The sequence below is a fragment of the Rhinopithecus bieti genome, unplaced genomic scaffold (genome assembly GCF_001698545.2).
Source record: "Rhinopithecus bieti isolate Rb0 unplaced genomic scaffold, ASM169854v2 scaffold_28547, whole genome shotgun sequence".
Taxonomy (NCBI): domain Eukaryota; kingdom Metazoa; phylum Chordata; class Mammalia; order Primates; family Cercopithecidae; genus Rhinopithecus; species Rhinopithecus bieti.
Window position 1 is genome coordinate 2,923,705 of NW_016813480.1, and position 65,116 is coordinate 2,988,820.

The following is a 65,116-nucleotide window of genomic DNA, read 5'->3' on the forward strand; positions in this document are numbered from 1 at the left end:
CTTTTTTCTCCCTAAAGAGGTGTAGGGCACAAGTGCAGGCTCATTAGCACCTCAGCACTGCCTCGGATGTTTATGAGGGTGGTCCGTATCCTGCGGCAGACATGCGCAGTGCTTCACAGCAGCGTGCGTCCAGGGAGAGCCCCTGGGACCCACTAAACTGACAGTCAAAGGGCTCGGGTGCAGATGGAGCTGCCAGGGGAGATGCATCCGTAGAGGTGCTGAGTCCTGTGTTCCGGGGAGAATCAGGGTAAATTCAGTCAGGGAGGGGATGGGGCCAATTTGACTTGTCAATCGCCCTCAAGGGAGCCCAGAAAGGGGAAACAGCACCTCCCGGAGATTAGGTTCTACCAAGAAGCCGCCAGCTTTCCTCATATCCACCTTAACCTTTCACTTTGCTTTTCTCAATCAGAATGGGCTTTTCTTGGGCTTCCCTGCCTTCCCCGGCGGCCGCCCTGCGTGGGCCTTCAGGGGGAAAGGAGAGCTCCAGGGCCCCCCCGATGCCAGGAGTGAGGCGGTCTTTCCCCACCAGTGGGAGCAGAGATTGGAACCTTCCCGGGTCCAGTGGCAGCTGCTGAGAACAGAGGGAGCAGCTGGCCTGGCAGGGGCCACACTTCGCTTTGGCTTTCTCAGCGTTTCCATCCACTGCCCACGCAAGGGATGCAGGTTTAAATTGGATGTGAATAGGGAGTATTTAAACTGGACTCGTGAATCCGGAGTATATTAAAGCGGCCTCAACCACTTTGACGTCGCTTGCAGTCAGCTGTCACTGGGCATCAGTCTGAAGCCTCCATAGATTGCTCTGCCACCTGATCACTTTTCTTAATACTTAAAGTGGCCTGGCAGGGATTCCACCTGTGAAGGGATTCCATCTGTCAGTGTTTCTTTTTCTCTTTCTTCTGCCTCCCATTTCTTCTGACCTTCACCGAAATCCGCATATTCACGGTGATATTTTCTGGGCTTTTCTGCCTTTCCCAGTGGCCACAAGGCCTGTTCTCATTTAGAAAAGCAAAGTGAAAGGTTAAGGTGGATATAAGGAAAGTTGGCGGCTTCTTAGTAGAACACCTAACCTTCCAGGGAGCTGCTGCTTCCCCTTTACTGGGCTGCTTTGAGTACGTGATACTAACATCACCATGAGTATTTGGATTTAGCTGAGGGTGAGACACATCTGTGTGTGTGTATATGTGTGTGTGTGTGTGTGTGTGTGTGTGATGGGGTCTTGCTATGCTGCCCTGGTTGGAGTGCAGTGGCCATTCACAGACACTATTATAGCACACTGCAGACTCAAAACTCCTGTCATCAAGCCATCCTCCCACCTCAGCCTCCCGAATAACTGGGACTACAGGAGCATGCCACCTTGCCCAGCTATCATGGCAATATTTTTAAAAAGAGGCGCCCTTCCTCGTGGACACTTGCTCATTTTTCATTTAACACGGAATAAGGAGGGCCTTTATGGACCTTTTCATGAAGTGAGGAAGTCTTGAACCATAACACAACTTGATAGGTGCACATCTACTGGTTTCACATTTCCTGGTCCAAGGCTCAGAGGTTGGGCTGGACCAGAAGAGCGAGGCAACACATGTGGAATGGGGAAGTTACTCTGCTTATTGCATGGAAAGGTGAGGGAGGTTCCAGAGATGGAGAGATGGAGGCTCAGGTGAACCCTCCTCAGCCTCTACCAGCACCCTTTGGGGTGCAGTCATGCTGCAGAGGGGCTGGCGGTGGTGCTCTGCTTGTCCTCATTCACTTGCTGAGTGCCTCCCCATCTGGCACTTCCTGTTCGCAGACAGGGTCCTTGGGGAACGAGTGACTCAGCTCAGCCCAGCAACGCCAGTGCCTGCACCCTTCTCCCGACCGTCCTGCTTGCATTGAACACTCTCCTCAACCCTGTGTTCCACCTGCTCCTCTACACACGTCGTCTCTGCCAGCCACATTTACGACCCACTTGCTGGAAGCCATGATATTTTTAAGAGCCATTGGCCTGCATTTTAGTAGCATGTTATCTCTTTCTTTCCCTGCATTTATATCTATTTTCATTAAGGAAAAGTCGATACTATACAAACACTCCCTTTTCATATTCATGGCTTGCCTAACTCAGAGAGAAAAAGAACCTTGCAGACCCCACTGTGTCCAGCCTGTCCCAAATCCCAGTGTGCATACAACAGAAATGTGTGCGTTGCAATTTGCCCATTCCACGTGTATTGCCTGGGTTTCCCTGCCCAGACCAATCTGAGCATCAGACCAGGGAACGCGAAACCAGCTGATTCCCAGTGTGATGTGTACATACCAAGCTGTGTTGCGGTTCAAGATTTCCCCGCCCCGTGACAAGTTCCAGAAGGCCGTTCACACTCTGTGGTAAATGAAAACTAAGTATGTACTAAAAGTACATGCACGTGCATTTTACTCATTGTAAACAACCTACACATCCATTAATAGTAGAGTGGGCAGTCCGGGTACAGTAGCTCATGTCTGTAATCCCAGCACTTTGGGAGGCTGAGGTAGGAGGATTACTTGAGCCCAGTGGTTTGAGACCTCACCTCACCTCCCTGGGCAATATAACAAGACCCTGTCTCTACAAAAAATAAAAAAAATGTAGCCGAGTGTGGTGGGGTGCACCTGTAGACCCAGTTACTCTGGGGACTGAGGTGGGAGGATTGCTTGAGCACAGGAGTTAGAAAGAGTGGCAGTGAGCTGTGATTGTGCCACTACACTCACTCCAGCCTGGACAACAGAGTGAGAGTGAGACCTCTCTCTCTCTCTCTCTCTCTGGAATACCACTCAGCAATGAGAGTGAATGAGCTACAACCATGAGCAGCCACACGGACGAGCCCTCCTGCATCACACTGAGCAAGAGCAGCGGACACAAAAGAGAACTTGCTATACGACTCTCTTTACATGAAATCTCAAAACAGGCAACACTTAACTGTGGTTTTTGGAGTCAGGATGTTGTTACCTGAGTTGAGTAGAAAGCGGCTTCTGGGGTGTTGTTCATGCTCTGTTTTTTTTTTTTTTTTTTTTTTGAGACGGAGTCTCATTCTGTCACCCAGGCTGGAGTGCAGTGGTGCAATCTCAGCTCACGGCAAGCTCCGCCTCCGAGGTTCATGCCATTCTGCTGCCTCAGCCTCCCTAGTAGCTGGGACTACAGGTGCCCGCCACCACGCCTGGCTAATTTTTTTGTATTTTTAGTAGAGATGAGGTTTCACCGTGTTAGCCAGGATGGTCTTGATCTCCTGACCTTGTGATCCGCCCACCTCGGCCTCCCAAAGTGCTGGGATTCCAGGCGTGAGCCACCACGCCTGGCCCTCTGTTTTTAAATCTACAGGTACAGGTTACATGGGCAGGTTCACTTGCTGGGAATTTATCAAGCCGTACACTTGTGATTTGTGTACTTTTCTGTATGTATACTTCAAGAAAAGGTTTTCTGGAAAAACCTGCCCCCACCCCCTCCAGCCACCAAGTTCACTCTGGGTTTGGTGCCATTTAGAAACTTATTTCAACCAATTATCTGTTCTCTGAATGAGCTACTGTTCTTCAATTGTTCCCAAGACTGCTCTCTGGCACACGCACAGCCTTCGAGCACTTCCAGGCCTGTGTCTGTATGGTTAATAACCTCTTCTTACCTAATTCTACTCCAAAGCTCTCATCAGGAGTGGGAAGCAAGGGCCTGGGGTATAGCCAGCTCTGTGCACCTGTCCAAGAGTGGCACTCACTGGTTATGCATTAACAGGGGACCAGCCACGTGGCAGGCCCAGGGCTGCAAGCGAACACCCAACGGGCATGTTTATCACCAGCAGCCTTCTGATAAATTACCTCTCCTGCCAAAAATGTGCCCTCTCCCCTTTTCATGTCAGGCTTGTCACAAAGCTGAAATGACAAGTGAGCAAACAGCAGGGGCACCGAGCTTGGAAACTCCCTACTCCTCAGCAGGTCCACACAGATCCCCTTGACCTGACCCGAGCCGCAGTATTGCCTAGGATCAGTCTGTAGATAGCAGGAACCAATGTGGGGTGGGAGAGTGGCCCCAAGAGGCTCCCTGGGAGTGGGGAGGTGCAGGGAGGCAGCAAGGGAGGGGAGCACACTTCGTCTACCTTCGCCTCTGAGAGGGCTTCTGAATTTCTTGTCTAAGATGTCAAGACACAAAAAATTTAAAAACAAACAAACAAAAAATAGCCCAAGCATGGTGGCTCCCAACTGTAATCCCAACATTTTGGGAGGCTGAGGTGGGAAGATCGGGTGAGGCCAGGAGTTCAAGACCAGCCTGGGCAATACAGCAAGATCCTGTCTCTACAAAAAATTTTTTAAAATATAAAATAAATAAGTAAATAAATACATACAATGTCAAGAAGCAATTGAGGGGCAGGGAGGAGTGGCCTCTCTGCAGGCCCCAGTGGGCACTGGCGGGTAGCAAAGGTATTTGGAAGGTCTAAACCTCCCAATACGCCACTGGGATATTTGCCAAGGACATTGGCCACAGAGGGGCAGCCGCGTCCTGAGGCCGCCACATCAGGACAGGCACCTGGGGATCTGGGCACCCTCCTAGTCCATCACAGCTTTCGGGATTCTGGGTAGTGAGATAACGGAAAGGAGACATGAAGTCCTAAAATAAAAGCCCAGCTTTCATGGCCGGCCCGTTCTCAGGCCATGTCTATGCATGTAAAGTGGAGATTGATACCCGTTGCTATTGTTGTATCTCCCCTCCATCCGTCCTTTCTACCGACCTCTCCATTCCTCTCTCTCCCTCCCTCATTCCCTGGCTTCCTTCTCTTCTTCCTTCCACAAGGGACTTTTAAGCATGAGCTGTGTGCAAGGCTCTGCGGGAGCAGCTGGGGATACAGAGGGAAACGAGAATGGCGCCTGCTCTGGGCGGCTCCCAGCCGAGTAGGGAGGAAGCAGATGTGCAGGCCCGCCCTCATGGGAATTGAGGAAGGCTCCCTTCCAGGCAGGCTGCCCATGGGCAAGGGACTGGGGGCACAGGTGGCATCTTTGCACCAACCAGGAAAGGACGCCCTTCCTTGAGGGAGAAGCAGCCCTGCGCCAGCATGCTGACCTTGGCAAGCAGGTGGCTGTGAAGGCAGACGGGGTGCCTTCAGGGTCCTGGGAGAGAGCCTGCTGCAAATCTTCCCCAGAGGGCAGACAGTGGAGCCTGCTGTGTTTAAAGGGGTTGGGACCCAACATCCAAACATTTTTCTTAAAAGTTGTGATAAAATACACATAATGTGAAACTTACAACCTTAATCCTTTTAAGTGTGCAGCTCAGTGGCATTAAGTACATTCGCACTGTTGTGCAACCATTACAATCATCATCTCCAGAGCTCTATCTTATACCACTGGAACTCTGTTCCCATTAAACAATGACTTCCCATCCCTCTCCCTTCCAGGCCCTGGCAAAGAGCACTCTACTTTCTGTGAGAGTGAATTTGACTAGTCTAGGGTCCTTATATAAATGAAATCATACAATATTTGTCTTTCTGTGGCTGGCTTATTTCACTTAGCATAATGTCCTCAGATTTCATCCATCTAGTAGTATCTGCCAGGATTTCCTTCCTTTTTAAGAAATGACATCCCACTGTGTGCATGTCCCACATTCTGTTGATTCATTCATCCTTTGATGGGCACTTGGGTTACTTCTCCCACTCTGCTATTAGACATAATGCTGCTGAAAACACGGGTGTGCAGACGGCCAATGTCATCTTTTGGAAGCCCACAAGGCGTGCCTGAGTATGGACTCCCACACTGGTGTGGAAGGAAGGCAGGATGCCATGCTGGGGCTAGGTGGTGAGTTGGGGACAGAAATGTCTGTGTGAGGATGGGAAACAGAAGAGGAGTGATGTAGCTCAGCCTCTGGAGGTTCATGCTGGCCAGCCCTGCCCTGACTGCAAAGAGGATGCAGCTATAACCTCATGGCAATTTTGCCAGCCTTGGCCTTGGCCTTGGTCTGCGATTCAGTCTTGGGTCTTGTTACTCTTAACTAAGGTGTCCTTTGTTCCAGTTTACACCTGCTGTAACAGCACCTGCTGTCCCTCTCACCACCATCCCTGCCTTTCAGTCTCCCCCTACCCAACCTCTCCTCTGAGCATCCCATTCGGTCAGGTCAGAGTGGAGTCAGCAGTCAGAGCCTCAGAGATCAGGCTGAGGGTCCCACCCTCGACTAGCCGTGCTCTGAAATGCTGGACACCGCACACCTCGGCAGCCCTGCCCATCAGATGGGGATAATAACCACACCCACTTCATGTGTATTTTGTGATCATTGAATGTGAAAGACCACAGGAAAGAAAGTTGCTGTGTGTAAGAGATCTAGGCTGAAAATATAAGCGTGGAAGAGAAGCAACAGGAAACGCCAAACTTCAGGGCAAAAACCAGGCTTCACACGGAATAGTTTGCGAACATGCAAAGCACATGAAAATCACCAGCTATTTATTCAGAGCAGTAATACAGCAAAAGTGCTGGTGCCACCCCATGACAATAATGAAGACGGCTAACAACTGTGGAATCCTCTAAATGTCACACATACATCATGACCCTCAATTTACAGATGAGAGAACTGGGGTGCAGAATTGAATGTTCAAGGTCATAAGTGCAAGAGCTGGGTGTAGAACCCAAGCAGTTGATAGAGGCTTGTGCTTTGGAACTCCATGCTTCGTGGCTTCTTGACTTGTGGAGGACGCTGGGGGCCTGCTCTGGGTAACAGGAAACTGTGTGCCTGTGCTGCAGGGGCTGCTGTGCCCAGAACTTCTCATCCTGTCTCCCCTACAGCCCTTTCTGAGGGACCAGCACTGCCCTCTCCTCGGGGTGGTAGCTCACAGCACTGGAGTCCTGGTCCAGAGGCCGCGGTGGACAGGAAATGGCCCACCTGATGGTGTTTCCTGAAACACCGATGCTTCCTTGGGCTGGATTCCCCATGAAAACAGGCTCCAGTCCCTGGTCTAAGAATCACTTGGGTACACTTCAGATACAAACCTAAATAACATGGCCTATTAATTAAAGGGGTCCTCCATCTTATAGGTTGAGTCCATGCCTGTCCCCTAACTTGGAGGCTCTTTGCCAAACCACTGTTGACTGACGCTGAAGACCAGCATTTTGGGACAGTTTCAACACCCCCAGCTGCTTGTCCTTGGTCCCCAGTGACTGTTGAGCCTCATGTCTGCTGTTTCTACTTGCCCAGGTGCATCCTCAGCCCCAGTGACCTCAACACTGAGGCCCGCTGGATCTCGCCTGCCCATGGAGCCCTCCCTACCTGCCCACTTGGCCATCTGCCCACCAGCTCATGGAGCCCACCTACCTATGGAGCCCAACCCACTTAGCCATGGAGCTTATCTGCCCATGGAGCCCACCTACCCACGGAGCCTGCCCCATCTGTCCATGGAGCACCCCCCACCTGCTCATGGAGCCCAAACCCCTGCCCATGGAGCACCCCTCACCTCCCCATGGAGCACACCCCCACCCGTGGAGCACCCCCCACTCCCCATGGAGCATCACCCCACCGTGGAGCATCCCCCACTCCCCATGGAGCACCCCCCCACCTCCCCATGGAGCACCCGCCGCCCATGGATCTCACCTGTCCATGGAGCCCACCTTACCTATCCATAGAGTCCCCCTCCACCCAGCTGTCCTTGGAGCCCTCTGCTGGGCATTGTTGGGCAAGTGCATGACCTGATCATGCAGGCAGGAGCTCCCCCAGTCCCCACCTTTTAGCACTATTCCCTGGACCACCCTTCTCATCAGCTCCAGGTGCCCAAAGGGTGCTCAGACAGCCACCTTACAGGGTCAGTCACCCTCCCGAACACAGCAAAATTGACATGGAAAACACAGAGAAACACAGGGCACTCCACACAGCTCGGGGGCCGGTGTGTGAGGGTTCATAAGGATTTCCTTTTTTTCGGGCAATGAGGCAAGTGTGAAGGACAGAGAGAGAGAGGAGATGAGCATCCCTGAAGGCGCTCTCTGAGAAGGATGCAGGGAAACATTTGCTAGCATGGGAATGTTCAGGAGAGAGGCTGTCTACGCAGGGGAGCTGCTCAGCCTCTGGGGTTTGCTCATTAGGCTGCCTTGAGGGTCCTTGTCTTTCTTTTTCTTTAATTGGCCACCGATGTGCTGGGGGCAGAAGAGATGAAAGACCTGGAATTTTTTCCCCCAATCAATTCTATGATCCTTTGCTTTTGTTGCCTTTTATCGTCTTGAAAGCAAGGTACTAGATCAAAGTGTGCTGGTATGGAATGTACATTTCCTCTGGTTTCTCTCCCTCAGCTCATGCACTGTTTATCTTTGCTTGCTTGCCTATGGCATCATCCATCCTTTCTCTGGCTCACCTATTCCTCATGCAGCAGATGCGTGTAGTGCACCTCCTTCTACTGTGGTCTGCCAGCAGCAACACTCACTGCCCTGAAGCATATTAGCATTCCCCTGAAGACTGTCCAGTCACCCTGCTCGCAAGGCTTTCCTTACTTCCCCATTTTCTAAGACCTCTGGTTTAAGCCGCTCAACTCCTCTGACACTTGTCCCAGAAGGTCAACTGAGAAAATTCCCAGAGAGTGGGGACATGGTTAGGGCTCTGTCTACTTCTGCTAAACTCAGACAGCTCAGTTGATTTTCCCAGAAAACAAAGCAGAAGTTTAAATAAGTCCAAAGTTATGTTTTACAATGTGCTACTAAAATGCCATGTCTTCTTCTCTTTTCCAGACTCAATCATAGAATAGTCGTTTACTTTGGGGCATCAAATGGCTCTTTATTTCTCCCTGACTGCATTCTTCTCATCCCAGCCCTCTATGCCCTTTTCCATGTGGAGAATTTCGGGAAGGGGAGGGGAGGTTGTTTCTGAACATGGGTAAGACTCCAAACAAATTCTGCTAATCTCAAGGTTTGGTGAAACTCTTTGCTCAGAAACTTTATGGCCAGTGGGAATTGATGGTTTGTGTTTGCTCTTCAAATAAAGAAACCTTGACGGTAGAGAAGGGCATTTTCTGTGGAGTTGCTGACTTTTGAAATCTTGAGCCCTCTTCCTTATCAGCCCGTTTATTACAGGTTTCATAAATGTTTTATGAGGGTTGGTGAGGCACTGCTGACCAGGGGTGGTGGCAGCTGTCTCCAACTTTCCACATTGTTGACAAGATCAAAGGACAGATTTACCACCTGATAAGATAGGGTGGATAAGATAGGGCGGAATCCCCAAATGACTTCTTGCCTCCTTGCACACAGGCAAACAAATTGGCTTGATGGACGCCTTTTTCTCCCCTTGCCAGGAGCCCTTTGTTCCCTGTATCATTGTGAAACCAGCTGGGGGTCCTGAGCTATCCCTGCCCCTGAAGCCAATGGCTAGCCCACCCTCATGTTGGCAGTTTTAGATGTTTATTTCTTTATGTACATTGTACATTTATAAAAATGATTTGTCTCTTTTTTTAAAAAAGGATTCTAAGTGATAAGAAAGTATCCAGTTTCCACTGATCATGGGACATACTTCCTCAGGATCAGGTTGTCAAGCAGACTCCAAGGACACTTGGGAAGACAAGGACACTGCTTCCTTCCCTCTGTGTTTCTGCCTCTCAAAGCTCCCTGTTCCCCATTCAGAGGGTCTTCCTTTTCCCTGGGTACCCTGATTTTTAAACGTATATATATTTTAAATGTATAGATTTAAGATCTGAAAGTATCTAAGCACTTCAACACCTATTCTGTTCATACAAATGACACTAATTTTAAAATACATACAATGAAAATAAGGAAATACCTGTGCATGGAAATAATTTATGGCCAAATAAATCAAATAAATCATCTCTAGAACACTTATATTTTCAGGTAGAGAAATTATATTGACTTTATTTCCAGCCATTGTTGACTTTTACTACAATTGACTTGATAATCTTTGAGAATGTTCTTTTAATATGTCTCATTTTTAGTGGAAATTGGAAACTTTCTTTTAACCAAAATGTTTTTTTTTTTTTTTTTTTTTTTTTTTTTTTAGAGATAGAGAGAGACAAAGGGAAAGATTCTCTCCTGAGTTAAAAGAAGTTTCTCTGACTTTCCAGAAATCCCTCACTTTGCCAGAGCTTTCTCTGCAACTCACCTGGCCCCTGGCCCTCCTTGCCACCCAGTCGGTGTCAGGCCAGATGGATGGACCCTGAGGCCTCCACCTGTTTCAGGAATGACTTTGAGGATATCAGAAATGTTCTGGCAATGATAATGCATGCATCCAGGCAACTCGTGACACTGCCGGAATCTGTCCTCAGCAAAATAAAATATTAAGGAGCTACTTTATAGTCCCCGTTGTCCTGGGCAGATTGTAAAGCGGATCCCAAGGACATTTGCGAAGATGGTTCTGCCTCCTTAGCCTCTGTTTCTGCCTCTCAGAGCTCCTTCTCCCCATTTTCGGAGGGTTTTCCCTTTCCCTGAGCATCCTGAGTTTTCTCTGTGGTGGTGCTCTTGTACCTCCCCCCTACCTACCCCGCCTTCCACCAGGCTGGCCTTCTTTGGCAAGGCAGGCTCTCTTCCCCTGCATTCATCTCCCTTTAACGCACCTGCCATGTGCCCTGGGGCCTCTTGGAAAGCCAGTTGATAAACTAATCCCCATTCAGGTGAGAATGCCAGATAGCACTCTAATTGATGCGGCGTTGCTCCCCTCCCTCAAATGGACGGATTGCGTGGTAGTGGCGGCTCTGGAGCCATGAGTCAGGGATCATGCCATGTGCTCCCCACCCCATGCTCTAATCTGGACCCTTGCTCTGTGAAATGCCGTTGTCTCCCCAGACGCCTCTTTGACCTCAGGCTCCAGCACCTGAATCCAGCCACAAGTGCACAAATAGTGACAATCTGGGGCTTAGAAACACACCCCGTCTCCCAGCTCCAGGCATGGCCGGGGGCCAGGGCTCCATTTTCTAACTCTGTGTGGGAAGGTGAAAGCACACCCTCGTTCTGTAAATGCTTCCCAGTGGTGCTGTGGGAGTTGTCACAGGGACTGAAGGACCAGCTTCGGACTGGATCAGGCTTGGAAAGCTTTAGAGAGGAGAAGATACCTGGAGAAAGAAGCATTTTGGAAAAAGAAAAGGAAAAATAGAACCAGGGAGCCAACAGCCATGCTGGGGGCTCTGGACTACAGACTCCAAGCCAGACTTTCTGCACTGAGACACTCGGCATCTGGAGAGAGGCTGGAGCCAGAGCTTCCGCCAAGGGTGGTACGAGGGAGGCCTGCCCCCCAGCCCAGGTGATCAAGGCATGTGTGGCCACAGGCGACATCCACCTCAAGAAAGGGGACCTTTTCCTAGAGCTACCAAGTCACCACGTGGGCTCGAGGCAGCCCTGCCCCCAGTGCTGAGGCCCTGTAGGCTGAGTCAGTCCCAGAATCTCCAAGTGACATGGCCCTGGAGAGGTCCTAGGGGCTAGGAGGGAGGCACCACCACAGGCTCCTTCCCTCAGAACCAGCAAAGATCTCTGAGGACAGCCCCTCAGTCCCAGAGGGAACGTCTGTTTGAAAACCGCATTTTTGCCTTGGTGTGCACCATGGTCTTAGTACCAAGTAACTCAAGTCAGGAAGCATCAACGATTTTGACACTGTTTTCCAGATAGAGAAAGTCTAAACTGAACACCAGTCAAACGGTGTTAGGGAAAATGGATAGGGCCAACTGCAAAAGGTTAGTGGCTTAGAAAGAAATAGAGTGACTTCTGTGAAGGCACTGGTTCTTTTTGGGTGTATTGGGCTCAAAGCCATAATATTAGCCCGAAGATCCCCTCTCTGTGGCTGCCTAGCTGGCTGGAGACAGTCCAGAGGCAACCGGTCCAGCTGCTCCTTTCTCCTATCCCCTGGAAAGTGTAGCAGGCCATTTCCTATGAGGTCCTCTGGAAAACCGTCTCTTTGCAAAAGGAGCCCACACAGGTGGCTAGAAGCAGGTAAGTCGGGTGGCTCGGGGTCGGGGTGGCCCAGCACCCTTTCCTGTGGAAGGGCATCAAAGTCCCCCAGCCCTGCCCTTGGCCAGGGCAGCAGGCCATCAGGAGGGAGCCTGCTCAGGCCCCACGCTCCCCACTACTCATGGTCAGGTCCGTGTTGTAGAAGGCCATGAAGGGGACTTTTATGACCCATAGAATTGTTTCCGAAACATTATCAGCTCTGATTATTGGCTACAAATTTTCATCTGAAATCAGAGAGTCATAGGCTTTTACAGTGCAGTAAAATGCATATTAGCTGGTTCTGGAATTGTCTCACCTCCCATTTACTTCACCGTTTTATCAATATTGCCATAATTTGACACTTGCCAGTAGAGGAGGATTGTAAAGTGTCCATAGATCCTGTAAACCGTACTAAATAGAGATTAGGATTACTACTAAGTTTAAACTCTAGTAAAAGATAATTAAGTTGATGGATGTGGCTGTAAATCTCCCTTTTATCAAGTGCTTGCTCTCGCAGGAGCAGCGAGCAGCATCTGGCCTTGTTACCTTACAGCATCATTAATGCCCTGCAGTATCTGAGCCTTTAGTGGATGCTGAGAGAGGAGACAATGAGATGTGCCACTGGGCCAAAGAAATCTGTGCGGGAGGCCCCCTCCCTTCCCTTCTCCTTACGGCAGGGAGCAGTCAGGTGGGAGTCCGCATGCTGGGACCGCCTGGTACCCGGGGGCGGGAACAGGGACAGGTAGCCCAGGGGCCACATTCCCAGCCCATCACCCGTTCTAGTCCCCAGATCTCTCTAGGGTTGGGGTCCTGGGCACCTAAAGCCTGCTGTTTCGGGTGCTCTGGAAACCAACCCTTTTTTCTAGATGCCCTGGTAGGGCCTCGGCTTTCTGCAGGCAGTCTCACCTGTTGCCCAATCGTACTGCTTTTGGAGAAAATAAAACTGCCAAACCACGATTCAGCAGAGGCACCTCAAGCACTGACATGTTCCTAAAAGATGGCTGTGGTCAGTGCCACACTGCAAGGGGGGACTCTGGGTGGTAGCCTGTATCTGAGCAGCTCCATCCCAGCAACGAGACTCGCTTCACACACAGGGATCTGCGGGGGCCTTGTCCGCCTATGACCAAGGTGAGAGTTGGCACGAGGGCTGGGCAGAGAGGGTTGTCTCTTGGATGGTGCGGCCGTGGGGGCACCTCCTCTGTGAGGACGCACCTCTGGGGTTGCTGTGCTAAGGAATAGCCAGTGCGGTGCCCTGGTCCCTACCCCACCCTTCCCACATGTCCACAGCTGATCCCAGCCTCTGTCAATGGCAAAACCAAAGAGAGCCAAGGTGAGCTGCCTTAGGCCTGGAATGGACTCCTGGTGAGGGGCAGAGCTCCAGAACATTGAGTCCATGTGTTTGCCAAAAGCTGGCTCATTCTGCATCTGACCCCTTCTCTCCAGGGCCACAGGGAAGCACAGACATTCCGCGTGTTGCTGATCCATTTCCCCTGCATGGCGGTGCTGACAACCAGATCCCAGGACCCAGGGCAGGGAGGAGACAGTAGCAGCTGGGGTGTCGTGGGCTGATTCAGGACTGGCCTGTGCCACTGGGACTCTAGGTCCTAACTCAGTGTCAAGTGGAGGCTTCTTGGGCTCTAGTCTTTCCAGATACCCCGAAGGCCCTATCTGACTTCAAGAAGGGGTTTACTTGGATAACATCAACCTCTTTTGAATTCTGGTTGACCAGCAACCCATTATTTATGGGATGGACGGCCTGGGAGCCAATGGCCTCCTGAACACAAGCTCCTGACCTTGGATGTAATCTTGCATGGGGCCTCTGGGTAACAGGGCTCAGGGCCTTTGGGCTGGTCAAGTTCTCAGGCCATTGGGTGAGCCGCTCTTTGGCTGGCCTTGACTATAGAAACTGGAACTTGGAGAACAAGGAAATAGCTCTACAGCAGAGTCATCTGGGAGAGACTGGGTTTAGCTACAGCAGATAAACACGCTTTTTTTTTCTTTTTATTGCCCAAAGCTAAGCGATATGTACCTTGGTTGGAATTAGCAGGCTGAAAGTTCAAGAGATAAGCAGCTTCTCTTGGCGTGAGTGATCAGATTCATGGGGGCTTATACGAGAGGCCCTGCCTTGGGCCTTGTCACCTTTGGAACATTTAGACCGCTGGGCTGGCATGGGGCCGGTCGCCCCTGCCTGTTTCACAATCCCTAGCAACAGGGTGCATGAGCAGGAGCTGGCCCAACCTGTCACCTGGGCTTCGCCTCTGTGTGCAGTAGTGCTGTGGTCTTTATTCCTGATTCGAGACCTGCAGGGCCACTAGAGGCAAAGATGGCAAAGATTTAGGGTCCTGGGCCAGGCCTTCCTGGAACCCACAGCCTGGCGGCAGGAAATCCCACGTGGAGCTGCGCATCAGCCTCTCTGCACCTCGCGATGGGAGAAAAGTAGCCTCTGCTGAAACCAAGTTATTTGAACATTTGCAGTTGGGTGGTGTGCTTGTTTAAAGTGTGTTTTGGCTGAGTGTGGTGGCTCACGTCGATAATCCCAGCACTTTGGGAGGCTGAGGCGGGCGGACCATGAGGTCGAGAGATCGAGACCATCCTGGTCAACATGGTGAAACTTTGTCTCTACTAAAAACACAAAAACTAGCTGGGCATGGTGGCACATGTCTGTAGTCCTAGCTACTCGGGAGGCTGAAGCCGAAGAATCGCTTGAAGCCGGGAGGCGGAGGTTGCAGTGAGCCAAGGTCGCGTCACTGCACTCCAGCCTGGTGACAGAGCGAGACTCTATCTCAACAACAACAAAGTGTGTTTCCTGGAGCCCTTCCCCAGGCCTCCCCAGTCAGGGAGTGTGCAGCAGCGTTCATGTGCTCAGACTGGGGGACTGCTGGCTGAGCCCCTGATACCGACCCTGTGTGTGAAAACCAAGAGCTTTAAGTCTCAAATGTGAAAAGTCACACTTTCTCTGGTTCAGTGTCTCCTTACTACCTACCTCATTCTAGAAGTGCTTATTAAACACCTGGGTGCTAAGCTCCCTCCCGGGCTCCCAGGATGGAACTGAATAATGTACCAAGTACTAAAGTCCTTGCCCTCCTGGGATGTCAGAAGGTGGAGGACGCAGGCAGGTGGGCCCTGTGTGCTGAACAGAGGGACACAGGTGACCCAGAGCCTTCTTGGGGCTGGACAGAAGCTCTAACTCAGCCTCGAGCCCTCCCCTCCAGTGGTGGAGTGTGTGCGTGTGTGTGCTGTGGGGTGGGCTCGGGGCAGCGTGTACTCACAGATCACTGCCCTGGCTCCCAGACCCCGTAACACTTCTGAGCCCCCGGCCTCCTGCCCTGGTGAGTTCTCATTTCAGAACATTCCGCCCATGAAGGATTTAGCATCTGACAAAACATGTTTTTCACTTGCCGGATATTTTTTGGTTCAATGAATATATGGCATATTTGCTAATGGGTTCCTTAAAAGTGTCAGCTTTGATCTTTTCCCAGGTGGGAGGAGGGGAGAAAGAAACAGCAAAGAAAAAAAGAAAGCGAAGGAAAAACAACAACAACAAATAAAACCTCGGGTGCTTTAACCCAAGTAAAACCTCAACACGAGAGGGCTGAGGCTGACTGTAAAACGCTCTCAATCGCTTAAGCTAATAAACCCAACTATCTCGAAGAGTAAACACCATATTGTTTTGCCAACTATTAGATTTTTACTACTCTCCAATAAAGCGAGCACTTTATTCCTTTCAAATAATATTCCATTCATTGTTTCCTAAAGATTAGCAATTGAAAGAGATGTCAACAATTTTCACTATTTAAATGAAGTCTAATAGGCTTTTATAGCACAGTATAAAGATATCGAAGGGAAAGGCTGCAATCAGAGCAGCTCCATGTTCCTTTTATCTATCAATACAACCCCAATTTGACACTTGGGAGCAGAGGAAGCTTGTAAAGGGCCCACGGACCCCATAAAGCTGGTCACACTTGGATTAGTCTGACAGCTCACTTTCTACACAGTAAAGTGATCATTTAATTAACTAATGGGGTTGTAAGCACGAAGGTTTATCTAATTAGCTGTCTTTCCCTTTGCCTCCTGGTAATTCTAGCTCTCGGTGTTTACATATTAACGGTAGCCTGGGCTGGGACCTGCCTAGGAGAAGAGTATTGTGCACAGGCCTCCCCGGGTCTCTGATTCGGCTTCTGTTGGAGGTGCTTCCGCCGAGTTATGACATCATTGTTCCCAGAGGAAAACAGGACAGCTTCTATACCACATAGTTTCACAGAGGCTGCAAACATCTGCTCCTCGGGGGCTTTCTATATTGTCTATGCACACTTTTTTTTTTTTGAGGCAGAGTCTTGCTCTGTCACCCAGGCTGGAGTGCAGTGGCACGATCTCAGCTCACTGCAACCTCCAACTCCTGGGTTCAAGTGATTCTCTTGCCTCAGCCTCCTGAGTAGCTGGGATTACAGGTGCCCGCCACCACACCCACCTAATTTTTGTATTTTTAGTGGAGATGGGGTTTCACCATGTTGGTCAGGCTGGTCTCGAACTCCTGACCTTGTGATCTGCCTGCTTTGGCCTCCCAAAGTGCTGGGATTACAGGCGTGAACCACCGCGCCTGGCCTGTCCGTGCACATTTTAATCACATCGATTTAACAATGACCAGTGGTGCATGTGTGCAAGTGTGAGAGTGTGTGTGCCTGTGTGCTGGTGCATCTGGGAGAGATTTTCCCCTCTGCATAGTGGCTTCACCTCTGCTGTGGACAATCGCCGTCCCAAATCCACCACTATCACACACAGACTTTGCCACCCCACCCCCCACAGTACAAAACAATGAAAATACTTGTTTCTTTTTTGAGATAGGGGTCTCACTGTCACTCAGGCTGGAGTGCAGTGGCATGATCACAGCTCACTGTCACCTCACCTCGTGGGCTCAATGATCCTCCCAACTCAGCCTCCCAAGAATCTGGGGGTACTGGCGTGTGCCATTGGACCTGGTTGATACTTTTGATAGAGTGTGCCTTTCTACCTGCCCTTGACTAGACATGGATCTAGGCAGTCCTGTGTATAGGAATTCTTAATCCTGGCTGCCAGCATGAAGGGCCGGGATTCCTTACACAGCCCTGGATTCCTTGGGGCCTTCCTCAGGGGAAATCGAAATTGCAGCTGAGAAAGGTCACCCTGACTGCAGAGCCTGCCTTCTTTCTACAGGGCCCCAGGGGCCATTGAGCCTGGAAGGGCCAGTGTGTGACTCCAGGGCCTAGAAACACTGGAGGGACCACCCTGAGCTTCCAGAGGGTAAGGGTGAGGGGTGTCATCCGCTCTGACAACAGTGCCACAGGGAACAAAAGCTCTTGATGGAAGCGTCACCCCGTAGACCTAACTGCTAGTTTTCATCCGGAGGACAGCAGTGGGGTGGACGCAGGCCTGGTGAAGGGCACATTCCAGAGGTCAGTCCTAATGGAAGCTCTCAGCACCTTTTGGTTCAAGCCACTACCCAAGTGTGAATTTTGGTGACTCCTGTACTCACCCAGAGTGGCCCTCAGCCACCTGGATCTGAGCTGCTGAGCAGTGGGGCGACCAGAGGCTTCGAGAGGAGCAGGGTCAGCAGAGGGTGGGGAGGGGCGTCTTGGGCTGGTGGGCTTGTGCTACCCTTCCCCAGATACCCTCCTCCCCTCTGCCTCATTCTGGGACTGACCATCTCATCTGAGGACTTTTCAATGCTCCCCCAAAACATGATTTTGAAAATTTATAAAAGTAACTTACTTTTTAAAAATTGTGGTAAAATATACATCACATAAACTTTACTAATTTGAACCATTTTATGTGCATCCGTGACATTCAGTACATTCACACCATCACCACTATCTACAGAACTCTTTCATCTTGCAAAACTGAAACTGTTGTCATTAAACAACTCCCCACTCTTTCCCCCAGTCCCTGGCAACACCATTCTACTTTCTGTCTCTACGAATTTGGCTACTGTAAATACCTCATATGAGTAGAATCATACAGTATTTTTCCTTTTGCACTAGCTTATTTAATGTAGCATGATGTCTTCAAGGTTCACCCATGTTGTAGCATGTGTCAGAATTTCCCTCCTTTTCAAGGCTGAATCATGTTCCATTGTATGCATGAACCATATCACGCTTATCCATTTTTCTGTTGAAACCATCAAAATGCAATCTTTGCTTTCATTCTTGAATAGTTTTCCCATCACATTTTTGGTAAGAAGATTTAATAAAGAAGGGCTGTTTAATCCTGAACATAATTCCTTCTCATTTAACTAATACCTTAATAGTTATTTTATAATGACTCATGGCCAGGGGTGGTAGAGCACACCTGTAATCCCAGCACTTTGAGAGGCCGAGGTGGGTGGATCACCTGAGGTCAGGAGTTCGAGACCAGCCTGGCCAACATGGTGAAACGCTGTCTCTACTAAATACAAAAAATTAGCTGGGCATGGTGGCGCATGCTTATTATCGCAGCTACTTGGGAGGCTGAGGCAGGAGAGTTGCTTGAATCCGGGAGGTGGAGGTTACAGTGAGCCGAGCTCGTGCCATTGCACTCCAGCCTGGGCAACAAGAGCAAAACTCCGTCTCAAAAAAAAAAAAAAAAAAAAGATTCAAATAAAACTCAAACCTACTGTTTTCAGAGGGGCAGGAAACTAGAATCACTTCATTTACACCTCTTGTGAAGAGGAGCTGAGGACAGGGCCGTGTGTTAAGAATTTGAGTAGGACAACACTGTCATCTTGTGGCTATTTGTACCAATAGCAACTTAATCCTAAAGCTAGGATTAAGAATTTCTGTACACAGGGCTACACAGGGATCCATTTCTGGTCAATGGCAGGTAAAAAGTCACACTCTATCAAAAGTCTTTTATACTACTGTGGGGCTAGAGTCAGAATTGACTTGAAGTGACAGAGGCCATGGCAGATACAGTCCTTGTTCCCTTTGCCTGTCCCAGACCCTGCTGCTCAGAGGAAGTTGTGGCAGGGGACATTGGCAGGAGGGTTAATTACTATTCATCCTACCCACGGACACAGTGAAGACACATCTAAGTCTAGAGTGCGTTCTCCAATTGTCTTTAGTTTAAGAAGGTCTTTTGGGCAGGACTCTCTCTCCTTTCTTTCTGCCTCCCTTTTTTTCCTTCCTTCCTTTTCTCCTCCTCTTCCTTCTTTCTCTTCTTCATAACTGCTTCATTGAGATATAATTCATATGCCGTTGAATTCACCCATTTAGAGTGTACAATTGAGTGGGTTTTAGCTCTTATATTCACAGAGTTGTGCAACCATCATCACAATTTTAGAACACCCTCATCTCCTCCCAAGGAAATTCCATACCCTTCAGCCACGACCCCTCGATCTCCCCTTCTCTCCCAGGCCCTGCCAACCACTAAGCTATTGTTTTGTCTCTATGGATTTGCCTATCCTGGGCATTTCATATAAACAGAATCACTTAACTGTGTGGTCTTTCGTGGCTGGCATTTCTCATTAGCTTAATGTTTTCAAGGTCCATCTATGTTTTAGCATGTATTAGTGTTTCTTTCCTTTTTACTGCTGAATATATTCCACTGTATGAATATGCTGCATTTTATTTATGCACTTATCAGTTGATAGACATTAGGGCTGTTTTTACTTTTTGGCAATTTTGAATAACGCTGCTAAGAACGTTCATGTACAAGTTTTTGTGTGAACCTGTTTTCATTTTTTTGTGCATATACCTAGGAATGGAATTACTGGGTCAAATGTTAACTATGTTTAATATTTTGAAGCTTCTTTCCCCACACTATCACCAGCTGTTGTTGTCATTTTTAATCTGACCATCCTGTGGGTGTGAAGAGGTAGCTCGTTATGATTTGATTCACATTTCCCTGATGGCTAATGATGTGGAGCATCTTTTCATGTGTTTGTTGGGTATTTGTGTATCTTCCATGGAGAAATGCCTAGTCATGTCTTCTATCCATTTTAGAATTAAGTGGTTCCTCTTCTTGTTATTGAGTTGTAAAGAGTTCTTTACAATTCCCTTATCAGATATATAATACAATCCCATTTTCAGATATATGATTTGCAAAACTTTTCTCCCATTCAATAGGTGTCTTTTCACTTTCTTGATGGTGTCCTTTGAAGGACAAACATGTTAATTTTGATGAAGTCCAATTTATCTATTTTCCCTTTTGTTGCTCATACTTTATGTCTCACGTCTAAGAAGACTTTGCCAAATCAAAGGTCATGAAGATTTACTCCTATGCTTTCTTCAAAGAGTTTTACACTTGTATAACTTACATTTAGGTCTTTGATCCCTTTTGAGTTGTGTGTGTGTGTGTGTGTGTGTGTGGTGTGGGATAGGGGTCCAGCTTCATTCTTTTGTATGTGGATATCCATTTGTCATAGCACAATTTGTTGAAAAGACCATTTTTTGCTCCATTTAATTGTTTTGACATTCTTGATGAAAATCAATTAACTGTAATTGTGAGAGTTTATTTCTGGACTGTCAATTCTTTTCCATTGACCTTTATGTCTAGCTTTATACCAGTACTACTTTGTCTTGATTGCTATAGCTTTGCAGTAAGTTTTGAAATAAGGAATTGAATTGTGAGCCCTTCAACTTAGTTCTTCTTTTCAAGATTGCTTTGGTTATTCTGGGTCCTTCGAATTTCCATATAAATTTTAGGATTGGCTTGTCTTTTTGCACAGAAGTCAGCTGGGATTTTGATAGGGATTGCACTGACTCTGTAGATCACTTTGGTGAGTACTGTCATCTTGACAATATTAAGTCTCTTGATCTATGACTGTGGGATGGCTTTCCATATATTTAGATCTTCTTGAAGTTTTAAAATTGTTATTTCGTTTTTGATTGTTCATTGCAAATGTATAGAAATACAATTTATTTTTGCCTCTTATCTTGTATCCTGCTGCTTGGCTGAACTCATTTATTAGTTTGTTTAGTTTTTAGTTGATTTTTTAGAATTTCCTATATACAAGATCATGTCATCTGTGAACAGAGATGGCTTTATTTCTTACCCTCCAATTGCTTTTATTTGATTTTCTTACCCAAGTGCTCTGGCTAGAACCTGCTGTACAATGTTGAAGAAGTGGCACAGACATCTTTCTTGGGGTCTACCTGTGGCTCCATCCACAGGTATGTCACCTGCTGGTATATAGATTGTCTTCATTGACATCTTTGGGAATTGTGTGGATCAGAACAGTGTCAAAGACAGAACTCAATGACCAAATGGCAAAAGAATTTTCTTTCTTGATAGACATTAATCCTTTAATTAACAGTCTTTGGATATGACAGATGCAGCTATTATTACACTTACCTGAATCATACACAACCCAAATTACTTCATCTTGATGATAACATTCTCCCTGAAATATTATCAAATTGTCTTCCTGAAAACCAGAAATATTTTGTCTGTCTTTGATCTGTTCTACCAGTCTAGTGACTTGATAGGGTCTCTCAAGAAAGGAAATTCCTACACACACACACACACACACACACACACACACACTCACTCTCACTCACTTCCTTTCTGCCCTCTCCAGTCCCCAGTAGCTGGACCAAGTTGTTTCCCCAACCTGGAGGTCAGCTCACTCTATTTTCCAAATCAATCTGAATATGGAATGAACTGTCTTTGGTGCTTACTATGTTTTGAGATCTGACCTGTCTAGGTTCTTCAGGGTCATTAGTGTGTGAGGCCTCTGAAAGATGGAACCTCCTCTGTTTGTTCACTGCTCTACTCCAGGACCCAAATGGTGTTTGCCACACCAGAGGCACTCAATATGTATGTGCTGAGTGGGTGAAAAGTGCATTATAGGCATAGGGAGGGAGAGGGATGGGGTGATTTGAATGGGGGAGAAATGGAGCTAGAAATGGAAATAGAATCAGGCATGGAGCTTGGCAGGAGAGGAAGGAAGAGAAGCCAGGTCATGCCGGCCCTAATCACCACTATAACTTCTGTGGTTAAGGACGCCTGGAGTAGATAAGCTTGATTAGTATTATTTTCATAAATCAATGAATGTAAGAAACAGAGTAGGGAGCAGAGAGACAAAAAGAATAGCAAAGCATAAATATCCTCAAAAGATGAAAGAAACAAAACCCTGCATCTTCAGTAAGTTTCCATCTTGACTCATTAAAAAAAAAAAAAACAAGTCTTTGGGGCCTGTCTACAAGGCTGAGATTCTGCAGGGAAAGTGCACTGCAAACCACCTGGCCATGTGGCCAGTGTTTTTTCCTGGTTATGGCATTTTCCCTCTATTGCTGCCTCCTTCCTACCCTAGTAAGCTGGGCTAAACAGCTGGAGGATAATATGTCTTTCCTCTCTTTCTCTTAAGGACCATAGCTCCCAGCCTTCTTGGTTGTCGGTTCCGGGTCATTGCTGCGAGCCTCTCTCTTTCCCATTTCACATTCCTAAGTGCTTTCTAAGCAAAGGACACCCTAAGACCAAAAGATATACAGAAAATAATAGGAAGAGAATGGGCATTAAAGGTTGAAATTCTCAAAAGCCCAAACATTCAACACCGTGTCTGCCCCTCCACCCCCGGTTCTGCAGGCTGTACAAGAAGCGTGGTGCCAGTATCTGCTTCTGGTGAGGAACTCAGGATGCCTCCACTCATGGTGGAAGGGGAAGAACTGGGGTGTGCAGAGATCACGTGGTGAGAGAGGAAGCAAGAGAGAGAGAGAGAGAGCAGGGAGATGTCAGGCTCTCTTAACAACCAGCTCTCATGGGAGTTAATAGAGCAAGAACTCACTTAGCACTGTGAGGACAGCACCAAGACATTCATGAGGGATCTGCCTCTGTGACCCAAATACTTCCCATTAGGCCTCACCTCCAACATTGGAGAACAAATTTCAACATGAGATTTGGAGAGATAAACATCCAAACTATAGCATTCTGCCCTTGACACCTCAAATATCATGTCCTTCTCACATGCACAATACCATCATTTCTTCCCCATATTCCCCAAAGTCTTAGTTCATTACAGCATTAACTCAAAAGTCAAAGTTCAAAGCCTCCTCTGAGACTCCAGGCAAGTCCTTTACAACTGTGAGCCTATTAAATCAAAACCAAGTTATTTACTTCCAAGATACAATAGTGGTGCAGGCGTTGGATAGACACTCCTATTCCAAAATGGAGAAATCAGCCAGAAGAAAAGGGGAATAGGCCCCAGGCAAGTCTGAAACCCAGCAGGGCAGACATTCAACCTTAAAGCTTAAAAATAATCTCCTTTGACGCCATGCCCCTGGGCACAGTGGTGTGAGGAGTGGGCTCCCAAGGCCTTGCGTGGCCTAGTCCCCTTGCTTTTCTGGGCACATCCTCTGTGGCTGCTCTCACGGGTTGTAGTTGAGTGCCTTTAGCATTTCCAGGTAGGGCCTCAAGTTACTTCTGACAACAGTAGTTTGGCAGCCCCATTCCCACAGTTCCACTAGGCAGTGTCCCAGTGGGGACTCTGTGGGGGGGCTCCAACTTCCCCCACATTTTCCCTAAGCACTGCCCTAGTAGAGTCTCTCTGTGGGGGCCCATCCCTACGATAGGCTTCTGTTTGTGTACCCAGGCTTTCAGACATATCCTCTGAAATCTAGGTAGAAGCCACCAAGCCTCCACCATTTGTGCATCCTGTGAGTTTGTAGACTAATGCCAATGGAAGCTTCCAAGGCTTACAGCTTGTGCCCTTCAGAGTGGTGGCCGGAACATAACCTGAGGTTGTTTGAGCCACAGTGGGAACCAGAGGGGCCTGGATATGAAGAGCAGTATTAGTAACTCAAGGCAGCACAGGACAACAGCACCCTGGGCCTGTCCCCCAAAATCATTCCGCCATCTCTGCTCACTGCAACCTCTGCCTCCCGGGTTCAAGTAATTCTCCTGCCTCAGCCTCCTGAGTAGCTGGGACTACAGGCGTGCGCCACCACGCCCAGCTAAGTTTTTGCATTTTTAGTAGAGGCAGTGTTTCACCATATTAGCCAGGATGGTCTCAATCTCCTGACCTAGTAATTGCCCGCCTCAGTCTCCCAAAGTGCTGGGATGACAGGCGTGAGCCACTGTGCTCAACCAATTTTTTACTTTTTTTGAGACAAGGTCTCATTCTGTCACCCATGTTGGAGTGCAGTGGACAATCTTGGCTCACTGCAACCTCTGTCTCCCAGGCTTAAGTAATCAATCCTACCACCTCAGCCTTCCAACTAGCTTGGACTACAGGCACATGCCACCACATTCGGCTATTTTTTTTTTTTTTTTTTTGGTAGAGATGGGGTTTTGCCATGTTGCCCAGGCTGGTCTTGAACTCCTGGGCTCAAGCGATCTGTCCACCTTGGCCTCCCCAAATTTTGGAGTGTGGCCTTTACTATTTGTATCTCTATAAGCATTTTGGTCATAATGACTTAATTCATCTCTAAGAAGTTACAAACTTTCCTCTGTCTTCCTGTCTTCTGAGACCTCCAAACTCTTCCAACCTCTGCCCATTACCCAGTTCCAAAACCACTTCTACATTTTCAGGTGTCTTTATAGCAACACCCCACTCCTGGTACTAATTTTCTCTCTTAGTCTGTTTGTGTTGCTATAAAGGAATACCTGAGACTGATCATTTATAAAGAAAAGAGGTTTATTTGGCACATCGTTCTGCAGCCTGTACGAGAAACATGGCACAAGCATCTGCTTCAATGTGAGGGCCTCAGGCTGCTTCTACTCATGGCAGAAGGTAAAGGAGAGCTGTGTGTACAAATATCACATAGAGAGGCAGCAAGAGGAAGGGGGGAGGTGCCAGGCTCTTTTTAACAACCAGCTCTTGTGGCAGCAAATAGAGTGAGAACTGACTCATTACCAAGAGAACGGCACTAAGCCATGTATGAGAGATCCACCCTCATGACCAAAACACCTCCCACCAGGCCCTACTTTCAACACTGGGGATCAAATGTCAACATGAAGTTTGGAGGGTCAAATATTCAAACGACAGCACTAAGCCATGGTCCCTCTCGGAAGTGGGGGCAGAAATGGCTGTGACTGGAGCCTCAGCAGCTCTGACACCCTCATGCACCCTGGCACGCCAAATCCACACTGGCTTCTGCATATACACGGCCTCCAGCCTGTATTCTAGCTTTATGTGACCATCTAAGAGGTCAAGTTACTGTGCTCAGAGAGACCAACAGCACAGTGGGGAAGAAGTGAATTGACTTTCAAGCCTTGCTCCAGGCTGGCACACATGAGTGTCTCTAGCCTGTCAGTACTGGTCCTGTGCCAGTCTCAAGCCTATGCTGGCCGCTGACCCCAGGGTCTCTTGCTTCAGCAAAACTCTTACCTCTGTCTGCTCCTGTGCCCCTGACTTGGCCGCCTCCCTTGGGCTTCAGGGAAATACCTGCCCCGTTTTGTAATGCGAGGTTCCTCGAGGAAAACGTAAAGGAAGTCAGCGGTTCATGCTGAGTACCAAGTGTTAGCAGCCTTTCAATGCCAAGGGTACCCTCCTGCCCCCCAACATCTGCACTCTGTTAAGTTCACATAGTTCACAGGCAAATCGTGGCTGCCTGAGCTTTGTTTTTCATGTGATCCCCTGGCTTTATCAGTTTTTATGCCAAAGAAGGTGTCTTAGTCCATTTGGGCTATGGCAAAAATGCTGTGGACCAGGTGGCCTCAACGAGCATTTATTCCTCACAGTTCTGGAGGCTGGAAGTCCAAGATCAAGGTACCAGCAGACTCGGCGTCTGGGGAGAACCTGTTTTCTGGCTCACAGATGCTGCCTTCTCGCTGTGTCCTCACGGGGTGGGAGGGCTGAGGGAGCTCTTTGGGGTCTCCTTTATGTGGGTACTAGTCTCATTCACGAGGGCTCTGCGTTCATGACCTAATCACCTCCCAAAGGCTGCACCTTCCAATCACCAACACGCTGAGGTTAGGCTCTGATGTGTGAATTTGTGGGGGCACAAACATTCAGTCTAGAGCAGAAGCAGATATTTTACAATTTGTAAGCCCGCTTAGGTACAGAGGCCTGCATGGTCTCACAAGCCAATACTGACTTCCCAGAGCTCGTTCCTCCAGGTCGAACATGGACTCTGCCTGGGGGCCTGGCTTGGAGCGTGGCGTGTGCCATCACTACCACATCTTCAGAGAACGTGATTCCATTAGAAACCCCTGTAAGGTCCTGAAATGCCCACTGCCCCCTCAGCCATGCTGTGGCCATTCCCTGCAAGGTGGTGCTGCTCTGAACTGTTTTACTAGATGGTGATGGGCACGAGGTGGGCACCTACCTGCAGGACAATGGCTGTCATGTGCTATGTGTTCACCAGGTTTTAGACATTTATGTCAAATCTCTAAAATCCCCCCTTAAAGTGGACATCACCCTTCTTTTCATTTGTGGAAGAGGAACCTGAGGCTGGAATGTGGGGCCCACAGGATAGTGCGGTCTTGAGCCCCGGGCTGCGTGGCCCCCTCAAGACCACATGGCCCTGCTTTCCTCCGCTGGTGATTGAGCAAGGCCTGATGTCACCTGCCCCAGCCTGCCAGGGAGTAGGCTTCCTTTTCCGCCAGCACTCCTTTGTCTGGGGTCATGTTAGCCTATGGCTCGGGGCTCTCAGGAGGGCTGGGGCTACACATTTCTGGAAGGAAATATCCTGAGCTGGTGCTGGTCTCAGGAGCACTAACCCAGGCCGGCAGTTTGCTTCCTTCCCCTGGTCTCCTAGGCACAGTATTTTTCTATTTGTTATGGGAGTTGTCACATTGCAGCTGTACTTTGTTCATGAGGAGGTGACTGATATCTGTAGAGTTTTTTGTTTCTTGTCTTGCAGGCATTTATTTATCCACAGTTTGTTGCGACTCCCACAGTCATCATGGTCCTGTCTTTCTGTCCACATCTCCTGCACAGCCCCTCCCACCAGTCTGTCCCTCTCAGTCCTGCGGCCCCAACCAGATTGGGATGCCCCTCTCCCCACCAGGTCCAGCACCTTCCATCAAGCCTTTCCCGGGCCATGGCATGGGACACAGGGGTGATGTTCCTTCAACAGCCACGCCCCACAGAGTGGCTGACTGTCCGGGAGAACCCGTCTGTTAGGCCTCCAGGGACTCTGATAGCACTTGTCTTTTTTTGTGCAAATTTTAATGACACGATCCCTTTGGTCAGAACTATTAAATAAAGGGGCCTCTTCCTCCAGGTCCAATGTTGACTCCTGCCAGGGGGCCTGGCTTGAAGTATGGCATATGCCAAATGTCAGCTCTGAGTCTCCGCTCAGCTGGGTGACTTTGCAGTGCACAGACTGTGCAACTATGTATGTCAACTCTGTAAGCCACTGCTGCTCCAGGCCCCTGACCTGGAAAAAGATTTGACATTTATACCCCTCAACAGTCATTGCCCTGTTGAGATCCCCAGGACCCATGGCTATAACAGGAGCTCCCTTGATTGCAGGCCACCTCATATTAGAGTCTGATGTATCCTTGCTTCAGTTATTTGACACGGGTCTCTGCATCTGGCCACCGCTCACCCCTGGCCTCATGCTTCTTTCCATGCCTACTGAGACTGGGCCACTGCAACTTCCTGTTAGTTTATCTCTGAACTGGAACCTCTCTTTAAGGACAGAGGGAAGCTGGCTTTGCATATGAGGGCATCTCGTTGTTCAACCGTTAACTCAGACTTGTCTTTTTTTTTTTTTTAAACACAGTTTCACTCCGCCTCCCAGCCTGGAGTGCAATAGTGCAGTCTCAGCTTACTGTAACCTCCACCTTCTGGGTTCAAATGAGTCTCCTGCCTCAACCTCCTGAGTTGCTGGGACTGCAGGCGCATGCCACCCACTCAGGCTAATTTTTGTACTTTTTATAGTGACGGAGTTTCATCATGTTGGCCAGGCTGGTCTCGAACTCCTGACCTCAAGTGATCCACCCGCCTTGGCCTCCCAAAGTGCTGGGATTGCAGGCGTGAGCCACTGCGCCCGGCCGAACTTGTCTTTTTGCAGTGTTGGCTGCAGGGCATTGCTTGTGACACTGCCGTTACTAATGCCTGCCGATTACTGAGTGTGCACTGTGAACCCCACATGGTAATTCATTGAATCCTCCCACCAATCCTTTGGGGAAGGTATTGTCAACCTCTTTTTATATATAAGCAAACTGAGGTTCAGAAACCTTGGCTGCTTGCCCCAGGCCACCCGACCAGAATCCACCCTCAGGAATCCTGATGTGGAAGGCCAGCTCCTGGCTGCTACACCTCAGCCGCGGCTTTGAGATCCGTCAACATGGAGCCTTTCAGGATGGACATTTTTCTTTCTTCCGGGATTATTGTAGTAGGAAATTTGAGGGTGACAAGAAATGTCAGTTAAAAGAGGCACGATGATTGCCACAATGCCCTCCAGCCAGGGACAGCTTGATTCAGGTTTCAGCCCTGCCACCTAAAGGCATGTGACTTAGGGCAAGTTACTTGCCCTCTCTCTACCTCAGTGTTTTCATCTGTAAAGTGGGGCTAATAATGTGCTGACCTAATATGGTTGTTGTGAGGAGTAAATGAGAAAATTCATATCAAGTGCTGAATACAGGGCATGGCATACAGTGAAGAGTCAGTACTTGCTGCTGTTATTATTATTATTATATCTCCCATTGGCATTCCCTCACTGTCTCTTGCTCTAAACAGCCTGTGTGGGCATCCCGTGCCACCCTTTTTTAGCAGGGATTATGGCCAACTTGCCAGTCTATGTAGGAGAGATTCATTGCCCTGAGCTAATGAAAAAGAGTGCAGAAAAGACCAGCATCTCCCATCACCATCACATTTTCAAAGAATGTAATTTCAGCAGAAATTCCCATAAGGTCCCAAAGTGCCTACTGCCCACCCAGCCATGCTGTGCCTTTTGTCTGCAAGCTGTGCTGCTCTGAGCTGTTCTACAGAGTGGTGGTCAGCACAAGGCTGGCAGGGTACCCGCTGTTCTCGGGAAGGAGGCCCTCAAAACCACAAATCTCCTTCCTCGACTCTGGAAAATGACATCATGGGCATCCCTCCATTATTATAAATGCATTTTCAACTTATGGCTCAGCCGCTAAGTAGGAAACGGTTACCACCGATCACCGCTAGAGGACGCCCAAGCCCGCCTCTTAGACGCTTGGGCGGGGACTCAGGCTTCCGGATCTTGAGGAAAAGTAAATAGACTCTGGGATACAACCTTTCGCACTGATCTATTATGCACACTTTAAAAGCCTGTAACTCTTTCATCTCAGTCTCACCCTTTAATTGTTAATATTCTGCCCGCAGTGAAAGGACTGGGAAACGAGTTGAGAAACAAAATGTGTGTGTGTATGTATGTATGTATGCATGTATGTATGTATGTATTTGGAGATGTGGTGGCTGGCCTCGAACTCCTGGGCAGAAGCATCCTCCAGCCTCAGCCTCCCAGGTAGCTAGGACTACAGGTGCACTTGACACCATGCCCAGCTGATAAACAATTATTAATGACCAATAATGAATGACTTTGTGTGGAGCCGTGAGGTAAGAAGCTTTTATTCCTTCTCTGATTCTCAAAACAGCCCTGTTAGGGGATGCTCTTCGCTCTTCTTCTTCTTCTGCTTCTACTTTTTTTTGGTTTTTGTTTTTGAGACAGGGTCTTGCTTGGTCACCCAGGCTGGAGTGCTGTGGCCTGATCATAGCTCTTTGAAGTCGTTGTAAACGCACAGAGAAGTGAAGAGAATAGGGAGGGTAGAGAGGGTACAATGAGCACCCTTTTAGTCATCACTTGGATTTAACAATTGTTAGACCTTTGACATATTTGCAGAGTTTGAGATATGATCCTCAAGGAGAAATCAGAATTCCATTAACTCAAGGCCCTGGGATCAAGCCAAGGAACAGGGTTATAAAATGGCTGAAAAACACAGGCCAGAGAAAGGTAGGGGGGTGGTTGGCAATGGGAGGGGACCTTCCCCGACACTGAGAAGGGCAATACCTATGGCAGCCACTGTTGGACTAGAAACCCAAGGATGGAACAGGGTCGCAGATAGAAAAAAACACTCTTGGCCAGAGATTCAAGCAGCCTTAATACTAATCCAGGTCAGGTGGTAGAATATTTCAAAAATGAAAAGGTCAAGGCCAGAAGGGCCAGCGGATATTGGTAGGGAGGAAAGGTGCTATGACTGACTTGAAAATTGGACTTTTCCAGGTGGTATTTTCTTAATTATATGTCTTGGGGATGCAGTATAAACGGGCATATGACAAATGACTAATCAATTTCCGATAATGAATTACTCGTTATTTACTGACCAACCACGTTCTTCCCAGGCATAGTGTAGAAACATGGACAGACAGGAAGACTAGCTTTCTGTTTGTGGAAGGTGAATGAGAGTTTTCTTTTATTCTTAAATACATCCAAGAAACATTCCACAATAGCTCATTCCAATGTCTTTCTTTAATGTTAGGAAGGTCTTCCTTAAATCTGACTTCAAGTTCCTGTTGTTCAGTTTGCAAGTTATACTTTTTTCATTCTTCCACTTTCAAACTTTCTTCAACCTTGTATTTAAGGAGTATCTCTTATACACAGTATGTAGTTATTTCTTTTTAAATCCATTTAGAAAAAAATTGATCTTTTAATTGGACTCTTTATAAAGTTTGTTTACATTTATTGTAATTACTGGTAATTTTTGCTCAAATCTATCTTACTACTTGTTTTCTATTGATTGCTTTATGTTCCTTTTCTTTTATATCTTGTCTTCTAATTGCTCTTTCTTTTACTCCTCTATTAGCTTGTTAGATCTATGCTAATTTTTTAACCCGAGATAATACAGCGTGCATCCTTGACTTATTACAATCTCAGATAAATTAGGTCTTTTACCACTTCCCGGGAAATTTAAGGACTTTATGCCACTTTAAGTTCTGTCCTCCTGCCTTAAGTACTATTATTGCTTTATAACTTCTCTTTCTATTTAAAACTCTACAAAACATTAATATTATTACTATGTACATGGTCGGCACTAATTTAGTATTAATTTAGATTTATCTACTATAATATTTACACTTTACAGTGTTCTTTATTTCTTCCTGCATTTCCTTGCTTTCACTGAGATCTTTTTTTTTTTTTTTTTGTCTAAAAAACATTTTTTAGTATGTGTGTACTGGTAACATATTATCTCAGGTTTTGTTGTCTGGAAATATTTTTAGTTCACCTTAATATTTGAAGAATATTTTTGGTGGCTGTAAAATGTTGTCAGTTATTTTCTTCCAGCACTTTGAAGATATGATTTCATGTCTTTTGTCTTTTAATGTTTCTGGTTAGTGGTCAGTCTTATTGTTCTCCTTTTGATTGTAATATACTCTCTCCCCAACAACTGGTTTCCTTTTAAGATTTTCTATTCATTTTTAGTTCTCAGCACCTTTATTACAATATGCCTCAATTTCATTTTCTTTATATTTCTCCTGCTTGAAGTTTCTATTATTGCCAAATCTATGGCTTTGATGTCTTTAATCTGTTTTAAATATCTCTTTAAATATTGTCTTTTCGTCGTTAATGTTTCCTTCTCCTTCTGGGATTCCACCTACGCATATTTTAAACCTTTTTTGCTGCGTCCCATATGTCTCTTACGTTCTTGCCTCTGTTTTCTATCTTTTTTCTCTCCATGCTTCAGTCTGGATATTTTCTTTGATATTCTCGACTAATTCTTAAAGACTATGTCATCTACTGCTAAATCTGGCCATTGAATTTTAATGACAATTACTGTAGTCATCATTTTTAAAAATACTTGCCAGTTTGCTGCTGAAATTTCCCATCATTTCATTGAGTTCCTTTAATATTTGAACCGTGTTATTTAAAGATCCGCGTCTGGTAACTCCAGTATCTGGCTGATCTCTTGGGGGCCGGTGTCCATGGTCTGGTTGTAGGAGTGCGTCCCTGTGGCTGTGACCCATCCCAGGTTGAGAGGTAGCCATCCATCCAGGTGCACTAACACACTTTTCCACGTGTGCCATTTCAAGTCATTTCAGCCCATGCTAATTTCTCCTCATATTGTAATCAGGTTGTTTCTTACTGGTTTATATTTTCAAAACATGCCATTTCAATTTGATGAATCTTTGCTGAGGACAAACTTGAGGCACCAAGTGGTTAAAAGATTTTTCCCAATATCCCTACAGCATTCAGTGACTGCAGTGGACATTTGTTATATTTTCTGGAGCTCAATGTCTCAAAGCCCTTCTGATGTTTGGGAACAGCAGTCCGGGCTAGGACACTCTCAGCACAATCACATGACCCTCTCCTGTCCAACCACATGCTCCCACCTGGGCTTTGCATCTGGCGTGAGTGATGCAGAGATGTAGGGGACCCCTTGGAATTCGTGCCAATGGCAGTGGTGGTGGAGGCAGCGGCAGGCCCAGCAGTGGCAGCAGCCATCGTGCCCACGCCAGACTCGCACCCTGTGTGAATTTGGCCATTGTAGTGGCCACGTAGCCTCCCTTGGTTCTGGCTACTCCCTTTCAATTCCGTGAGTTGCTTGACACCCTTCCAATAAATTCCTGTTTTGCATAAACTAACAAGAGTGGGTTTTTGTTGTTTGCAACCACAAATCAAGACAAACACAGAGAACAAGCAGGTGAGAACTCAAGGGTGCCAGGTGGCTGCCGCACTCTTTGCTGAAAGCTCAGCTGCTAGATGAGTGCTTCAGACCCAGAAACCCAGCATGCTTCAGCCTCCTTGCCTGGGAATGTTACAAGGGAATGCTGAACATGCCTCAGTGTACTCACAAAATTCTGTGCAATTTTCCTGGAAAAGTAAAATAATAATTTAGGCCCTTTAGCAGGCTAGAAAGGACTCATTAGGGAGAGAACAATGAGAAACAAATTAGGGAGCGAAAAATGTGTAGATGTGGTTGACACAGATGGAGGCTGGGCCTGTGCCTCGACCTGGCATGGCTGGCCTGGTGAGCTTGGAGCTGTGGCCTGGCACCACAGAGCAGGTGGTGATGTCTACCCCTTCCAGTCAGGCCTCGCCTCCTGGGAGGGTTCTATGGGTCTGCTCTAGTGACCACATGGGGGTTGGTGCTCACTGGGCAAGCAGGCTCTGGGTCCACTCCCTACTGTGATTCTGACCCTCAGCTGCCTTGCACCAGCCTGGCCACCCATACACAGTGCTGAACTCATTGCCTGGAGGATGAGGACTGTAGGAGCCCGGGATGTCATCTTGGATGCCTCTTCCCTGCTTCTCTACCCAGACCACTTGTTCCAGGAGGTCAGATGCATCTCCAAGAGATGCATCTCTTTCATCTCTTACACTTTGCCCATAGTAGGTTTCAACAAGTATTCCTTGGCAGTGATATGTGTGGCTGGTTTCTCCTTCTGCTCTTTGCTAACTCTTACCCCCAAACTGCCATGCGCCTGGGCAGACAGATTGAGTACAAAGGTACACGTGAATTTAGAGTGTTGCATCCGATCAAAAGTCCTGGGCTTGGGCTGAGAGGAAGAGGAGAAATTTGCCAATTGATGGGTAAGTCTTGTCTTTTTTCTTTTTCTTTTCTTTTTTTTTTTTTTTTTGAGATGGAGTTTCACTCTTGTTGCCCAGGCTGGAGTGCAATGGTGCGATCTTGGCTCACTGCAACCACTGCCTGTTGGGTTCAAGCGATTCTCCTGCCTCAGCCTCCCGAGTAGCTAGGATTACAGTCTTTTGCCACCATGCCCAACTAATTTATTTTTATTTTTAGTAGGGACAGGTTTTCACCATATTGGCCAGGCTGGTCTCGAACCCCTGACCTCAGGTGATCCACCCTCCTCAGCCTCCCAAAGTGCTGGTATTACAGGTGTGAGCCACCGCGCCCAGCCACCGGTTTTTTTTTTAGAAGGCCAATTCCTGGCTTGAAGCTTTCACGTACATATCAGCTGCAGTCCACTGATGACCTGTAGGTTGATGTCGCCCTTTTAGGATGCTGCACGTATTTTTACCCAGGTCTAGGGTGTGTTTGCTCCACATATGCAAGTTGCAGGTGCTTTCCCACCTGCACCCCAGCATCGACAGAAGCCTGGGCTTCTCATTCAGCTTTTCCATTCGAGTACTTTAATGCCATAGGAAAGTGCACATAAGCCAACATTAGCCTTCTCACTGGGCTCCCCGCCTACTCTCTTGCCCAGGCTGCTATTTAAAGCATAAATCAGATCAAATAACTCCCCCGATGAAAGCCCTCCCAAGGCTTCCCATTGCGGTGGGGCTCTTCCTACCATTCTCTTCTGTTTCTTGCCTTTCATGTCCTTGCTCCCAACACTCTAAGCACACTGGCCTCCTTCCTACCCTTGGAACATCCCAGACCTAAGGACCTTTGCACTTGATTTTCTCTTCCACCCTCAGCCCACTCAACCTCTTGCTCCTTCTTGTCATTCAGGTCTCAACTAAAATGTCCCTGCCTCTCTACCCCATCTAGTTTAGCAGTCCCTTCTTCCACTTTGCTCACTTTTTTTTCTTTTCTTTCTTTCTTCTTTTTTTGTTTTTTGAGATGGAGTCTGGCTCTGTCACCCAGGCTGGAGTGTAGTGGCATCATCTTGACTAACTGCAACCCCTGCCTTCTGGGTTAAAGTGATTCTCCTGCCTCAGCCTCCTGAGTAGCTGGGATTACAGGGGCCCACCACAGCCCCAGCTAACGTTTGTATTTTAGTAGAGGTAGAGCTTTACCACATGTTGGACAGCCTGGTTTCGAACTTCTGGCCTCAAGTGATCTGCCCACCTTGGCTTCCCAAAGTGCTGGGATTACAGGTGTGAGCCACCGCGCCTGGTCACTTTATCTTCTTTACATTTATCCCTTCCTAAAATTATCTTACTCATTTCTTTGCTTACCTAGAACCACGTTTTGTGCATAGCAGTTGCTTGATAAAAGTTTTGCTGAACAAATAAATAAATGAAGACGTGAACTACTGGGAAATATTTTTAACATCCATAGGAGTGTTTGAAAAAAATTAATGTGAATTTAGCATATGTTGAGTGAATTGATTGTCAAATCATGAACACATTCATTGCTGAATAAATGAATGAGTGGGTGGATAAAAAGTTGATGCTGCAGAGAAATGTATCCTTTTTATCTGGTAGTATCTTGCGCCTCCTGGCACATGTTGGGTACATAAGCTCCAGAAACACATCATCCTGTGAATTCAAAGGGAACGTGCTGCTCTGTTAGTTTCTCTCCTCCTTCTGGAAAAAGCAGAACTTCCTTGGAATCACAGAGTGTTCTTAAAGTCTAAAGATGCAGGGCTTTCAAATTGTTTTCTTCTCGGGATCTCACACCTCTCTGTTAGTTCAGACAGCTGATGACTGACTGGGATCGTGACCCTTGGCATCAACACTCTAGGCTTCCCACAGAACAGGGGGAATGGGGAACAGAGTTTCCATTCCTGCAAGGGCATTTCTTGGCTCAATTCCTCCCTTGCTTCCTGCATGAGCAAGTCTGCAGGAGACTCCTTAATGACCTCTGCCCCAGCAGATTTTCCAGCCACCTCTCGGATCACTTTCAGGATAGCGACACCTTCCAGCTGATTCCCCTCTTCCACCCAATATCCTTTGAGCAGTGCCGCCTCCCCTGGGTGTGTGCTCAAGAAATCTCTACCCACGGATTCCTGACATGAAGTTAAACAGATGCAGAAAGGGAAAGTGCTGGGAGAGAAATCACAGCGTGTCTCAATAATCTGGAAGTGCCTCCCTCCTTTCAGTTAGGTGAAGTCTTCCTCAATTTATAACTGCTTGTTTAAAGAGTTTTGTATCTCCTTGGGAGATAATTCTGCAATTCTGTAATCTGTAATCCCAACTCTGCCATTCTCCATAGGTCTCTTATGAGCAGGGCACGCATGGTCTTTGTTCTGGACAAGTTTTCAAGGATGTTTGTATAGCGACACAAAGCAGATTTCTTTAGTGACCAGTATGATAAAGTCTCCTTCTGGGGCAGTTAGGCAAGTTTGCTTGCAGTGCCCTTATAAGATTGGAGGTTCCATAAGCACAGGGCTCCTGAGCTGGGAAAAGATCCACTCTGTGCACACCACACCTGCCCCGCCCCCATGAACTTTGCGGGGCAAAAGGATCTGATGCAAACGGTAAGCTCGTGCTTCTTGCTCTGCGGCAACAGTCTATGGTCTCTGACCCGGGAGTCTTGTGTCTTCCACTGACATCCATGAAACCCTGGCAGGCTAACTCATTGGCTGAAAAGCAGGGTCAAATCTCAGACCCTTCACAGTTCTTGAGTCCCCTCTGGCCTATACTCTATAAATTAACTTTAAGTGTGTATTTCTAGTATGTATTGTACATTAAACTTGTGCAGAATTTCAAGTAAGTGTGTTTTGCCCCACAAAAGCAGGCAGGTTTGCCCCTTGCAAATTATCTAACACATATGGAGCACATGGCAAGGACTCCACTACTTCTTGTGGACAGGTCTTGCTCTGGGTGGCCTGTGGTTGGAGATGTGTCTCTACCATGTCCTTCAAAGCCACCACATTGACCCTATGGTGGTGTATCTCCTAGTTCGCAGGGGTCTATGCAGTTCCCCTTTGGCCACCTCCTCCACACCCCGCTGCTCAAGAGGGCTGTTAACAGGAACAGACCCAGATGATTCCACGGGGAGCCCTGGGGCATGAGTCAACGGGGCTGGTGCTGAGACATGAAGTGCTGGAGAGAAAACATCAAATCCCAACACCTAACAAAAGACTAAGTGTCTGGGGTCTAGGAGACTGCTCTCCCAGGGAAACGGAAGCTCATTGCTCTGGCTATCAGGAACAGGGGACCTGATATCTAGGCCATGTCTGGATCAATTTCAGTCTTACTCTTGGCAAGAGGCATGGGGCTGCTGTGACACAGAAGTGAACCAACACAAGGACGCCACCAAACCCTCTCTGCATTGGGATTTGGCAGCTTTTCTTTCCCCTTTCATTATGTTATACTCTCTGATACTATAGACAGAAGAGGCAAGATTCATGATTCTGTTAAGCAAACCCCCAAAACTGCTACTAAATATGACTCATGGAAACAGGGAGAGCCAGGCTGGAGAAGGGGAAGGGTCTCGGGGTGGGAGCCGGAGGTTCCGGAGTCTGGGTCTTGGCTCTGCCACTGTCAGCAGAAGGCCCCATTTCCCCACCTGAGCAAGCGGCCCATTATAACAATAACACTGGTCCTGGGTCCACCATGGCCATAAGGGAAGAGTGTGTGAGAGCGCTCAGAATTGCAGGTGGCTCAGGTGAGTTGAGGCAGGGGAATGTCACTTCTCAGGGGGCTGCCAGGGGATGTGGATGAGGTGCCTTCCCTGAAAATCCTTCCCTCCAAAGGACAGCCCTTTTACGGCTGCCGGAACAGCAGCCAGGCTTCTCGGCTGGGAGTCAGGGTGATATTAACAGTGAAAGCAACAAGTTTTAGCAGGTGTGCGTGAGGGGCCAGATGTCTCACACATGCAGAATGCTATTTCTAATCCTGAATCATTCTGACATTTATAATATTTATGACAACACTGACCTATTCTAATATTTCAAATGAGGAAACTGGTACTTAAGAAATTTGCAGTGCCTGTCTGAGGTCACGCAGTGAGCTTAGAGCTGGGGTCCCACCCAGGTATGTGTGACGAGAGACCATAAAGGGGGACCCATGGTCCTAGATTGGTTCTGCAGCTCCACAGAATGACACACAAAGGAAGGACAAGTGTCCCCTCCTTGACAGGCGCACCCCTAGCATTGGCACCGCAGTTGGTAAGAGTGGAAAGTCTTTTCCCATGGCTTGTCTATTTGTGCATATTTCCCTGTTCTAGGAGAAGACAGTGAGGCTCAAGGAACTGTGGCAGGCCCAGAGCCTGCAGAGAGATGCAGAGGGGGACAAGGCGTGTCTTCCCTGGTGGGCGCTGCCAAGGAGAGGTGCCTGCTGCAGCCATAAAAATGAGTTCATGTCCTTTGCAGGGACATGGATGAAGCTGGAAACCATCATCCTCAGCAAACTAACACAGGAACAGAAAACCAAACACCACATGTTCTCATTCATAAGTAGAAGTTGAAAAATGAGAACACATGGACACAGGGAGGGGAACGTCACACACCGAGGCTGTCGAGGGGTAGTGGGGGAAGGGGATGGAGAGCATTAGGACAAATGCCCACTGCATGTGGCGCATAAAACCTAGATGATGGGTTGATGGGTGCAGCAAACCACCATTGTTACATGTATAACTATGTAACAAACCTGCACATTCTACACATGTATCCCAGAATTTAAAGTAACATAAAAAAAAAAAGAAGAAGAAAGGTGCCTGGAGGTGTTTCTGCTCACATAGGTGGGAGGTCAGTGGAGCTGTGGATGCGGCAAGCGGCGGGGGCAGTGGCTGGGGAGGACTGACTTTCACCCTGTGGCTTTAGCAATGGCATTGTCTTGCCAAGTGTGTACTGTGGCCTAGGCAGGTTGGGCCCTGCTTCTCTCCTTCCAGCGTGGGCCTGGACCAGTGGGGCATCGCTGCCTGTTGCTTGGACTCCTTGACCTAGCAGATCTAGTGTCCAGCCTTTGAGAAGCCTGAGGGCCTGGGAGTGTCCTGGAATAGGGTCCCGGCAGCACCAACTTCTACCACAGTCTCTTTCACTCCGTAGGAAGCATGAGACTTGCCCTCGGCCCACAGAAGAGCCCAGGAGATATCCGAGGGCCACCCTGATGGCTGGGCAGCCTGGCCCATTGGCTTTCAGAGTCCACAGTGACTGGCATGGTTGGCACTCGGGGGACCAATGCATTTAGACAGCAGCTGGGGGCTGCCAGTGTCCCTGGGCTTGCAGAAGACTCCAGCAGGACACCCCTTCTGTCTGTCACCGTGGGCAGCTCCCTTACCTCCTCCACTGGAATCTGACATGAGGCTAATGCTGTCTAGCTCAGAAGACTAAAGGAGTTAAACCCCTACCATTTGTTGCATGTCTGCCACACATCAGGACCATCAGGACCAGGAAAGTGTGTTTCATACATTCTTTAGTATGTTCTTATTTTCATTTTACGGACGGAGCCCCGGGTTTGAGAAGTTACCTGGCCTGGTTCTGCCCTTGCCTGAAGTCACCCAGCTAGAGAGCAGAGCAGGGGGCACTCCAGGCCAGCCTCTGGCCCTAGAGCCTCAGCATTTGGTCAGCCACCCAGGTGGCTCCCCGGGCATGTTCATTTATTCATTCCAGAGTGGCTTAAGAGAAGAGGGACCTGACGTGCTGCTAGACAAAGACCATGACCTTATGGAGCTGTCCGGGGTCTTTGAGGGGTGTAACCTTCTCTGCTAAGTGCCTGACTCAAAAACCATTTCAAAAACTTCTGCTGGGAGCCAACCAAGGGCAAGGGGCTTAGGAGCTACATCCTTCAGCCAAGGGGTGACTTCATTTTGCAGTGAAATGTTAAGCAGCAGAGCCAGATGAAGAATATAGATGCTGAACATACAACCTTTTCCTGAGCTGGGGCTGGCTGTCCTGTGAGAGCTGGACCAGCTTCCTGAGTATTGGCTGGGGGCTCACTCCTCCTTCCTCTGCAGAGTGTGAGGAGATCAAGTTATCTCACGGGACACAGGGGCCATGTCTGGGGCAGAGACCACCAAGGCACATGCCCCTCTGTAGAGAAGGGGCATCCAGGACACAGTGTGGCATCATTCAGCCTCCAGACAGCAATGGCATTGGACTCATCTGCCACGGCAGCTCCAAATGATTGGCAGTAGTTGGCTGGAGCCCTGAGCTCAGGGGGCCACTCTTGGATGGCGATAGGCTAGACTTGTCTGCAGTGGGCAGGGTAGGGAGGCCAGTGGTATGTGGGCTGCTTCTGGGGCTGCATTGAATCTGAATGGCTAAGATGCAGGTTTGACTGCATGACTGAGACGCAGCATAACAGTGGCTTAAACCAGGGAGAAGTGTTTTACTCTCCCTCAGAAAAGCCCTAGCTGGGTTCGTGACCTCACCGTGGAGCCATCAGGGCCCGGGTGCCATCCATCTTATTGCCCCACCTTTGTGGTTATTGCCCTCCACAGCATGGTCTGACTCAGCTCCAGGGACTGGTGCAAAGCTATGCTGTGCCTCAGAAGGAAAGCAGGTCTTAGTGGCAGACCACGTTTCTGATGTTAACAGCTCAGGAAAGATGATCAGCTGTACAGAATAGTGGTACAGTTCCAGAAAAGTCTGCTTAATCGGATACATGTACGGATGAAGAGTCTGATAAGAGGAGTCAGAATGTTTTCTGGTGCCTCAGGCAGCAAAGTAGTGAAAGGTGAAATAGCAGCTGTGGATCAAATGCATTTTAATTCACTTTATGTTCATCCAGCTGGAGCTGGAGGTTAAATGGAGGGAAAGCACTTCTGTATCAAGGATCTGAACAGATAGCTCCAAAGCTCAATTAGCCAGAAATTTTGGTTCTGCTCCTAACTTCCATCAGAAGAGGTGACAGTGGAGAGTACAAGTGCTTTGGAGTCTCACAGGCCTACTTTTACATTCTGGTTGTGCGATTTGCTACCCATTTGGGCAAATGGCAGAGTACTTGCTCTCTTTTATCTCATGTTCCCTGCAGATCTGTGGGAGGATTCAGTGAAATTCGAGTGCCTGGTCTCACTTGGCATGAAGTAACTGTTCAATTAATAATCGCTGTTATTTCAACAGAGGAAACAACTCATCTTCAAGGGCCTACAGTAGGGTTCTGAGCTCCTAAAAAGATATTCAAGGAGCCCATGTGAATACTTTCTGATTCCAAGGAAAATTTTACTTGTGTTTAGACATTTGGTAGCATATAGTTGCTATTTTCACCATTTAAAAAATGAAGAGTTATAAACAAGCACATGAAAAGATTTTCAACATCATTGGCCATTAGGAAAATGCAAATTAAAACCACAATGAGATAGCACTGCGTACTTATCAGAACGGTTAAAATAAAAGATAGCGACCAAACCAAATGCTGGTGAGGCTGTTGAGAGACTGGATCTCTCATACACAGCCAGTGGGGACGTAAAATTGGCATTCATTCTGGAAAACAGTTCGGTAGCGTCTTTTAAAACTAAAAATGGGACTTACCATGTAACCCAGCAATTGCATTCTTGGGCATTTATTTCAGAGAAATAAAAGCTTATGTGATGAAGAACATGGACACAATCATTCATAGCAGTAGCTTTATTCCTAATACCTGAAAACTGGAAACTACTCAGATGTCCTTCAACAGGGAGCAATTAAACTCCCTGTGGCATATCCACCCTGTGGAATACCACTCAGCAATACAAAGGAATGAACTATTGATACACGAAACAGCCTGGATGAATCTCAAGGGAATTACACTCAATGAAAAGAGCTAATCTAAGAAAGTTACATATGCTATGATTCCATTGATGTAACATGCTTGAAACAACAAAAATGCAGAGATAGAGAACAGATTAGTAGTTGCCAGGGGTTAGGGAGGGAGGAGAAGGAGCAGGTGTAAAGGGGTGACAGGAAGGACCCTTGTGGGGATTGAATAGTGCTGTATCTTGACTGGGTGGTGGTTACATTAAGCTACACATGTGACACAACTGCATAGAATTATACATCCTTCACACACACTAATACGGGTGTGTATAACTGGAGAAATCTGCATAACCTCTGCATCATGCCAATGTTAATTTCCTGGGTTTTTTTTATTATATTTTGTATTTCCTGTAATAAAGTAGTGCTAGATGTTAACTTTGGGGGAGGGTACATGGTATTTCTCTGTATATGTTTTGCAGTTTCCTGTGAATCTGTAATTATTTCAAAATAAAAAAGTTAAAAGATATCTTAAAGTTTCAGAAAGTAAGGAAGCGCTAAAAAGCAAAATAAACCTACATTGATGGGAAACTATCAAAGTGACACAGGAACCAGCTGAAAGAACTCCTATTGGCCAAATCTGGAACAATTTGAACAATAAAAATAAATAAAATAGTATTGGATTATGACCCAACACATAAGTTAAGCATCCAAGAATCCACACTAATATAAATACATGATTGAATGAATAAATGGGAGAGAAGAGATGATCTCCCTTGAAGAATTCTAAATAATTTCTGTAGATCCTTCACCCTAAAAGAGATGACCATAACTCCCCACTCCTTAAGTCACTACGCATAGTGACCTCCTTCCAAAGAGTACAGTATAGAAGGGGCAAAAAAAAAAAAAAAAAAAAAAAGGTAATTTTACAGTGGAAAAACCAGACAGACACCACTTCCTGTGAGTTGGATGTATGTGTTCCTCTGAAATTCTTATGTTGGAACTTAAACTTGGAGGTGACGGTGTTAAGAGGTAAGGCTTTTAGGAAGGGTCATGAGGACTCTGCCCTCTTGAGTGGATTAGTATTCTTATAAAAGAGGTTTAGGGGCGTGCCATAGTGCCTTCCGCCCTTCCACCTTCCGCCATGAGAGGACATAGCAACAGTCACTATCTTGGAAGCCGAGCACAGCCCTCACCAGACACTGATTCAGTTGGCTCCTTGATCTTGGACTTCTCAGCCTCCAGAACCATAAAGCAGATTTCTGTTCTTATAATTTACTCGGTCTAAGTTTTATTTTATTATTATTTTAGATGGAATTTTGCTCTTGTTGCCCAGGCTAGAGTGCAATGGCACGATTTCAGCTCACTACAACCTCTGTCTCCCGGATTCAAGCAATTCTTCTGCCTCAGCTTCCCGAGTAGCTGGGATTACCGGCATAAGCCACCATGCCCAGCTAATTTTGTATTTTTAGTAGAGACAGGGTTTCTCCATGTTGATCATGCTGGTCTTGAACTCCCGACCTCAGGTATCTGCCCGCCTCAGCCTCTCAAAGTGCTGGGATTACAGGCGTGAGCCACCGGGCCTGGCCGTCTAAGGTATTTTTAATAGCAGCACAAATGGACTAAGATATTCCTGCAGTCAGGTGATCAAGGTCAATATGAATAATGATAAATCATGCATCTATCCTTACTATGATGTGATGAGGATGGTACTTTATCTTTGTGGTTTTTATCTCCTAAGCCCATAACCCCAGTCTAATCACAACAGAAATCAGACAAATTCTAATAGAGGGACGTCTTACAAAACACTAATCCGTACTCCTCAAGGCTCTCAAAGTTGTCAAAAACAAAGAAAGGTTGAGAAACTGTCACAGCCCAGAGGAGCCTAAGGAGACATAATGACTAAATGTAATGTAGGATTTTGTCTGAAGTCCCAGAACAGAAGGACATTAGGAAAAAAACAAATCTGAATGAACTATGGGCTTTCGTTAACAATGTATCAATATTTGATCGTTAATTGTAACAGATATACCACACCAGTGTAAGATGTTAATAATAGGGGAAACTGTGGGTGGGGTATGTGGGAACTCTCTGTACTAGCTTCTCAATTGTTTTGGTAAACCTGAAACTGTTCTTTAAAAAACCTGTTTTTCCAAATAAAAGTTAAAAGAAATTGAAGATTTGATATATTATTTTTGAGCAACCACTGTGAGCCAGGCACTGTCATAAGTATGGTTGAAGGTCAAAATCGCCCTAATGGTGGCTGCGTTATTATTAACTTTGTTTCACAGAACACAGACTTGTGCACCCTGGAGCTGAGAGAGGTCAGTTTCCTAGGGTGCCCCCTTGGGAAGTAGCTAAGCTGTAGTGGGTTTCATGTCTTCTGACTCTATTCTGTGGTTCTTCCCATGATGGCATGTTATTGAGTGATGGCAGTGAGACTCACTTAACCAGAAGCTTCTACTAACCAGAGCTCCCCATTCTACAACCATTCATAGTCTTGCTGTCTCCAGAGGACTCAACATAATTCCCTGAACTTTATATAGGCGAGTTTTTATTTTTCACAACCATCCAGGAAGGTAGGAATTGTTGGCTCCATGTTAGAGATGAAGAATCTGAGACTCAGTAACCTTCTCAAGGCCACTGAGCTAGTCATAAGTCAGGATTCAAGTGTAAAGCTTGTGCTGTCCCAACATGTCATGCTGTACCTTTGTGTGACCAGCCTGAGCCCACTGAGGAATTTCACTCAATCCCAGATATAGCCAGCTTTCCTTGGTCTTTTTGCTGACTTCTCTTCACTTTGTGGGAATAATTAGTGACTAAGAATTCAGCTTATTTAGTGAGGAAAGTCTTTGAAACATTTTCATAAAGAGAATGGGGAGAGGAAGTCACAGGGCACATAATAGAATCTGCATTATAAACCAAGTTGGCAAAATAAATTACACATCAATCCCACTGTCCTCACTCCTGCTCCCATGGCAGACATGACTAATCAATCCTGAGCTCTTGGCTGCCACCTCTGGACCCAGTCTGACAATAACTCTCAATGGGATCTCCAGGTAACCATCACTCAATCTCAGAGCTGACATGAAGACTAAACCCCTCTACCTTCCCAGCTATGGGCACAACCACACTTTTATACTTATATCTTCAACATCTTGAAAAACAGAATGAGAGCATGCACAGGGTAGTTATTTCATTTGCAGCTAATGCTGCAGTCACAACACAAAATTATTTCTCCAGCCTTTAATTTGGGTGCACATTCACAACCATATTCTTGATGGGATTTGCCTGGGCTCTGTGAGGGAGAAACACTGTAAAGCTGCTGCATGTCTGGGCTGCAGTGTTACCCATGCCCCTGTGCCGACCCTGGGCAAAACCACAGGACAGAATGACAGTAGGCTTTTGTAGGCCAGCTGGCCACAGGAAGTGACATTACAGCTTATCCTTGGGAGAAGACTGTGGCAGTCTCATGAAATGATGCCCGCAGGATGAGGCTTTACGTTTAGCTCCAGACAGTGTGTGAGATCCAGTAACAACAATAGCAATAACAATAGCAGCAGACAGCAATAACCACAAAAACAACAGGCTCAGGGCAAGTTAGAAAATGACCTTGTGATCCCTGGTATGCTTGCTGACCACATCAGACCCAGGGAATCACTAACGTGAAGAAGTCCAGGGTGTTAATCACAAACGCATTATTCTGAAATATGAAGCTAAATTGTCTGAGACTAATATTTGTGGGAATTTGCCAACTCTGATAAAAGCTTTAAAAAAATCACTAGGTCATAGCATGTCTAAGTGGGTCACAAATTGTGCATTAGCTCAACTTGTATTTAACATTTTTGTTAAATGTTACCTTTTTTTTTTTTTTTTTTTGCCTTCATAGCCTGGTTTTCTCCTGTGGTTCCCACATCTCAAGATTGAGAGACCACATGGCCCTACATGAACATAAACACAGAGACACCCGCTTTGCTGTGTGAGTGACTGTGAGGGTATTTCCCACATAGGTAAGGATGGAGTGATGTTTTGAACTATAATGCCCCTCTCTCCTTTCATCCTTAAAGATGTCACTTGTTTCTCTGCCACATTCCTGCTTCCCTGTAAGTCAAAGAGGAGGCAGGCACCCCCACTCCACCACATACATAGGGCTTCTGGGGCAGAAGAGGCCTCTGCAGGATCCTTTTGAACAACTGGAGAAAGAAAGAAGCATGTGGACCAGAAAGACCCCTGCTTTCCCCACTCTCTTCTATGGAAACACTTGGTCCTTCTGTGTCTTAGTCTGTTTGGGCTGCTATAACAAAAAAGATCTTAGACTGGCTGGTGTAAACAACAGAAATTAATTGCTCAGTTCTGGAGTCTGAGAAGTTCAAGATCAAGGTGCCAGCAGATTGAGAGAATGGTGAGAGGCTGCTTTCCGATTGATAGAAGAGTTAGGTAAAACTTTGCATTGGGCCACAACAGAGACTGCTGGCATTATGTTTTTACAACCCCGACTCATCTGCCTTAGGCTTGGACACCAATTTCTGTTTCATTTGTTCATCTTCTCATTGTGTCCTCATGTGGCAGAAGGGGCAAGGGAGCTATCTAGGGTCTCTCTTACAGGGAGGGCACTAACCCCAAGCATGAGGGTTCTACCTTTATGACTTGATCACCTCCCAAAGGCTCCACCTCCCAACACCATCATCTTGTGAGGTCAGGATTTCAACACACGAATTCTGGAGGGACCCAGATATTCAAATCAAAGCAACCTGGAATTGAAAAACGTTCCCTGACAAATTGGGGTAAGTTCTGGGGGATGGTAGGCTGAGGAAGGCCCAGCTCACCTTTGATGCTGGGAGTTTAGTGAAGATTCCAGGAACCTAGTGGCACAGGGCATCAGCTCCTACGCAGCACTGTCCCTCTGGGTTTCCAGCCTGGGATGCATGACAGGCTTCATGGAGTATGCTTTTGTGGCCTCCATACTTTCCAGAGATCTGATGAGGCCAGTTTGTTGCCACCCAGTGCAAAGCATCTGTTAGGTAAAGCTTTGCGTTGGGCCACAACAGAGACTGTTGGCATCACATTTTTATAACCCAGACTTGACTGCCTTAGGCATGGGCACCAATTTCGGATTCATTTATTTATTCAACAGATATTTATTGAGCACCTACTATGTGCTAGGTGCTGGAGCTTCACCAACAGGTAAGAGGCACTGTCCTGACCTCACAGAGCTTGGTGGCCCATTGGTTGCAGTCAGGGGAGCAGAACTCATTTTGATTGACACACAGTGCATGCCATAACAACTCGGAGTAGGAAAACCACCTGTGGTCACGTTCCTTGAAGGAGGCCACGGGCCAGGTAAAGGTTTAAGGCTTCATGAGCATCTTGCCTATACACTAGCACTTCCTGCTCCTCTCTGCACCTACTCCAGAAAGCCAGGGTGCAGTGGTGATGCGGTGGGCTTTAGGGTCAGACAGCCTTGGCCCTATCCAGCTCCATCCCTTTTTATCACTGTGCCCTTGGACAAGTCACCTGACCTCGCTAAGCCTCAGTTTCCTTGTCTGAAAAATGGAGGTGATGATTACAGCTGTGAAATAATGTTGAGGGGGCCAGGCACAGCAGCTCACTCCTGTAATCCCAGCACTTTGCAAGGCTGAGGCAGGATGATTGCTTGAGCCTAGGAGTTCAAGACCAGTCTGGGCAACAAAGAGAGACCCTGTCTCTACAAAAAAAAAAAAAAAATAGCCAAGCGTGGTGGCCAGCCTGGGTGATAGAGCTAGATAGCTCATCTAAAAACAAAAACAAGTGGTGTTGAGGGTTAAATGAATTAATAAATGCACTAACAGTAATAAGAGCTTTAGAAATATTGGCTGTTACTGCTATAGTCAAATGGGCAAATGCCCAGTGTTCACCCATTCCTGGACAGGGACCATAGAAGCAGGGCAGGCAGTATCCATGGAATGAAGCAGAAGGACACAGGAAGTTTCCCTCCAGAAAACAATGCAGGGCTCAGCGTGTCCTCTTGCCCTCTCCTGGAGGCTGCTGATGCCGCCACGAGACCAACAACCCCAGAATCCTGATGGTGTAATAGTGAAGCCTTGGAGACAGCAGTGTGTTCAGGCAGCAGGAGAAGTCACAGGACCATGGCTCATTTGCATGGCCCGGGCACACCTGCCAGCAGCAGACGTTTGCACCTAAATGTATAGCAACAAGCAACAGGACATTGGGGGTTATGTTATTAGAAGACAACTCTTAATGAACAGATATTTATTAATATTGGGGTTTTATTTCTGGATATGGAAATGGAAATAATCACATTAGTGTTTTACAGAGCAGGCCCAAACAATTCCTTTTTTTTTTTTTTTGAGACGGACTCTTGCTCTGTTGCCCAGGCTGGAGTGCAGTGGGTACGATCTTGGCTCACTGCAACCTCCGCCTCCCAGGTTCAAGCGATTCTCCTGCCTCAGCCTCCCAAGTAGCTGGGACTACAGGCGTGCACCACCACACCTGGCTAATTTTTGTGTTTTTAGTAGAGACGGGGTTTCACCATGTTGGCCAGGCTGGTCTCGAACTTCTGAGTTCTAGTGATCCACCCGCCTTGGCCTCCAAAAGTGCTGGGATTACAGGCGTGAGCCACCTCACCCGGCCTCAGCTCATTTTTATCTTATGGAAACATATGACCCACGTGCAAAGTGAACACAATTCCCAAATCATCTTGCTGCCTCTGCTTTTGAGACTGTCTTCCCTGGACACACCGTGGCAAGCATCACATTCCCCAACAGGCTTTCTCAGTCCATAGCACTCACCACGGCCCCTGGCACATGCAGGATGAAGGCAGCCACGTCCCTGTCAGGGTCATCTGTGAGAAGGGAAGGGCTAGCACGGAAGCTGAGACTAAACACGGATTATGGAAGAACTGGGCCTCTTTCTGCTAGCTGTTTCCCGCCTGTACTATTTCTGAAGCTGGCAAACACAAAAGCACAGTGTGTGAAGTTCAAATCTGTTTCTGCATTGTTAGATCAAGCCTGGGAAGCTGGCAGATGAGAGTGCTATTTTGAGATGCAAGATCAGGCTGAAGAGAAGAGGCAGAGTCGGAACATCCCCAGGTTTGGGTCCTCTTGGATGGAGCCTCCTCCGCAGCTGTACTTGTCCCTAGGCAGGCGGGTAGTCACAGTTTCAGGGACCACTCCCTACCATGCCCTGCTGTGACCCCATGCCTGGGAGTACACTTCTCTATTGGAAGTGCAGGCTGCTCTGCCAAGCCCCAGACAAGTGCCCCTGGGCACCAGGATGATGAAAGCTGATGTCAGCAATTTATTTGTATGGAAGCGAATCCTGGGCAGAGAGAGGACACCTGGAGCAGTAAGGAGAACTCATCAGAGACCAGACTTAGCAGTGGGGCCCAGTGTTCAAATCAGGCCCCAGGTGACCGCAGCAAGGGCTCCTCCGGGGCTGCCCACGCTGGCCACAGAGCACTGTTGGTTCCCTGGTGGGCATCTTCCCTCTGTTTTGGCTACAGGAGCTCTTGAAGCTCTCACACACGCTTACTGGATGGCAGCTGGGTTTGTGCTGTGCTAGTGATGGGCACGAGGAAACTGCTCAAATATATAGTGGAGGCCGGAGCTGGAGACCTCTCAGGGATGGAACTTTCTTTTTTTCTTAATTTTGTTTTTAAGAGACAGGGTCTCACTCTGTTGCGCAGGTTGGAGTACAGTGGTGAGATCATAGCTCACTGCAGCCTCAAACTTCTGGGCTCAAGTGATTCCCCCACATAGCCGGGACTACAGGTGCAAGCCACCACACTCTGCTAATTTTTACTTTTTATATTTCTCCAGAGACAGAGGTCTCACTATGTTCCTCAGGCTGACCTTGAGCTCCTGGCCTCAAGCAATCCTCCTGCCTCTGCCTCCCAAAGTTCTAGGATTACAGGTGTGAGCCACTGCTCCCAGCCAGGGGATGTGACTTTCTTCTGCACAAGTCAGTTAATAAACTTTGCACACGAAGCTAAATAGTATTTATTGTCCTGTGAAGTCACTGCCTGTACTTGACAACTGTGTTCAAGATGCTGAGGACAATCCAAGCTGCTAATGTGACAGGCTCAGATAATTTTGAAAACTGGTTCTTTCTTGTGCACTGATCCACAGCCCCAAACTGTGGACTGGCTTCAAAAATGTCCCCAGCAGAGCCCTTCCCTCCCACTAAACATAGAGACCCATTCTTCATTGATTTGCACGTGTCTACAAGTACGAAACAGCACTGATTCCTTCTTGGTATTAACAAGGTTGCCTCGGCATGGTTTTGGAGGAGGGAGTACCCAGGTAGTAAATAAGGTCTTTCATCACAGATAATGAATAATGAATGTTCTTCAGTGCTAAAATGATGGCAATTCTTCACCTGTCAGAGGAAAAGGGCACAGAAAAGAGGAGTTTAAAAATAGCAGCAGCTCACAGAGTGTGATGGTGGCGGCTGGGAGGCTGCGAGCCACTGTCTGGCAGGGAGGCCAGGGGGTGAGCTTCACCTGCAGAAAAATTTCATGAACTCCTTGGCTAGGAATGTCTTCCACTAGGATTGAAGAACCAGGCAGGGCTTCTCCCTGGGGCCCTGACCTTGGGACAAGGTCTTACTCCCTCACTTCCCTTTGGAATCTGGGTTTGCAGCCCATCTTCATGCAATTCCTTCCACATTGAAGACATGCACAGAGAGGGCTTTCCCACACACAGCGCTGTGGAGGTCTCTGGGTTTCTGCTTCCCACAAGCTCATTCAGGGAACGCCTACAGAATAAAGGGGCTAGAGAGAGGTGTTGAGAGGCAGGATTATGGGAAAAACACAGGCTTCAGAGTCCGCTGACCCTGAATTTACTGGGCAGTTACCCTGGCCTCTCAGAGCCTCAGTTCTGTGGTGTGTGTGCTGAGGACAGGCATACATCCTCCACGGGGATGTAATGGCATATTCCACGTAAGTCACCTCAATAGAGGATCTCAGTAAAGACAAGTTCTTCCCCTTCTAGTTTCACCACCCTGGCTGTGGTGCTCTTGACTTCCTACCTCTGGCTTTTTTCTTATATCTCCACCTAAATTTACATTCCTTATTCATTTCTGTTTTTTAGTGCCTCTCTACCTTAGACAAATGTCAGCTACTGAGGGCTATGACTACTCCTCTTGTTCCTCACTCTTACTCAGTGCCTGGAAATTACTCACTATTTATTGAATAATCTGGTCCTTTCTAAATAACTATTGGTTTTATGGAAACGAAGGTGGCAATTAAAATGGAAGTTGATTCAATTAATGCTCAGATTATAGGTTGGCAGCTGAAAGGGTATTTATTATCGATATTTCTACTCCAGTAAAATTTCAAAGTGATCTCCTTTTAGAAACCATTCCACTTCTCACCCCCGTTGGGACGCCTGCCCACCTAACCCCTGCCAACTTTGGAGGGTCTGTGGTTCCTCCGTAAGCTGCTGCTCCCTCCTTGGAAACTGCAGTTGAGCTGCCATGGGTAGAACTGAGGTGGCAATGGGCAGGCAGACCCCAGCCTTCTGACCCCCAAACTTCCCCTGACCACATTAGCCTTGCTTCCTAGATTCTGCTTTCGGAGAGCAAAAGAAAGTAACCACCCTGTGTCATCTATCGCTATGTCGGCAACATATCTGGTCATTGTGATGGATTAGAACATTTAAAAATACTCAAGAAGATGTCTGTGGCTGGATCCCAAACATTCAGCTCAGACTGAGACTAGAATCTGCTCAGATTGGAGCAGAACCAAGAATCTTTAACAAAGGAACCCAGACTCTGCCCCTGGGAGGCTCTGTTCTCTTCCTTCTAAAGGCCACAGACATGGCCTACAGTGCTTTATTAATTCACCGTCTTGCTGCCTCTTTGCCAAGCTCTCCCCATGGACCATAGAGGGAGGCTTCTCTCCAACAGGCAGTGTTGCCCCAGGGCTTCCTGGCTAAGAAACGGACGGAGACGAGGGCTCCCAGAGCAAAGCCCAGGTAAGAAGTTTCCATTCTAAGAATTCTAACATGGTTTACTTTTGGGAAGGGAGTGTTCCAGGGAGGACGGTCTATGGTTGTGTGAGCCAACATTGGCAAGGTCAAGACACAAATCAGCACCTCCCGATGGTGTTTGTTAGTAACTGTGGCTCTAGCAAATTAAACCAAATTCGCACCTTCTGTATCTCAGAGTCTTGTTTCACTAAGGCAAAGGAAGGAGCAATGATCTCTGACTGTGCTATGTGCCAGTTCCCACCACCGCCCTGGCTCCTCGAAGTGCAGTTATGAAACGGACTCATGCTCTCAACCTCTGTTGGAGTCATCTGCCTCATTCCAGCAAGCTTCCATTTATGTTTAGGGCCAATGAGTTTCCAGGGAAAGCAATTTTCTCCTTGGAGCCACAAACATTGACCTGTAACAGACTAGTAACAAGCACCACAATGCCTGGAGAAAAAATTAAAATAGACACACTTTGATCTTTGACACTGTCCTACTAGAGTTCTAGTGATTTTCCATTGTCAGTCGCTGAGGACAGCCAGAGTATGTCTGTGTAAACAGGCTTTCACACTGAAAACTAGCACAATAGCGGCACTGATGGAAACTAAAGCCAACAAACAAACAAACTCCCAAACTGATAGAAAAGATTAAAAGTCTGGATGGGCACGGCGGCTCATGCCTGTAATCCCAGCACTTTGGGAGGCTGCAGCAGGTGGATCATCTGAGGTCAGGAGTTCGAGACCAGCCTGGCCAACATGGTGAAACCCCGTCTCTACTAAAACAATTACAAAAATAAGCTGGGCATGATGGCAGGCACCTGTGATCCCAGTTATTCAGGAGACTGAGGAAGGAGAATCGCTTGAACCTGGGAGGCAGAGATTGCAGCGAGTGGAGATTGTACCAGTGCACTCCAATCCAGGCAACAGAGTGAGATTCCATCTAAAAAAAAAAAGAAAAGAAAAGAAAAAAGAAAAGAAACAAAAGTCTGAAGATTTTCAAAGAATCTTTTCAAATATCTTAAGAAAACTGAGGCAACATAATCTGCTCATGTTATCCAATGACACCTTTGCATTTTCTGGTGCTGCAACCTAAATGTAGAGAAGGTAAAAACTGTGGATTTCAGTTCTGTGTCCTTCCTTGAGGCAATTGGTGACTGATGATAAATAGATGTAATTAAATGAATCTACCAGAGCTGGGATGCGGAGGCTTAATACCGTTAAAATGGCAATATTCTCCAAATTGATCTGCAGATTCAAAATTCTAGCGGTTATTCCTGCAGAAATTGCCAGGTTGATCCTAAAATTCATATGGACCTTGAATAGCTGAAGCAATCTTGAAGAAGAACGGAGTTAAAGGACTTAAACTTCCTGATTTCAAAACTAACTATAAAGCTATAGTAATCAAGACAATGTATCATTGGCATAGGATAAACCTATTAATGGACTAGAATCAGAGGTTCAAAAATAAATCCTGGAAATTTACAGGAAATTTATTTTTGACAAAGATGTCAAGACAATCCAATGAGGAAAGAATAGTTTTTTCAAACAACTGGATATTCACATGCAAAAGAATGAAGTTAGACCCTTATCTCATGGCATATACAAAATTAACTCAAATAGGTCATAGACCCAAAGGTATGAGCTAAAACCGTAAAACATAAATGTAAATCTTAATGATCCAAGGTCAGTCTTAACTATAACACCACACATATAAGCAACAAAAGAAGTAGATAAATTGCACTTCATCAAAATTAAAAACATTTCCACTTGAAACCATATCATCAAGAAAGTGGTAAGGCAAGCCACAGACTCAGAGAAAAGATTTGCAAATCACCTATCTGATAAGGGATTTGGGTCTAGAATATGTAAAGAATGGTTACAACTCAATAACAAGAAGATTTTTTTTTCCCAAGTGATCTGAGCCTGAGAAGAGCTGGAAACTTCTGTGACACAGCTCCAAAAGATGCCTGGGCTGGCCGACTCAATCAATTAACGAGTGGAATAACAGAATCTGTGTCTTTAAAATTTCTTTAAAATCATATGCCACTCTAAGAATGGGCAAAGGATATGAGCAGACATTTCTCCGAAGAAGGTATCCTGTGATGCCATTGTGATAGCTTCTCATCTACTCACCTACTAAATTATTTTTAGATGATCTTTTAATAAGAATAAATCCTATGTCCATTGTTTATGCATTTTCAAAAACCAGCTTTTGAGCGCATCATTTATGTGGGCTGATTGAGATCATGATTTTCCTTATTTGAAGGATTTCTCTCAAATCATTGATTTTCTGTTTAAGCTGAAATTTTTTTCCCTATCTCATGCAACCCTGATGCTCACCAATCTCAGTGGCTTTCCTCATTACTGCTGCTATTTCAGTTATCAGGTCAACGTGGGCTTGTAATACCTTGGAATGTTGTTTGTTAAATTTCATGATTATACCAAGGTCAGCCTTCTTTTTAGCTAACTCTTTAGCCCTCAACATTTGTTCTCAGTACTTGCTCATTATGAATCTCAAAGCTGATAACTTGAACTGCTCTTGAGAGCTGCAGTTTGCTCATAAAGAGATTTCTTCTGCATTGTCATGGTCTTTCGATATTTCAACAAGAGTTTTGGCATCAGCAAAGATCTTCTTTCTTGTACAACTTGTTTTCTGGTCTCTATTGTTGTCAGCCAGCAGCTGAAAGCTTTTGTAAATGGTTGCTTGAAGGACACCATGAGGCTTCTGCTCTCTAGTGCAGAGTAATAAGGGCTGGTGAGGATGTGGAGAAATCAGAATCCTCATTTACGGCTGCTGGGAATAGAAAATGGTGCAGCCAGGCTGGGTGCAGTGGCTCAAGCCTGTAATCCCAGCACTTTGGGAGGCTGAGGCAGGAGGATTGCTTGAGGCTAGGAGTTTAAGAGCAGCCTGGGCAACATAGCATTACTCTGTATCTAAAAAAAAAAAAGGTAGTCCTAGCTGTTCAAGAGGCTGAGGCAGGAGGAGTTCAAGGCTGTAGTCAGCCATGACTGTACCACTGTGCTCCAGCCTGGGCAACAGTCTTGATGACTCCTATTAACTTCAGTAGGGATGGCACAAGGTTGACAAGGCTGAAGAAGAGAACCACAGCCAGTGGACAAAATGTAGGGTTTGTTTGAGGGAATGTATTCACAGGGCAGATCTGTGTCGGCAGGTGGACAGGAGAACAGCAACCGCTTGTAAAAAGCATGGAGTTTACATGGCATTTTCATTTAGCACCCTCAATGCCAGCAACCTCCATGTGGCAGCTCTCGTTTCTTAAGTGAATACTGTCAGGGGGATCTGCTATACAATGACAGAGTGAAACCCTGTCTCAAAAGAAAAAAAATGGTACGGCCATTTGGAAAACTGTTGGCCATTCCTCAAATGTTAACAGAGTTATCTCTGATATCAAGCCTGGACACTTGGTCAGTGTTCTCTCCTTAACCCTGATGGGACACAACAGGCAGCAGCAGGCAGCATGAATCTTTTCCAGCAGAAAATAGTGAGGTGCCAAGAGAAATCGCTTGCTGGGGCTCACTGGGGCTGACCACCCATGCCCCTCAATTGGATCTCATTACTGTTCTTTTCCCCCTCCCTTTAGTCCAACACGTTTGGGCTCAGGACCATGCATCTCATGTGCTTTCTTCCAATACTTAGGGCTAAATGATTGCCAGTGAAAACAGTATTTGCAGAAAGCAAATCCCCAACTGGAAACAGGGAAACCTCAGGAGTGGGATTCTTCCCCGAAGCAGATCTGTTACTGCTTTCACTTTAGTGCAGGGCTGTACAGGAGGGACTATGAACGGGTCCCCACCATTTTAGTCAGCTTGGTAACCTTAGGGTGTGTATTAATTTGTTTTCATGCTACTGATAAGGACATACCCAAGACTGGGCAATTTACAAAAGAAAGAGGTTTAATGGAGTCACAGTTCCACATGGTTAGAGAGGCCTCACAATCACGGTGGAAAGCAAGGAGAAGCAAGTCATGTCTTACATGGAGGGCAGCAGGCAAAGAGAGAGATCGTGCATGGAAATTTCTTATAAAACCAACAGGTCTCATGAGATTCATTCACTATCACTGTAAGATCCTCTGAACAGGCTACACTATGGTTGAGCCATTGTAACCCTGTGACCCACACATACAGGCCTCCTGGAGTCACAAAGCCAGGAGCAACAGGAGAACCACTAAAGAAGAAGCAGCAGCTAATTCCTGCCTTAACTGATTTACTGACCTTGCAACATTCCACCATTGTGAAATGTTCCTGCCCTACCCTAACTCATCAATCGACCTTGTGATATTATGCCTTATGACCTCCCCCCACCTCGTGATTATGCACCTTGTGACATTCTTCCCCTGCCTGAAAAAACTGTCCCTAACTGTAACTTTCCACTATCTACCCCAAACCCATAAAACCAGTTCCACTCCCACCACCCTTGGCTGACTCTTTTTGGACTCAGCCCGCTTGCACCTGAGTGAATAAACAGCCATATTGCTCACACTTAGCCTGTTCAGATTGTCTCTTCACTTAGATGTGTGCGTAACAATCACGAGAACAGCAGGGGAAAGACCGGCCCTCGTAATTCAATCACCTCCCACTGGGTCCCTCCCACAAATGAGATTTGGGTGGGGACACAGCCAAGCCATATCAGGGTGTATTCATGGGGTACCCCAAATTATGCAGTGTCTCTCTTGGATGGCATGGACCCCAGGTGAAGCATGCCAGCTGCTCCATGCTCGCCTCACAGATGGAAAGCTCTTAGGTACTTCCAGTATTTCTGAAAGCACTGCAGACATTAGGGTACCTGGAACTGTGGGGTGTAAAATGCTTCCTGACAGGCCTGAGCTATGCACACAGGTGCCAGCATCTGTGTGGTAATGTGTGAGGATGTACCTAACAGGACATCCTCTGTGCTCGTTCTAGACACACACTTAGATTACAGCACTAGGAATTGATTTTCTTCACTCCAGCTTCCATTACATTGTAAATTCTCTTTACACAGGGTACTTATATGATAGATTAGAATGCTCTTAAGAAAACCAAATACATTAAGCCTTCATCCCAGATCTTAAATCAGCATTTCTCAATGCGGGGCCACCTATTTGTCACACTATTACCTGGGGTGTTTGTTAGACATGCCTAGTCCAGGCCCTACACAGACTCATTGTCTTTAAATCTTTAGGCATAAGGTCTGGGGAGTTGGCATTTCAAACAAACTTGTTTTGCAATGAGTTTAAGAATGATGAGTGCTCAGCTGAAGTCTGATTCTGCAGTCTTAAATCCTGGAGGATTAAGCTGTCCCTCACTTCCTATCTGTATGTCATGAGAAAAGAATGACTGATCAATACAAATCTCAGCCTACTAAATAAGAAAATTAGGGGAGTGTTCAATTCTTTCCAACCACAGGGCTGTTTTAAGATATCTGAGGGACATTTGAATAAGATTTTGTTGACAATATCTGATTCATGTTTTAAGAACCCACAGACTGCAGTCATTTCGGGTATATCTTCCTGGCACAGCTGCCACTATCTTTCACTTCCCCCAAGTCTATGCCAGGCTTAATTACCTTTGTCCTCTGAGCCAGTGGTTCTCAACCTTGGCCTCACGTTAGAATGACCAGGGGAGCTTTAAAAAATACCGACTCCAGGCCGGGAGCAGTGGCTCACACCTGTAATCCCAGCACTTTGGGAGGCCGAGGCGGGTGGATCACGAGGTCAGGAGATCGAGACCATCCTGGCAAACACGGTGAAACCCCATCTGTACTAAAAATACGAAAAAGTAGCTGGGCATGGTGGTGGGCGCCTGTAGTCCCAGCTATTTGGGAGGCTGAGGCAGGAGAATGGCGTGAACCTGGGAGGCGGAGATTGCAGTGAGCCGAGATCCCACCACAGCATTCCAGCCTGGGCGACAGAGCGAGACTCCATCTCAAAAAAAAAAAAAAAAAAAAAGAAAAGAAAACAAGACCAACTCCAGGTCACAATCCAGGCCAATTGCATTTGAATTTCCGGGAGGGGGACCCAGGTATCAGTACTTTTAAAGCGCTTCAGGTGATTCCAATGTGCAATCACAGCGGAATCCCCTGCTCTGAGGGCGTATTTACCCATTTCTAAGTACCCATTTCTATTGGTGTAAAAGTAATAGAGATTTTGGCCATTATTTTCAATTTCTTTTGCACCAACCTAATAATAGACTCTCAGCCCTCCCACACTGGGATGGTCATTCTGCCTCTGCGTTCTTCCCCATGTGTTGGAATGTTCTGTCCCACCCCTCCATCTATCCCGGGGCTTCGAAGGGAAAACCGCCACTGTGCCAGTGCAGCCTTGCAGACCCTCCACCATCAGTAACGTCCCACCAGCTGGCCCTCGCTGGGCCCAGCCTGCTCTGTCCTGGCCTGAACTAGAGTGTAACTTCCAGCTTGCTGTCTCGGGCTCCCTCTCTCTCTCAGTCTTGCTTTCAGACCGGACACAACCAAGCCACACAACTCCTGTCATTAGTATCAAACGTTAAAGCCTACGTCTCCGGGAGCATTGCCTTCATTAACCATCTGAGACAGTTCATCTTGCCAGCCAGTGCCTGGAGGGGTGATGAGAAAGAGGCAACTTGGTGATGAGACTGACAGTCTAAAAGGTAAGAAGACTACATGCATTCCTCCCAGAGCCTCTGAAATATAGTGAATTCCAGGAACCCAGAGAAACAAAGGATGGATCTTAGCTCCTTGGGGAGGGGGGTGGGCCAAAGCTCAGCTAAGAATCAGGGGCTCAGCCAAACTGGCATGACCGAGTTCTAAATTTGGTGGAGAAACAGTGCCAGACAAATTTACTCATTCAACTAATATTTTACTGCACATTTACTACATGCTAAGCCTCATCCAAAGTGCTGGGGATACAAAAGGAGGAGAACAGATTAAGTTCCTGTTCTCAGAGCTCACCTTCAGGTAAGGGAGGTTACCAATTAAGCAGTCAAACTAATATAGGTAAGAGCACATGTGGCATGGCAGTGGGAAAACTCATCCTAGGGCACTGGAGAGAGATTGGGGGAATTGAAGGGTCATATAGCCAGCAAAGATGGAGGGCTGGAAGGCTCCAGGCAGAGCCTCTATAAAGGAGGGACTGGCATATTGTGACCGAGGACTGAAAGGCAGCCAGAATTCCTGAGAGGAGAAGGCAGGAGGCAGCCTCTCCGAGGTGCAGAGCCTCAGCTTCACGTTCCCAGAGTAACACGGAGGCAGCCGCAATTGCTCACGGCACATCTGCGCTTTAAATGGTGGCAAACTGGTGGAAGGGTAGACCGGTTGGTGGCCTTTCTTAGCGGTAGTGGCAGCAGCAGCATTGGCAGTCAAGGTTTTGGTAGTTCCGTAGTCCCCCCATAGCCTGGAATGAGATGGCGCTGTGGGGATGGGCAGATGAGAGGGGATTCCAGAAATATGTAGGGGATGGAGTCAGCAGGATGGGCCAGTGGGCCAGTAAGTGTGGTGGCCGGTTTGGTTTGGTTTTCTGTCCCCACTTCCCTTCTTCCTGTGGCTCAGCATAGACTAACCCCCTTCTAGAGGCAGATACACATTGAATTTGCACTACACAGGTAGGGAGTCCTTTGTAATACAACTTAAAAGGGACAAAAAGCGACAGAGACATTTTTAGTCTAAAGACACATGGGAGTTATATGAGAAGTCACTCTTGGCGGTATAAAAGATTCCATTGTCCTGTGTGTGCTTAACACTGAGGCCAGACCAGTGAGGGTCAGGTTTATTTGCTCTTCCTCTAGGGTGATCTGAAGCCTCCCCAGCTCTGTTCATGGAGATCAAAGACATGAGTGAGCAGACCTGGCTGAGGCCAGGAGAGGAGGCGGCAGGACCCCGGGGGTGCTGTGACCTTGGGGTTCATGGGGGAGGGGAGCAAACTGAGCAAGGCAAGTCATAAGGGACTGAAGGACGGGTTCCGTCCTGGTTGGTGACCTGTTAAGGGGGTGTTCAGAGAAGTCACATCGGTTCTTCATAGGTTACATGCTGAATACGTAAATTCATAGACTAAAAAGTGAGCCTGGGACCTGTATGTCCCTGAGCCTGGAAGCTGAACTCCTCAGTGTTGGCAGACGAGCAAGGCTGGAGGCAGAGCTGCAAGCCAGAGAGAGGCCTGGGCCAACTTAGGGTTCCCTAGGTGCTCTCTCTACAGACTTTGTAGCAAGGAACCCAGATGCCAAATTTTGGTTGATAAAAATTACAGAAATGACAGAGATGCTTCTGGGTCACTTCAATCAGACGGCTAACCAGCTGGTCCAGGCAGATGCTGCATGAAGACAAGCATTGCCTAATTGCACAATTTATTTAAAATTACATTTTCACTCACTCACAGTTTCTCTCTCTCTCTCTGAAAAGACAATGGAATTAAATTCAAAAGTGTTGGGGAGGAATGTCTAAGGATGAGCAGCGCGCTAAGGAAGCCTGGGGAGAGGAATAACCTAAGCCCTAATATGCCCTGTCTCTGTTGCCGAGGTCAGTGTTGACTGGCTAAGGATAGGAGAGAGCAAATAATCCAGCAGCTTCTCCCTGGAGAGCCAACACCAGGTTCCAAGCTCCATCCTTAGTCTCAGGGGCCAAGGATGTCGTGTCTGGGGGTCCCTTATGGGAAGAGTTACTAGGTTGGAGCCCACGGTGGGGATGGGTTTCTTCCTGGGATGGTACAAATGAAATGTCAGGTCAGCTGAATTATGCCACAGCGCCTACAGCTTTATTTTTACTTTTCGTGCTCCAGAATAATTATAATCTTACATTGTTACAAAACCCGTACAATCTTTGCTTTGGTGTCTCAATTTACAAAGTTGCTTTCCTGTACTTTTAGTAGTTTTACTTCATGATTTCTATCAGTTAAAAGTGAATACATGTGGGAAGTTCCCATATTACCTACCCAGCCTCACCAAAGCAACTTGGGTTTAGTGCCACATTGATGCAGTAATGGCATTTGTAGGGCTCACGCCTTGTGGTAAGGACTTGGGCATATGAGAATTGAGATGTGGTCCTTGCCCCCAGCGTTTCTACAGAGTTGACGGAATGCCCAGCTACATATGTTCTCTTCCTACCCAGTGGTTGACTGCGGTGAGAGAAAAATGTGAATGGATCCCGGATAAGGAATATCACCAGCAAGAGCCTCCAAATGTGGCCTCTGCAGCCCTGAACATGGGCGGGGCTTTGTGAGTGAGCCCTCCAACCAGAGTCACCCAAGCCTAACATGCTGCTGGGAATGAGGAGGAAGGAGCAAGCCAGAGAGAGGCGCAGGTGTGGGTCCATGGGTAGGCGCTGGGGCAGGGGTGGGGTGGGCACTGGGCTTCACTCAGAACCTGGGTTTGAACCCTTCATCCAAATACCTGGGTTCCTGGGCACGCAACAGCCAGGGTGCCCTGAGGATATGCCAATGTGGGTCCTGAGTCTCCCACACGCTGGACATGTGAACCACTCAACCCCTCGGAATCCCAATTCTGTCACCTCTACACTGACTTAAAAATACCTGCCCCGTGGACCCCAATGAGGAAGGGTGCGGAAGCCCTTTAGAAACTGTGAAGTGTGGCCCCTTGCTGAGGGGGGTGGGCCAGCAGGGTCTGTGGGTGCTGAGGCTTTGTGCCAGTCATCACCCTCCGAGGAAGGCTTGTGAGTCTGCAGGGTGGAAGCGAGCCTGTGAGGGAAGGGGGTGGAAGGACCTCTGCATCCCCAGCCCACAGCCCAGGCCCAGCCTCAGCTCTGGCTGGCCCTCCGTGTTGCCGCCTGGTTCTGTGTCTGGTGTTGCCGCCTGTCTGTGCTTACACTTCTCAGAGTCCCACTGTCTGTGATCTGGTGAAATTCATGAGCCCTCCTTCCTCTCGGGCCCCTGCATTAGAGAAATCTCAGCCCTCAGGTGGAAGCAGAGCTTAGACAGCAGAGCAGACTGAGTCTGGCTCTGTTTACAGGCTGAACCCCTTTCTAACCTCATCCTCATTCTGTCCCCACCCACTTCTCCCAGCAGAATTCAGCCTTTGTTAACAAGCTGTGCAAATGTCCCATCTCAGCCATGCAGAAAACATTTCTGCCAGGGCTGTCTCCCTTCTAAGGGGCAGACGCTGTTGATAGCTCTTCTTCCCAGGGCTGGCCTCACTTCCCTCTGGATTATCTCCACACCTCTGGCTGTCCCTCCTGACAGCAACAATGACCCCAGATACTGCAGGGACAGCAGCTTAAGCTCTACTTAAACTCAGCACAAAGGAAACGCAGTCCATAGGCTGTTACCTAAATGGACTTTGCCTGCTGTCTTGGGTCTAGGACTGCTATGGACTGAATGTCTGTATTCCCCAACTTTTTATGTTGAATCTCTGATCTCAATGTGATGATATGAGGAGGTGGGGCCTCTGGGAGGCCATTTGATCCTGAGGGTGGAGCCTTGATAATGGGATTCGTGCTATTATGAAAAGGACCCCACAGAGCTCTCTGGTCCTTTCCCAACGTGGGAGGACACAGTGATAAGACTACAAGCCAGGAAATAGGTTCTCACCAGGAGCTGAGTCTGCTGGCCTTCATCTTGGATTCCCAGCTTCCAGAACAGTGAGAATTCCATTTCCATTGTCTCAGCTGCTCAGCGGACAGGCCCTATGTCACACCTGCCCTAACCCACCGAGACCAGGACCTAGAAACTGTGGCCCTGTCATTCCAACTGCCACATAATGTATCAGTTGTTTGTGTAATAGGAATAGTGTGTGTAGGACCATATTAGACTGGTGTTTTTTAATTTTGGTTTTTTTTTTTTTTTTTTTTTTTTTTTTGAGACAGAGTCTCGCTCTGTCGCCAGGCTGGAGAGCAGTGGTGTGATCTCGGCTCACTGCAACCTCCACCTCCTGGGTTCAAGTGATTCTCCTGCCTCAGCATCCCAAGTAGCTGGGATTACAAGCATGCACCACCACACCCAGCTAATTTTTGTATTTTTAGTAGAGACAGGGTTTCACCATGTTGGACAGGATGGTCTCCATCTCCAGACCTCATGATCCGCCCGCCTCTGCCTCCCAAAGTGCTGGGATTACAGGCGCAAGCCACCATGCCCGGCTGACTGATGTATTTTTAGTGCCACATAAATTAGTTGTTGTTCTGTGGCTGCTCACATATTGAATCAGTGGAATTTACTGGTAGTGGGGAAGGGGTAGAGAGGAGGGGTGCATACTACCTTGAAGAAAGAAATCATGCATTTTGAATCTCCATTTGGAGACTATTCAGGCCACAAAGAAACGGTAGTATTGAAAGCCAGACTTCAATGAAAGAGAAAAGTTTTATATAAAAAGCTTCCCTTTATAGGACAAGGACAAACTTCAGCAGTGTGAACATAGAGTATTACCGTAAAACCTGTTATAGAAGGGAAGCAGGATAGGAGTCAGAAGAGAGACTGCCTCCTAGAAAGGGGGAAAAAATCCCTCCTGGTAGAGGAAGAAGGAGAAGTCTGAAAGAGATGATTAGGATGTTGCCTGGGTCTCTGAGAAGGAGCGGGTGAAAGAAATCAGACAATAAAAATCTCAGTAGACACCCGGTTAAGCAGAGAGGCCGAGCCCAAGGGCACCAAGTGCTTCTTCCCAGTAGAACCCCGGCCGAGGGAGGCATCAGGTAAATGAGCCTGAGATAGCGACTGGCACAGCGCCTCCCTCAACTCCCCGCCGGTGGGGTGGGTGTCTGCTAGTTCCCAGGCTCCCTGGAAAGGGACGAGAGAAGCAGGGGGCCTGAGAAAGAGGACTGCTTGTGCGAAGGAGGCCGCGGTGGGACCTCAGGCTGGACATTTAACGCTCAGGCCGGGGCTACAGCAGTGAAGCCAGCCCTGGGCGCGTCCTGGTCCTCGCCTCCGTGGCCCACCGCTCCCCACCAAGCAGCAGGACTCAGAGCTAGGACTGAGCCACCTCTTCGATGACTAAGTTAGTAGAAAAGGGAAAGTGGACCCTCTCCAACTCCCTCCACTCACTGATAGGAATGTGCGCTCCAGAGAAAGATCAGCTCAGCCAGCATTCTGCGCCACAGTGACAGGAGCCCACCGCACTGCTCTGGGGGCCACCTCCTGGGGCCAGCTCTCCCCAGCAGCTCCTGCTCCATCACAGCGCCTTCCCTTCCTCGCCTGAGCCCTGGGTTGCCAGCAGAGTTCAGGTACCTCTCCCAGCCAGGCCCACGGCAGAGGGGAGGGAAGGCTGCCGGACAGCAGGGTGCTCCTGCCTGAAAATACGGTGGAGAGGTTGATAAATGACCAGTGATGGGAGCACAAGGGTGGGGCAGAGCCCCCTACACGCCCTCTGCGGCTCTGCCAGGCTGACTCCGGTCTTTTCTGGGCTGCAGCGATGCCCCTGGAGGTCTTGCCTCCTGGTCCAGAGTAGCCTCCTGTGTATGTCTTGACTCCTTGGAGCACTTCCGGTGGCTAGCCTTGTCTTGGCACTTTAATGAATCATCACAACGATGGTCTCTGTTTCATACATAGGAAACTGGGCCAGAGAACCTGGAAGCACGGAGTCAAGCTTTGTGTTCAGGCTCTGTCTCCCACCTGGTGACATTCTTAAGTCCACTTGCTTCAGTACAGGAGCAAGTCCTGTCCACAGCCCCTCCTGTCTTTTCTCCATCTTCATGTGTCTGCCCTGGTTCACACCTTGGCTGTCTCTTTCTTCATTGCTCCCACCCCCACCTCCACCGCAAGATCAGGATGGGGGAACTGAGGCTGGTGTTTGGCTCACTGGATTCCAAGCCTGGCACAGTTGGGCTCAATTAAGCTTTGCAGAATGGATGATGTGGTGAAAAGACTTATTTTCTGAGACAGTGTTGAGTTTCTAAACACAAGGGTCTGAACAGAAAACCATGGAGTTTTCCACCTTATTTGTGGAAAACTGTGCTCTTTTAAAGCTCCTCTGCAGGGCTCCTTTATTTTTTCTGAGACAGGGTCTCGCTCTGTCACCCAGGCTGGAATGCAGTGGTGCGATCACGGCTCATTGCAGCCTCGACCTCCCAGGCTCAAGTGATCCTCTCACCTTAGTCTCCTGAGTAGCTGGGACCGTGGGCGCACGCTACCACCACACCTGGCTAATTTGTTTGTTTGTTTGTTTGTTTTTGGTAGAGATGAGGTCTCATCTGCAGAGTTCTTGAACCTTCCAGCTGAGAAGCTTTTCTGGCTTCTCAGTTCTGAAACCTGCAGAGACCGAATGTCTTCTTCTGTTCCCATCATGGATCTTTACAGGCAGAAGAATACATTTCTGCCTTTCCACAAAAATGATCATTTTATTGCATTTCTAAGAAACCATCGTTTCCAGCTTAGCTGACCTACTTCTGCTACCTCAGCACTCTGTCCCAGGGCTCCACAGCCAGAAAAGGCAGAGTCTGCCTTCCCTTCATTCTCTGTCCCCCTTCCCTCCTCCCTTCCTTTCTTCTTAAAGTAATTCATGAATATAAACTTAAAATACACAGACAGGCAGGCATCAACCAGATAAAATGTAAATACTTTTGTCCTTACCATTCCATCCTGGACTCATTTCCAGGTAGCTAACAGGCTTTTTCTTTTTTTCTTGGTTTTAAAAACTTCTCCTGGTGATTCCTTATAATTTTTTCTTATCTTTCAGAGAGGACTATGTATGAACTGATGAGCAGACAGTATCTATGGACGATCTGTTCTGAAAGACAAGGAATTTCACCTTACACTACCTCTCACCATCTCCCCTCATTCCTCATATTTCATACAATGTTATTGTTATTTTCTCTAATAGTTGCTTTTATGACTTTAAATTGTGTGCATCAACTCCAGTTTTTTGGTTTATTCACCTTAGATTGTATCTGTGGACTCCCAGCCTTAAAGATTAGGAGGGGAGTAACTTCCCTCCTGCCTCTAGTTTCAGTCAGTTGTATCAATTTTACATTGTCAGCCAGGCATGGTGGCTCACACCTGTAATCCCAGCACTTTGGGAGACCAAGGTAGGCAGATTACTTGAGGTCAGGAGTTCGAGACCAGCCTGGCCAAAATGGCGAAACCCCATCTCTACTGAAAATACAAAAATTCGCCCAGTGTGGTGGTGTACACCTGCAGACCCAGCTACTTGGGAGGCTGAGGCACAAGAATCGCTTGAACTTAGGAGGCGGATATTGCAGTGAACCAAGATTGTGTCACTGCACTCCAGACTGGGCAACAGAGCCAGACTGTCCAAAAAAA

The 65,116-nt window shown here is 47.4% G+C and overlaps 1 long non-coding RNA gene across 1 annotated transcript; it reads left to right on the forward strand.

Annotated features, from left to right (window-relative positions):
* Positions 1-38,013: 38,013 nt before the first annotated feature.
* On the forward strand, positions 38,014-60,192 carry LOC108512935 (uncharacterized). The gene is made up of 4 exons (XR_001880748.1): positions 38,014-38,053; positions 44,868-44,988; positions 57,394-57,575; positions 60,025-60,192. It is a non-coding gene; the product is annotated as an uncharacterized LOC108512935 (long non-coding RNA).
* The last annotated feature ends 4,924 nt before the right edge of the window (positions 60,193-65,116 follow it).